This window comes from Phoenix dactylifera, chromosome 1 (assembly GCF_051530095.1).
Source record: "Phoenix dactylifera cultivar Ajwa chromosome 1, Ajwa_hap1_PhDact_Kaust_v1.1, whole genome shotgun sequence".
NCBI classification, from domain to species: domain Eukaryota; kingdom Viridiplantae; phylum Streptophyta; class Magnoliopsida; order Arecales; family Arecaceae; genus Phoenix; species Phoenix dactylifera.
This window is the reverse complement of record NC_143190.1, coordinates 13,978,041-14,050,129: the sequence shown is the minus strand read 5'-3', so window position 1 is coordinate 14,050,129 and position 72,089 is coordinate 13,978,041. Positions and strand designations below refer to the sequence as shown.

The 72,089-nt window shown below is 43.3% G+C and overlaps 2 protein-coding genes, 1 non-coding gene and 1 pseudogene across 4 annotated transcripts; 3 read left to right on the top strand and 1 right to left on the bottom strand.

The window, feature by feature from the left end:
* The first annotated feature begins 28,880 nt into the window (after positions 1–28,880).
* On the top strand, positions 28,881–31,274 carry LOC103698990 (putative UDP-rhamnose:rhamnosyltransferase 1 pseudogene; annotated as a pseudogene). The gene has a single exon (XR_016403959.1). The product of XR_016403959.1 is annotated as a putative UDP-rhamnose:rhamnosyltransferase 1 pseudogene (transcript).
* Positions 31,275–39,483: 8,209 nt separating this feature from the next.
* Positions 39,484–39,578, bottom strand: LOC149768502 (small nucleolar RNA snoR109). Its single transcript, XR_016398598.1, has one exon. It is a non-coding gene; the product is annotated as a small nucleolar RNA snoR109 (small nucleolar RNA).
* A 4,003-nt stretch (positions 39,579–43,581) lies between these two features.
* Positions 43,582–45,467, top strand: LOC120104680 (UDP-glycosyltransferase 91C1-like). The gene has a single exon (XM_089930443.1). The coding sequence runs from the start codon at positions 43,842–43,844 to the stop codon at positions 45,330–45,332; it is 1,491 nt and encodes a 496-aa protein (XP_089786569.1). The 5' UTR covers positions 43,582–43,841; the 3' UTR covers positions 45,333–45,467.
* A 19,232-nt stretch (positions 45,468–64,699) lies between these two features.
* Positions 64,700–66,686, top strand: LOC120104681 (putative UDP-rhamnose:rhamnosyltransferase 1). The gene has a single exon (XM_039116234.3). The coding sequence runs from the start codon at positions 64,850–64,852 to the stop codon at positions 66,338–66,340; it is 1,491 nt and encodes a 496-aa protein (XP_038972162.2). The 5' UTR covers positions 64,700–64,849; the 3' UTR covers positions 66,341–66,686.
* Positions 66,687–72,089: the final 5,403 nt, after the last annotated feature.

Below are 72,089 nucleotides of genomic sequence, written 5' to 3'. Positions count from 1 at the left end.
CATTCCTATCCAGCCAAATATGATAAGTCAAGTATGATATGAAGATTCCCCTCTCCGAGAATCTGTGACTCCGCATAGAAACTCTCAGCAAATGGATCAAGTCCCTGGCCGACTCCACCGAATGGGGCAAGGGTGCAGGTGATCTACTCCATATATCCCTCGCCCTAGGGCACTGCAAAAGAACATGATAAATGATCTCCTTAATCTCCGTACACACCTCACAGCACTGGGTAACCCGCACTTTTCGCCGAGCTAGCAAAGTTCTGGTCGGTAGGCACCGCTATACCACCTTCCAGATGAAAAGCACCACACGCGGATAAACTCACATCCTCCAAATCCATCCTCTCTCAATCTGTCAAGCTGACTTCCTACTAAATGTGTCCACTTAATCAATTGATTAATTTTCTAATCACATTAGGATTCTAATCTCATTAAGAGAATTAATTGATTTGGGAGCATGCATCCTACGACGCCATGTGGACTTTAAAGTCCGCATAGTGTAAACATGACTTAAGTCATATTCATCCTACGACGACATGTGGTCTTTAAAATCCGCACAAACCTTGGTTTAATCAAATTGACCCAATCATGAACCCAAATTAATTTGGGTCGAACCTAATTTGATTTTGCTCATTAAATCAGCCCAATTGCAATCCAATTGCAATTAATTCCACTTAATTCTTCATAATAATGACTCTTAATTGACTAGAGTCAATCCCAATCCAATTGAGTCAAGTCCGATCAATTAGGTTATGCCCAATCGGCTTGGGTCGAACCCGATCGAATTAAGTCAAACCCTAATTTAGCCCAAATTGAACCTAATTCAATTTGGCTTAATTAAAGTCCAATAATTCAATCAAATTGAATTTATTAGTAATCCAATTACTAATTAACCCTCCAATAATTCAATAATTATTTTAATGCAACTTTTGCGTAGGATAATTTTGTCAATCGAATTGACCAAATTACCCCTGAATGATTCTTAATTATTAATCAGCCATTTGATCAACCTAGAAACTTCTATGCGTGTGACCCCATAGGTTCGAACCTAAGCCGGTAGCACAAGAACAACTTTTTGTACTAATCGAAATGACCATCTAGCAATGGTACCCGACGTCCGGATAGGATGAATGATCGTAAAGCAACATTCAAGAACCCTTGGACTATGGTTACCGTATAATTTATCCCTATGACTCCTAAATGCCAGGATGACTTCAGAGTTCTGTCAACTCTGTAATAAGTGCATCCATGATGTGATTCAACTTTAGAAATCCTGTGACTTTTCACAAGGATTACCCTGGCCAAGGTTTTGCTAAATTGAATACAAGGCATTATCTCCTGTTTCCAGGAGGGGTCAATTCCATCTTGACTCACAACTGACTACACAAGTACTTGACTATACCCAGTGACCTTCCATCACTGAATTAGAAATTCAGGTAGTCCGGTATCAAAGTACAGTGAGTTGCTTTGCAATAAAAAAAAATCTTTTTATCCAGTTGTCTGCTTATCGTAGAATTTAGCAAGGAGTTAGGAGGGGATTTGGTGTTGCAAGCAGTAATTAGTGTGCGGTAAATGAGAGGAATTAGTGTTGAATTTCCAACCCAGCAGTTCTGTACCCAAATGAAGCCGTTAGTGCTACCGCAATGGGCACCTCAAGGTATTTTGTATAATAAAAAAAATATTCTTCTTTCAATTTTAATCTTTCCTTGACCATTTGTTTTATAAATTTTTCTATTACAAAAATGCCATAGATGTTAAAAGTTTCATCTGATTTATCTTTTCATAGTGTATTTTGCTTCTTTACATAATCGATTTTCTGACAAAACTAAACAAATTAAACATTACTTTTGTTTCACAATCAGAGTATTTTTATTTTGAGAGAGAAAGGAAGGATGGTCCTCCTGTTATAATCATTCATCTCCATGGGGGTGGACGATAAAAAATTCACACGGTTCTCGTGCCCTTTAGCCCAATAATACTGTCATTAGTCACTACCCCGAGTGAGACAACTATTTTTCAAGAAAAATACCATGCCTGCATGTGTAATAGAATGCCTCTGGGATTTCTGATAGCCACCGCGTTGCACTGGCGATCGCCCTCCTAGGAACTGCAACGACTACGAGTCCAATTGGCTCCAACTCCTTGGAGAGCTGTACTAAAAGTTCCATGAGACCACTACCCCATTATTTGTGTTATATATTGCTCTAGGGAGCGAAACTGTGCCAAGTATTGAGCAAGGGCATGAGCTAGCCTTCGGTCTTGAGCTATCCAAAGTGCCCTTGTCCTTTGGGCTTTTTAGGATGCCAGCTAGCACAGCCAATGAGGAGGGGATCTTGCGAGAGAGGTAAGGAAATTGCATGGAACTCTTGGTCCATACACTTTCATGAATCCTTAAATAATTAAATCAATATTTGTATTATATTTCAAGTAAAAATATTTTGAATATTTCATTAGTGCCAAGTCTAGCACCGCTGCGTAGATTAATTTTTGTCAGCGAGAACCAATTTCAGCCGGACTCAAATTCATGGGTTAATCTGGATAAGAAAAGTTCAGGTAGCTCTCTATCCAACTTCGGGCTTTAGAGCCTAACTTCAATAGAATATGGACTCTTCATCGATAGAAATGGAATCTTTAAGCATACTCTCTACTTTCCTTACTTTTCTAATCTCTTCCTGCAGTTCTCTAGAGCCATCAGAGTGCCCCGACCAAATCAGTTTTAGTTGTAGGGAAAGCTGACGTAGTTCAGATTTTCCTCTTCTCGGAGCACAGAACCGTTAATAGCCTTCTATTTGTCAGATCGGATTTTGGCAGCAACAGAACTAATAAGTAATTAAGTGCCCACCATATCTAATTATTTATAGATGGCATTTTGCAATTTTTAAAAAGTAGCAGAAATTCAATTCATTCATATTTTCAATATTTTAGCTAGATAGGTGAGTTGCAAATCAAAAAATCAACACAAAATTAATGATAATATGGAAAATTGAAACATATTGAAGAACGAATATTAAAAAATTCACAATGAATATTTCAATATTTACAAATAATTATATATACATATATAGACTTTGCAGATGAACACTTCGATAAATGGTATTATACTTTCAAATATATGCTTGAACAATAACTCGATAGGTTAATAAATTGGACAGGTAGAGTTTTAGGATGGATAATAGACTCAAATTTGAGCAAACCAAAAATTCACACAACCAATCTTATTAGAATTTTAGAAACACTGAGTGGCTCTTCGGCTTGATCCGACCAAGGGGCAAGAGTGCAACCCACTCACAATTGAGTCTGGTTCAAATTTGGTTTAACTTTTGTTAGATTCGCAAAATTCTAATCCCTTTCCTCTTACGTAAATTTAAGAGAAATTTTATATATACACACACGAGCGCGTTTTATCATGCACTCGCTGCAAGAGGCTGGTATGTATTCCTGTAAGACGCACTATGACAAGGGAAGAGAATTCACGAGAGCCAATGGCAGGAGAACCTCAACTCATCAAATAAACGACCTATATTTCTTTTTTTCACTCGTCTTTCTCTTCTCCTTCTCGGAGAAGTCGCCCTTTCACATAGCGATGGAATCAGGCCATGCCGACTTGGATTTCTATGTAGCTTGGGCCTGGGTCGAATAATCAATCACGTCGTGTCATGCACTTGCTGCAAGAGGTTAGCATGTATACCCATAGCTTGGACTACTAAGAACAAGAAAAAAAAAGTAAATCGGTGAGAGCCAGTGACCCGTGAGCCTCAACTTATCCAATAAAAAAAAAAGCTTTGTATTTTCCTTCGTCTCTCTCTCGAAGGACTCTTTCTTTCACCTTTGACAGATTAGACCGAGTCAAGTTTTTATGCAGCTTAGACCTGGCTTGAAATTTGAGCGTCAGGCCGGTTTAAGATCCAATTACTTTTTCAAAATTTCAGCCGAAACCCAATCCGAATTTAAGCTCGGATTGAAACCCGATTGTATCGTCATGAAAAAAAGAAGAGAGAGTAGAGAATGGAGAGGGAGACCGGATTTTGACCAAAAAAAAAAAAAGAAGAGAGAGACCGGATGGAAGAGAGGAGAGTGAGACAGATTGAGAGGGAGTGAGACAGATTGAGAGAGAGGAAAGAGGATAGAGATAACGTACGTAGAAGGGAAAGGGAATGAATTAGGCCCAATTTTGGGCTTCGATCAGACTGGTTGTTGGCTCGGGCTACAGGCCGAGCCCAAGCTGGTCTCAAACCAAGCCGAGCAACATTTACAGTCCGACCTGGTATTTTTTAAACCTTAGTTTTAGGCTCAAGCCATACCCAAACAATCTCGAGCTTGGCCTAAAATCTGGCTTAAAGCTGGCTTGGCCCGACAGGAGCCGGAATTGTTGAAATAATCAACTCAAAGAACTCAAATAATCCATAAATAATTTAATATCATTGAAACAACTGGTTCCGATGCGTACCTTTTTGATGTCGTTTTCTTTTGATCTAAAATAAAATAAATAATACATGTAGATCGGTCCAAGGTGTGCAGTCACTGTCTTTGAAAGAGATTCACCTCCTTATATACACCGGATTCCGGCGATCCTTTTCTAAGATACAACGGACCGTTGATTTTGTAGATACTATAAAATTTCTTGAACTCAACAAGATTTTTTTGTATGCTCGTACAAAATAGATTTAGGGCTAAAGAACGAAGAGAGATCGGCGAAGAGGAGACCAACAGCAAGATCTCTCCTCCTCTCTTTTCCCCTCACCGCTTGAAAGAAAGAAAATCGGAAATGAAAAAGAAAACCGCCAAAGGAAAAAGCTTCCTAATGGATATGAAGAGGAGGAATTAAATGGGAGTGAGAGGACTCTTCTCTCTCTCCCATCTGGAGTAAAGTTGGAGGCCACGTCTCTATTGCATTTAGAATGGTTTAAATAGAGAGTTCACAGCCGTTTCAAATTTCAAAGCCTCTTACAGAAATGCCCCCGGCTCATTTCCAGCTTTAATTGTGTCTGGATAAGTTTCTACTTCTCAAGATAAGTGCATGATATGATGCACTTGCATATCTTGTACTTAGTGCGAGTGCATAGAGAATTGTTTATATTGATATCTAGCTGAAATTTCAAATATGAAGCTGCAGCCTGCATGTGCTCGAGGGGGAAGGGGGAAGTTTTTCAAATTTTTCATCTGGCAAGTTCCATTAAAATATCTGTTGCTGAAAATTGGACCCGGGGGCCGCCGCGAAGCCAGAGGAGGAGGAGCTCCGCTGCCAGGAGGGCGGATGGTGGTCGGCGGTGCGCCGGCTGGTGGCGTCCTCCTGGGGGATGCGAGTCCGGAGAAGGAGAGTGCGTCCTGTCCTGCAAAAAAGCCGGTGGCCGGGCTCTCCGGCGCCGGCCCTCCGATGCTTAAGTCAGAGGGGGCTAGTATGTGGAGAGAGCAGAGGAGAGATATGTGGAGAAGATAAAGAGAATATTGTGCTCAATTGTGTCTGTGCTGTTTACTTCTGTCCCGGTCCGAGTCCGGGGTCCTCTCACTTCTTTCTCCCAGGTTCCCTTTTATAGAGGGATATTGTGTCACCTGGGAGGTGACAGGGGAATTTGTCCTCTTTTGTAATAATTGGGCACGATTTGGCCCATTAATGGCGTAGTGGAGAATAAGGCCGAATCAGATCGGAACCAGGGAGTTGTCACGGTCGATCGGACCTGTTGGAGTGGTTGAACCGCCGGCCGTGGTGGGCCTGGGGTCCGTGGATGGTAAGTGCATTTATTACTGAGTGAACCGGCGGTCAGGGAGAGCCATACGCTTTGATGGTTCAGTGATCCGGAGATCGCCTTGAGCCGTGTTCATTAAATGACTGGGTGCATCGGAGACTTGAGGGGGTCTCATGCATTAATGGCAGGTCGTGCCGAATACCTGCGGAGATCTTATGCCTTGATGGCCCAAAGATGGTGGCAGGCAGCAAGTTGTAGTGGAGTCGCGTATATAGCCGCCAGACCTTTCGAAAGGGTTAGGTGGGGATGAGTATTGGTCAAGGCATCGGCTCGGTAGGGGTGCCGAGCCGAGCTGGTCGCCCTGTGGCGGGGTCACTTCTAGTACTTCTGGTTGGTGCCCTTTGGTCGAGCGCCTCTTGGCGCTCTCTCTGGTCGGCGCTCTTTAGTCGGGCGCCTTCCTGGTCGGCGCTCTTTGGCCGAGCATCTTTCTGGTCGGCGCTCTTTGGCCGAGCGCCTTTCCGGTCGGCGCTCTTTGGCCGAGCGCCTCTATGGCGGCATGACTTGTGGTTTTTCCCCCAACACTACCCCCGACTTCCGAGTTCCAGTTGGCTACCAGCTGGAGCGCGGGAAGTAGCTTTAGTTGGGTTATTACGGATTCCGAAAATTTTAATTTATTGCGCATTTTGAATTATCGGACGCTTCGAGGTGCCTTCAGTAGGCGGCGTCTCTTCTTTCCCGAAAAATCTCATTATTGGGACACCTTTTGCGAAGCGTCCTCGTGTCGTGGGCTCATGATGGCGCCGCACGATCCGATGGGGCGCTTCGGCGTTCGAAGCGCTAGCCCTAATTAAACGCGTCGTTCTGTCTTTTGGACCGACACGTGTGGTCATCTCAACGGGATGCGGCTTTTCTTTTTACCGATCGGGGCCGTTGGGGAGGTTTATATAAACCCTCCCCTGGCCCTCTCCCCTTCTTATTGCCTTCTTCCTCCAGCTTTTCTTCTTCCAGTTTTTCACAGTCCGAAGTTCTTTTCTCCGGCGTCTTTCTCAGGTCCCCCTTTTTCTTTTTAATCTCTCTCTCGCAATGGGTTCTCTTTCCAGTGAAGTCGTGTCTACCATGAGCGTCCTGGAGGTCGAAATGACCGAAGAGTGGTTTTTCCCTCTTCACGGGTTCCGTTTGGAACCCGCCAGGCGTGGGGATCGGGTAACCGATCCTCCGGTAGGCCGGATTGGAGTGTACCTAGAGTCACTCTAGGCCGGTCTCCGATTTCCTCTTCACGACTTCGTGAATGAGTTGCTGATGGTATGCCGGCTGGTTCCGGCGCAACTCGCCCCGAATGCCTGGAGGACAGTGATCGGTTTCCTGTCACTGTGCTTACTGCACGGGATTCCGACTTCTGTCAACGTTTTCCGGCGACTTTTTATCTTTAAGTCGAACCCGGAAGACGGAGAGTGGCTCTATATCGCCCTTCGGGCGGGTCGGCCACTTTTTCATGGTGCCCCCTCGTCCATTCATGACTGGAAGAAGAAATTCTTCTTCCTCGGTTCTGAACGGTCCTGGGGGTTTGACCCCAGGTGGGGGCCGGCCCAGCTCAGGTCCATCAACAAACCCCCCCAGCTTTCTCCACGTGAGCAGGGGATCATCGACACCATCCGCGACCTCGGGGACGGCATTTTGCTGAATGGCCTCATATGTGAGGACGCTTTAGTGAACGTGGGCCTGAGCTCGGCACGTCCCCACGGTAAGGATAGTTTCAGTGTCTTTTTCGTTTTATTACTGTTCTAATGTTCTAATCCTGCTCGCCCTTGCAGATATCGCAAAGATGGTGACCAAGAGCGAGGTCCTCTACGCCCATTTCCAAAAGAGGGCGGCTGAGCTCTCGGGCGAGCCCACCGAGCCGAGAAAGAAGCAAAAAGTCTCGGCAACCCTAGCGACCCCGGCGACAGCAGTGGCTGAGGCGGGTCCTTCTCGCCCCGCGCACTCCGAGGCGGGCCCTTCTCGTCCCGCGCACTCCGGCGCGGATTCCAGGGGCACGGGGTCCCAGGGAGCTTCGGTAGTGCTCCCATGCCCGGTGCTCTTGGCACAAATCCCTGGTCGGCAGGATGCTTCAGTTGCCGACCAGGGGAGGAGTTCCGCGGGTCCCGTGCTTGCGCGCCCCGCCTCAGTCGTGCGGCAGTCAGATCGGCCGCTTGTCCGACCCCAGCCCCCTAGCTCCGAGCCGGGGAGCAGTTAGGGAGCCTCGGGGTCGGCTCCGCCTAGGCCAGCCGATGCTGGCCTTCCGGGCCCATCAGGCTCGGGGGAACGGGTGCCCCTTGCACCCGTCTGGTCGGTATACGAGGGCGATTCAGCCCTCGACAGTCCTCGAGTGGCGCGCGAAGTTTTTCGGGTCGCGCTGCTCCCGGCCGACTGGGCCAGGATACAGTCCATGAGCTATAATGCTTTCATGGACGCTACCCGCTGCAACGCCGTCCGGATAAGTAGAATTTTTTATCTGTGTAATTTGTGAAAAATTTTTACTCGCAGCGTCTTATGTTTTACTTTTCGTCTCTTTTACAGCATTTGCACGAGACAGAAATGCTGATGCACATAGTCCAAGACTACCGGGAGCGGGCCCAGAGGTGCCAGCGTGGTTATGAGGAGGCCCAGGCAAGGTACCTGGCTGCCGAGGCGAGGTACCAGGCCTCCGAGGCCGAACGTCAGGTGCTCCAAGAAAGAATTGGAGCATCCGAGGAAGGAATCCGAGCTCTGACCGCCGAGCTCGATGAAGAGAAGGGCGCGCACACACTAACAAGGTCCGAAGTGCGCGCCGCCGAGGCTCGTTTGGCCGAAGCCGAGCTGGCGTTGGCCTCCCGCGAGCAGGAGGTAGGGAGTGCCCGCCTCCGACACTTGGAGCTCGAGCGGGAAATAAGAACCCTCGAGCGGAAGGCCGCATACCACGAGGCTCGGGAGCTCGAGGCTCGGGAGCAAGCTCAAAGCGCGGTGGCGCTCTTTCGCGAATCGGAGGAGTTCCACGACCTCCTAGCAGAGGAGGGCGTGAATGAGCTGATCTAGGGCTTCCGGGATTTCCGCAACCAATTGCGGCGGCTCCTCCCGGATTTTGATGTGAACCTGCTCCAACCGGGAGCAGGGGTCGAGAGGCCGGAGGCGGAGGCAGAAACTCCGGGGCCGACCAGGGAGGTCTGGCCGAGGCGGCTGTAGCCGTCCCCGAAGTGACCGAGTTCGCCTCCGAGGCTGCTCCTGTTGCTGCCAAGGCCATTGAGGAGGTCCCGACTACTGAGCCAGCCGCTCCTGACACCGCCGGAGCCGAAGTAGTCGAGCTCGAGTCTTAGTGTAATTTTTTGTTGTTTTTTTGTTTGGTCGGGATGGTCCCCACATTTGTAAGGGCCAAGCCCGAATTTTTGTACTTAGCCTACGGGCTTCTTGAAATGAATATACTTTTTTGGAAACTCGTCTGTTGTAGACTAAAGTCTCTCTGCTCGGATCCATTTTAGGTTCCAAGGATTTGGGCTCCATGGCCTCAACTTCATCCGCCACAGGGTTTGGGTTTAGGTTCGGCTTGCCGAGCTCCATTGCTCGGTCTTTCGACCATCAGTACAGCGATTTTTATGCTTAGGGGATTTGGGCTCGGAGGGTCTTTCCGAGCCTAGACTAGAATTCAACCGAGCCCTAAGGCGGTCACTGGGACTTAAACTCTGGCGAAGTTAGTGAATTTCGGGTCCGAGCCTCGAGTTACCGGGGCGGGGCGGATTCTTTTTCAACGAATGGGTCGAATGCTCGTCAGCTCGTGACGAGGATTCAACAGACTTGGTTTATACCAGGTTTGTTGGTATCGTGAGCGTTTTCATGCCGAGGCGATTAAAGACGCTCCTCTGCTCGGGGTCCGTTCTTTGAGGACGTCGGCAGAGATCCAAGAATAGATAAGATAATGTAAAACACATTAAATAAATGGGTACCTTGTACCATGTGCGTCCTTGCGCCGAGGCGACTGAAGACGCTTCTCTGCTCGGGGTCCGTTCTTTGAGGACGTCGGCAGAGATCCAAGAATAGATAAGATAATGTAAACACATTAAATAAATGGGTACCTTGTACCATGTGCGTCCTTGCGCCGAGGCGACTGAAGACGCTCCTCTACTCGGGGTCCGTTCTTTGAGGACGTCGGCAGAGATCCAAGAATAGATAAGATAATGTAAAACACATTAAATAAATGGGTACCTTGTACCATGTGCGTCCTTGCGCCGAGGCGACTGAAGACGCTACTCTGCTCGGGGTCCGTTCTTTGAGGACGTCGGCAGAGATCCAAGAATAGATAAGATAATGTAAACACATTAAATAAATGGGTACCTTGTACCATGTGCGTCCTTGCGCCGAGGCGACTGAAGACGCTCCTCTGCTCGGGGTCCGTTCTTTGAGGACGTCGGCAGAGATCCAAGAATAGATAAGATAATGTAAACACATTAAATAAATGGGTACCTTGTACCATGTGCGTCCTTGCGCCGAGGCGACTGAAGACGCTCCTCTGCTCGGGGTCCGTTCTTGTACCATGTGCGTCCTTACGCCGAGGCGACTGAAGACGCTCCTCTTGTACCATGTGCGTCCTTGCGCCGAGGCGACTGAAGCCAAGCTCGTTGGTTGAAGCCGGTGGAGAACGAGCCGAGCTCGTCTTGGTCAGTGAAGACCGCACCCCAACGTATGGGGGCATCCCGAAGAATCGGGGCATCTCGACGTCTCGAGGCATCCCGGCCGAGGTCGGGGTAGGAGAACGAGCCGAGCTCGTTGGCCGATGGAGCACGAGCCGAGCTCGTCGGTGGAAGTCGATGGAGAACGAGCCGAGCTCGTCTGGTCAGTGAGGACCGCAACTCATATCCCGACGTCTTGGGGTATCCTGACCGTGGTCAGGGTAGGAGAACGAGCCGAGCTCGTTGGCCGATGGAGCACGAGCCGAGCTCGTCGGTGGAAGTCGATGGAGAACGAGCCGAGCTCGTCTGGTCAGTGAGGACCGCAACTCATATCCCGACGTCTCGAGCTTCCCTATAACCGGGGCATCCCGACGTCTCGGGGCATCCTGACCGTGGTCAGGATAGGAGAACGAGCCGAGCTCGTTGGCCGATGGAGCACGAGCCGAGCTCGTCGGTGGAAGTCGATGGAGAACGAGCCGAGCTCGTCTGGTCAGTGAGGACCGCAACTCATATCTCGACGTCTCGAGCTTCCCTATAACCGGGGCATCCCGACGTCTCAGGGCATCCTGACCGTGGTCAGGGTAGGAGAACGAGCCGAGCTCGTTGGCCGATGGAGCACGAGCCGAGCTCGTCGGTGGAAGTCGATGGAGAACGAGCCGAGCTCGTCTGGTCACTTAAGACCGCATCTCGACGTCTCGAGCCATCCCGACGGATCGGGGCATCCCGTTGTGACAGGGCATCCTGACCGTGGTCAGGGTAGGAGAACGAGTCGAGCTCGTTGGCCGATGGGGAGCGCATCACGAACTCACGAACCGTCCTCAGGGAGTCCACGTAGATATTCTATCATCCCGAGATATCGGGGCATCCCAACCGTGGTCAGGGGAGGAGAAATAAACCTGGGACCATGAGATAACCAGGAGAATCGGTGAGCTTGAAATGAGCATGCAGACCATAAGTTTATTATGAAATGAAATTCATAGGATGAAATTCAATAATTGAATAATGAGGGACCCATTGAGGTTCTACTGGTGGTACGCGCGGAGATTTTCAGAGCTCCAGCTCCGCGGAATGGGAGTCCCATCTAGAGACTCCAATTTATAAGCTCCGGGTCGGCGGACGCACGTGACTCGGTATGGTCCTTCCCAATTCGGGGCCAGCTTCCCTTGCTCAGTTGGTCGGGAGGCTTCAGCTCTTCTGAGGACGAGGTCCCCTGGTCTGAAAGATCTGACTTTGACCCTGGCGTTGTAGTACTGAGCTGTCTTTTGCTGGTACCTCGCCATACGAACTCGGGCGGCCTCCCTTGTTTCCTCGACTAGGTCAAGGTTGCTTCTGAGCTGCAAAGAGTTGGAGCTGGCGTCGTGATGCTCGACTCTTGGAGAAGGAAGCCCAATCTCCAGTGGAATGACAGCCTCCGTCCCATATGTCAGGTTGAAGGGAGTCTCGCCGGTGGGGACGCGGAACGTCGTCCGGTAAGCCCACAGGACATTGTATAGGTCTTCGACCCACTGTCCTTTGGATTTGTCGAGCCTGGCTTTGAGATCCTGCAAAATAGTACGGTTTGTTACCTCGGTTTCTCCGTTTGTCTGTGGGTGCGCGACCGAGGTGAAGCGGTGGTCGATGCCAAGCTCGGAGCAGAATTCTCTGAAGTGAATGTTGTCAAACTGGCGACCGTTGTCAGAGATAAGGATGCGGGGAAGTCCGAATCTGCAGATTATGGACTTCCAGACGAAATCCCGCATCTTCTGCTCGGTGATCCGGGCAAGGGGCTCGGCTTCCACCCACTTTGTGAAATAGTCGATGGAGATGACCAGGAACTTCCTTTGCCCGGTGGCCAGTGGAAATGGCCCTAGGATGTCAATTACCCACTGGGCAAAAGGCCAAGGGGAGCTGATTGAAGTCAAGGGAGCCGAAGGTCGGCGTTGAACATTGGCGTTCCTCTGGCACCGGTCACTTCTTTGGACGAAGTCCATAGCGTCCTTCTGGAGCGTCGGCCAATAATATCCTTGGCGTAAAATTTTGTGGGCCAATGCTCGCCCTCCCAGATGATTTCCACAAATTCCTTCATGGACTTCGCGCATGGCGTAATCAGCCTCCGTTGGGCGGAGGCATCTGAGGAGGGGAGATGTGAAAGATCTCCGATAGAGCCTTCCCTCATACAATATTGAGGATGATAGTGTTATTTTGATGATTAACAAGCAATTATCTAGAGTATGTTATTAGTTAAATTGATACTTCATTTATAAGACTATTACTCTCAGGATATTTGTATAAATTGATATAGATACATTTCATTGTTTATTTGAATGAATCTAACCTTGAGATGCAGCAAAGTGTGGATTGAGTCGACCCAAAGGATGATTGGGTCGACCCCGGCACATCAAGAAATCATTTGGCACACTTCTGCAAAAATGGCACAGATGAACAGTGAGTTGGGTCGACCCAAGGAAAGCATGAGTCGACCCAAACATCAAGATCCTCAAAACAAGACAGAACAATGGTTCTCTGGATTCACTGAGAGGGTCGACCCAAGAAGTAGTTGAGTCGACCCAAGCTTGAGTCGACCCAAACCCTGAGAGGATCGACCCAAAGGCAAGACAGAAAAGAAGACAGAAAATGGTTCTCTGGAATTACTGAGAGGGTCGACCAAGAAGAAGTTGAGTCGACCCAAGTGAACTTTGAGTCGACCCAAAGAATGGTTGGGTCGACCCAAGGGAAGGAAGGCTGAATTTCAAGTTTCTGTGTTTTCTGAGAGAGTCGACCCAAGGAATGTTTTAGTCGACCCAAGTGAAAGTTGGGTCGACCCAAGGACAGGTTGAGCCGACCCAAACACGGGCTGAAGCATAACGGCTAGTTCTGCAGATGTACTTTTTGTCCTTCCCAAAGTCAGTAACGGCTAGTTTTTGAATTCTAACCATTGGGGCTTGTTCAATGGATGTAGGAGACTATTTAAAGTGGCACTATTCATCAGATAGAACACCTTTTGAAAGCAATATCAAAGAGTACACAAGAAAACAAAAGTGCCCTAATCTTCTTCATCCAAGTGCTTCATTCAAGAATCAAAGAAAGGGGTTGAGCAGATTCAAAGAGTCATCAAGAGCTCCATCCTCTCTTGTAGAGTGAAGCATCCTTGACAAAGAAGAGAGAAGCCACTTCAAAGCGATAAATATTTTCTATACTCTTCTTTGTAGTTTATATTGTTTCATTTGCTCATTTAGGAGTTTAAATCTTCTTTCTTTATTTGTTAAACAACTTGTAAAGGTTGGTTGGTAAGCCCGGAAAACCAATGGAGTAGGTTGATTGGTGAACCCGGAAAACCAATTGTAAAGGTTCGTTGGTGAGCCCGTAAAACCAACAAAGGTTTTTGGTGAACCCGGAAAACCAAAGTGTAAGGGTTCGTTGGTGAGCCCGTAAAACCAACAAAGGTTTTTGGATTGTGAGCCCGGAAAACAATCCAACTGTAATCCGCGAGATTATAGTGAATTCCCAAGGGGTCGCTTGGGGAGTGGACGTAGGTGCTAAGGAGAGCACCGAACCACTATACTTTGTGTTGTTTGTGTTGTGATTTGCTTTAGCTTACTAACCATCCATTTGACTTGAGTAAGATAGTTTAAATTTAAAAGAAACCAATTCACCCCCCCTCCCCCTCTTGGCTTGTCACCTTGGGCAACAAGTGGTATCAGAGCGAGGTGCTCTAATAGTACTCATTGATCTCACAATCAAGAGTTAAAGATCATGACAACCCAAGTGGGATGTTCTATGAGTGAGGGGCAATCCACAAATAGACCACCTCTATTTAATGGCACAAACTACACATATTGGAAAGCTAGAATGAGGATATTCATTCAAGCTTCAGACTATGAACTATGGCAAATCATCACTAGAGGACCTCACACACCCACACTTAACATAGAGGGCACTATCATACCCAAACCAGAAATGGATTGGAATGAAAATGATAGAAGATTAGCACAGTTAAATGCAAAAGCCATAAATATACTTTACTGCTCATTAGATGTAAATGAATTTAATAGAATATCTACTTGCACTACTGCCAAAGAAATTTGGGACAGACTTGAGGTCACACATGAAGGGACCAATCAAGTTAAGGAGTCAAAGATAAACATATTAGTACACAAGTATGAATTGTTTAAAATAGAATCTACTGAGTCCATAACTGATATGTTTACTCGTTTTACTGATATTATAAATGGGCTTAAGAATTTAGGAAAGTCTTACTCTAACTCTGATTTGGTGCGAAAAATTCTCAGGTCTCTACCAAGGAATTGGGAGGCCAAGGTAACCGCTATTCAAGAAGCAAAGGACCTCAACACACTGCAGTTAGAGGAGCTTCTAGGATCACTCATGACCCATGAGTTGACAATGAGGCAAAATTCAGAAGATGAGGTCAAGAGAAGAAAGCCTATTGCCCTAAAGACTACCACCCCTAAACAACTAACTGAATCAGAAGATTCAGATGATGATGAAGAAATCGATGAAGAAGGGATGGCTGTGCTTGGGAGAAAATTCAGAAAATTTATGAGAGGTAAGAATAGGTTCTATAAAAAGAAACCCTTCCTTAAAGGTAACTCAAGCAAAGAAAAGGGTAAGGACAAAGAAAAGGAAAAAGAAACTCCCATTTGCTATGAGTGTAACAAACCCGGGCATTATAAGATAGATTGCCCAGATTTGAAGTGGATGGCAAGAAAGTTGAAAAAGAAGAATTTCATGGCTGAATGGAGTGAAAGTGAGGAATCAAGTTCGGAGGAGGAAGATCATCAAGAGACGGCCCAAATGTGTCATATGGCCAATGACGATGAGGTAGATTCTGAACTTGACTGTGATTTTACTGTTGATGAATTACATGATGCATTCTTAGAACTCATGGAAGAACATAAGAAACTAATTAATAGAAATAAAGTTCTAAAAGAAGAAAATCAATCTCTTATTAAGGACAAGTTAAAACTGTCTCATACCTGTGAAACTTTGAGTAGGAAACTTACAAATGAAACCAAGGATCTAATTGCTGAAAATATCAAGCTAAAAGAAGATGATGAAAAACATAAATCCTTGGTAGATAAATTTACACTTAGTTCTACCAAATTAAATATGATTCTTGATAGCCAAAAAGCTGTATATGATAAGGCTGGTTTAGGATATAGAACAAATAGGAAACAAAAATTCTTAAAGAACATTTTTGTAAAAGCTAAAAGTGAAAATATTACTTGCTGCAATAAGTTAGGACATAGAGCATATGAATGTAACTTTAGAAAGTTCAGTCAAAACAAATCAAGTTATAATCAAAAGATTAACTTCAAGAAAGTTTGGGTTCCAAAAGGAACATGGAGTACTAACCCTAAAGGACCCAACTTAGTTTGGGTACCTAAAGTTTCTTCTTGATCTTGATTGCAGGTGTGTCTTACAGCTGATAAAGTGGAAAAACGATGGTATCTAGATAGCGGCTGTTCAAGACACATGACCGGTGACGTAGATCAATTTGTCACCTTGGAATCAAAGAAAGGTGGAGTAGTAACCTATGGAGACAATGGTAAAGGGGATATCATTGGAAAGGGTAAAATTTTCATTGCTCCGTCTATTTTTATAGAAAATGTCTTATTAGTTAAGGGTTTGAAACATAACCTTCTTAGTATAAGTCAATTTTGTGATAAAGGGTTTAAAGTTACATTTGAAGCATCTGTATGCATAATCACTAATCCTAAAGATAATAGCATTGTACTTGTAGAACAAAGGCAAAAAAATATTTACTTAGTAGATCTTCATGAGTTAGGCAGAAAAAATGGTTTATGCTTAATTACTAATGAAGAAAAGAAAAATGAAACTAGTTGGCTTTGGCATCGAAGATTAGGACATGCTAGTATGGAATTAATATCAAAACTAGTTAAGAAGGAATTAATAAAAGATGTGCCAAAATTGATCTTTGAAAAGGACAAAATATGTGGACCATGTTCATTGGGAAAACAAACTAAATCATCTTTCAAATCGAAGAATGTAGTATCAACAACTAGACCATTTGAACTCATACACATGGATTTATTTGGACCTACTAGAACTGCAAGTCTAGGAGGGAAGAAATATGAACTAGTTATTGTTGATGATTTTTCAAGGTATACATGGGTTTCATTTTTGGCACATAAGAATGAAGCATTTTCAGAATTTTTGAAATTATATAATAATATCATAAATGAAAAGAAACTCACCTTAGTAGCAATTCGAAGTGATCATGGTACGGAATTTGAAAATCAACACTTTGAAGAATTTTGCACTAAAAATGGAATATCACATCAATTTTCAGCACCTAGAACGCCTCAACAAAATGGGGTTGTTGAAAGAAAAAATAGGACATTGGCAGAAACGGCACGCACAATGTTGTGTGAGTCAAATCTTCCAAAGTACTTTTGGGCTGAAGCTATAAACACTGCTTGCCATATTCTAAATCGAGTTTTAATACGACCTATAACCAAGAAAACTCCTTATGAACTCTGGAAGAATAAGAAACCAACTGCTAAATATCTTAAAGTTTTTGGATGTAGATGTTTCATCTTAAACAATGGCAAGGAGGATCTAAGTAAATTTGATGCCAAGTCAGATGAAGGTATCTTCTTAGGATACTCCACATCTAGTAGGGCATACAGAGTATTCAATAAAAGAACCTTACTAGTGGAAGAGTCAGTCAATATTATATTTGATGAGTCTGATAGTGAGTCTGCTAGGAAAGAAAATATTGTTGATGATGATACAGAAATTATCGACTTTGAAAAGTTGAATATTGATGACATGCCAAATCAAGATAAGGGAGATGATAGCGTACCACCACAATCCCAAAACTTGCCAAAGGAATGGAGGTATGCATATGGACATCCTAAAGACTTAATCATTGGTGATCCATCTCAAGGGGTAAGAACTCGATCATCTCTTAGGAATTTAAATGATTATCTTGCTTTCGTTTCACAATTAGAACCTAAGAGTTATGAAGAAGCTGAAAAAGATACTAACTGGATAAATGCCATGCAAGAAGAATTAAATCAATTCAAAAGAAGTATGTATGAACATTAACTGAAAGACTAAAGCATAATTCAGTAATTGGAACAAAATGGATATTTAGAAATAAATTAGATGAAAATGGATTAGTTATAAGAAATAAGGCTAGACTTGTAGCTAAGGGATACAATCAAGAAGAAGGAATAGATTTTGATGAGACATTTGCTCCTGTAGCTAGATTAGAGGCTATTAGATTACTTCTAGCATTTGCATGTTTCATGGATTTCAAATTATATCAAATGGATGTGAAGAGTGCATTCTTAAATGGTTTTATTGAGGAGGAGGTATATGTAGAACAACCTCCAGGTTTTGAGAATCATGAATTGCCAAATCATGTCTTTAAACCACATAAGGCATTATATGGATTAAAGCAAGCACCTAGGACTTGGTATGATCGACTAAGCAAATTTCTGCTTAATAATGACTTTAGTAGAGGAAATGTAGATAAAACTCTATTTCTCAAAAAAAAGGACAAAAATCTATTAGTGGTACAAATATATGTAGATGACATAATCTTTGGTGCCACAAATGATACTCTTTGCAAAGAATTTGCTGATTTAATGCATGAAGAATTTGAAATGAGTTTGATGGGAGAACTAAGCTTCTTTCTAGGATTACAAATCAAACAAACTAAAGAAGGCATTTTCATTCATCAAACTAAGTATACAAAGGAAATACTAAAGAAGTTTGGGAATGAAAATCATAAGGGAGTAGGCACTCCAATGAATCCCACTAGCAAGCTAGACAAGGATGAAAAAGGGAAGAGTATTGATATCAAGCTCTATAGAGGACTAATTGGATCCTTGCTCTATCTTACTGCTAGTAGACCCGACATCGTATTTAGTGTAGGAATATGTGCTAGATACCAATCGGATCCTAAGGAGTCACATTTAAGTGCTGTTAAGAGAATCCTTAGATATTTAAGAGGAACTACCAATATAGGGCTATGGTACTCAAGGGACTCCTGTCTAAATTTGCTTGCGTATTCAGATGCTGATTTTGCCGGATGCAAATTAGATAGGAAGAGCACAAGTGGCACATGTCAATTCTTGGGAAATAACTTAGTATCATGGTTTAGCAAAAAGCAGAATTCAGTGGCACTGTCCACAGCTGAAGCTGAATATATAGCTGCTGGTAGTTGTTGTGCTCAAGTATTATGGCTTAAGCAACAACTAGAGGACTATGGAGTTAAACTAGATAATATTCCTCTTAAGTGTGATAATACTAGTGCCATCAATCTTACTAAAAATCCAGTTCAGCACTCTAAAGCCAAACACATAGAAATAAGGTACCATTTTATTAGGGATCATGTGCAAAATGGAAATATATGTATTGAGCATATATGCACTGAAAAACAATTAGCCGACATATTTACGAAACCATTGAGTGAAGATAGATTCTGCATGCTAAGGAGGGAATTAGGCATATGTGATCCTTTTTATTGAAGAAATATAAAAAGGGAGCTAGTAGTCTCATGATACATTCTTCTAATTTCTAAAATCCCATGAAACATGAGTCAAATTTGTTATCTAGAGATTCCTTACTCATGTATCATTATCCCATACAGAGTTTATAAGGATTGGAAGCAAGGAAAATTCTTAGAAGCAAAAAGAAAGAGAAAAGAAAAAATTCTGCACTTGGGTCGACCCAACCCTGAATAGGGTCGACCCAACGTTGAGTCGACTCAAGAAAAATCTTGAGTCGACCCAACGTCGGGACCCCACTGTTAAAAGGGGACCCGAGAGCATTGTTAGGGCACTGTTTGCCCTTGTCCTCTTCTGAATACTCTAATCCCCACTCTCCAAACTCCTCCAAACTCCTCCAAACAGTAGATTACCTTGAGATCTTAGAGAAATGGGACCCAAAAGAGCCGTAGCCAAGAGATCCGGAAGAGTCACACGGATCCAACGGGAGGAAAGGCAACCTACGGAGCCATCTACCGTGTCTCCACGACGTGAGGCACGTGCGGAGGCCCCTCCTCCTCCTTCCCCCTCAGTGATACTTGCAAGATTTGCGGGGAGACCGGTTACAACGGGAAGAAGGATCCATTCCGAGTTCTTTGATAAAGAAGGGTTTCGGTTGAGGGAATGGATCCAAAGGCAAGGTTGGGAGTATCTTTGCTCCCTAGACGTGATGATCTACCCCGGATTGGTTCAGGAGTTCTATGCCTTCCTCAAAACTGGTATGGGAGGGCTTGTTTCGGAAGTTCGAGGGGTTCGAGTTCGAGTTTCCGAGGAGAGCTTGAGTGAGCTACTTCATCTACCCTGCGTAGGAGCCACTCCGGAAAAGCCTGAAAACAAAATGAGAGCTCTACAGTTGATCATGGAAAATGAGAACTTCGACTTTTCCACAAAGGTAATAGCTAGTTCTCTTACTGCTGAAATGAGATTACTGCTCAGTATAATAAATAGAATCTTATTTCCAAAGACCGGGAGATTCGATCTCATCATAGAGCGAGATCTAGCAGTGATGGAGTGTATGATTCAGGGGATTCCCCTAAATCTTCCGGCCATGATACTGAGACAGATGAGGAAGGTGATGTGCAACTCCAGGGTATCACTACCTTATGGTATGATACTCACCTTGATTTTTCGACAGCATGGTTTAGCTCTCGAGGAGGAGGCATCCAAGAGTCTGCATCATACTGACACATACACTGCACGGACACTTATACGCATGGGATATGAGAAAGTGAACGGGCAGTGGATTCACACTGGAGCAGGCATTCAGGGTGAGGCACCAGAGGGAGATGCACCAGAGGATGAGGATGAGGAGCATATGGATCATCCTACTGCACCTTCAGAGGCTCGACCATCATCATCCGTTCCTCCGAGAGATACGGATGAGTTCTGGAGCAGGATGACTGAGCTCATGTCAGCTCAGGCGAGGACTATCACTGACGGGCTGACGAGCCGATTGGACGTCCGATTGGACGTCATGTCTGCTGAGATCAGTGATCTGAGGCAGCAGATAGGAGCACTCCGAAGAGAGAGAGAGACCCATGGACCATCTGTGCCACAGGCTGCTGAGTCAGAGATTTCGGTACAGAGTCATCCAGCTCGTCGTGCTCCACGCCAGACACAGTCTCACCAGGCTCGACCTCCCCTCGCCACGTACACTAGGAGGATGAGGACTAGATCCCAGCCGTTAGAGTCTCCCTAGGCTGATCTTAGCATCTATGTTTAGAGCCTAGGCTAGATATCTAGTTCTCATATGTATTTTGCTTTTATCATGTATCTTTAAACTTTGATTCAGGAACATTGTATCTGTTTTTGTTTTTGGCATGAATGTATGAAAATGTTCCCATTTTGATCAATGAAATTTAAAGTTTGGTATTTATTGCATCTTTTCCATGTATCTTTTTGATGATAACAAAAAGGGGGAGAAGTAAAGAAAGAGTATTTATTTTAGAAGAAGTAGAGATCTTAGGGGAGAAGTAAAGATATTGTTTAGAGTAAATAAAGTAACAAAAAGGGGAGAGCTAAAGATATCTTTAGAGTAAGTAAAGAAAGATTAATAAGAGCAAAAGTAAAGAAAGTTAAAGAAAGGAGAAGTAAAGAAAAAGAAATAAGAAGTTATGTAAAGAAAGAGAAATAAGAACTTATGCAAGAAAAGAGAAATAATTGGGCAAACAAATTGAAAATCATATAAGAAAGCTTATACATCCAAGGGGGAGCAATTTGTAACAATGAAAATCATCAAATCAAAAATTTCTATCAAATTTCAGAATTTGGCACATATAATTTCAGAATTTGGCACGCACCTCTCGCACCCCGATACATAACCTGAAACTCATATTTTATCTCTAATTTTTGAAGTTTCATCGTTAATAAATTATAAATGAAAGGGGGAGCAATTCAAAAAGTCAAATTGGCAACATTTAAATGAAATAGGGGAAGATTTCACTCTTATATATGAAAAGCTGAAATTCAGCAAGTTAAGCCCTTTTAAAAACTGATCTTAAAGACAAGTATCAATAGGCTCATACTCTTTATTTTGTAATCATCAAAAAGGGGGAGATTGAGGATGATAGTGTTATTTTGATGATTAACAAGCAATTATCTAGAGTATGTTATAAGTTAAATTGATACTTCATTTATAAGACTATTACTCTCAGGATATTTGTATAAATTGATATAGATATATTTCATTGTTTATTTGAATGAATCTAACCTTGAGATGCAGCAAAGTGTGGATTGAGTCGACCCAAAGGATGATTGGGTCGACCCCGGCACATCAAGAAATCATTTGGCACACTTCTGCAAAAATGGCACAGATGAACAGTGAGTTGGGTCGACCCAAGGAAAGCATGAGTCGACCCAAACATCAAGATCCTCAAAACAAGACAGAACAATGGTTCTCTGGATTCACTGAGAGGGTCGACCCAAGAAGTAGTTGAGTCGACCCAAGCTTGAGTCGACCCAAACCCTGAGAGGGTCGACCCAAAGGCAAGACAGAAAAGAAGACAGAAAATGGTTCTCTGGAATTACTGAGAGGGTCGACCCAAGAAGAAGTTGAGTCGACCCAAGTGAACTTTGAGTCGACCCAAAGAATGGTTGGGTCGACCCAAGGGAAGGAAGGCTGAATTTCAAGTTTCTGTGTTTTCTGAGAGAGTCGACCCAAGGAATGTTTGAGTCGACCCAAGTGAAAGTTGGGTCGACCCAAAGACAGGTTGAGCCGACCCAAATACGGGCTGAAGCATAACGGCTAGTTCTGCAGATGTACTTTTTATCCTTCCCAAAGTCAGTAACGGCTAGTTTTTGAATTCTAACCATTGGGGCTTGTTCAATGAATGTAGGAGACTATTTAAAGTGGCACTATTCATCAGATAGAACACCTTTTGAAAGCAATATCAAAGAGTACACAAGAAAACAAAAGTACCCTAATCTTCTTCATCCAAGTGCTTCATTCAAGAATCAAAGAAAGGGGTTGAGCAGATTCAAAGAGTCATCAAGAGCTCCATCCTCCCTTGTAGAGTGAAGCATCCTTGACAAAGAAGAGAGAAGCCACTTCAAAGCGATAAATATTTTCTATACTCTTCTTTGTAGTTTATATTGTTTCATTTGCTCATTTAGGAGTTTAAATCTTCTTTCTTTATTTGTTAAACAACTTGTAAAGGTTGGTTGGTGAGCCCGGAAAACCAACGGAGTAGGTTGATTGGTGAACCCGGAAAACCAATTGTAAAGGTTCGTTGGTGAGCCCGTAAAACCAACAAAAGTTTTTGGATTGTGAGCCCGGAAAACAATCCAACTGTAATCCGCGAGATTATAGTGAATTCCCAAGGGGTCGCTTGGGGAGTGGACGTAGGTGCTAAGGAGAGCACCGAACCACTATACTTTGTGTTGTTTGTGTTGTGATTTGCTTTAGCTTACTAACCATCCATTTGACTTGAGTAAGATAGTTTAAATTTAAAAGAAACCAATTCACCCACCCCCCCTCTTGGCTTGTCACCTTGGGCAACAAATATGTACCGGGTGGCGGAGCGCTTGATTCGGCGAGCCTCTCGTTCATCAGTGGGGAGGACTTCATCTTGCAGATAGCTGATGAGCTCGTCCATCCAGCTCGGCTCGGACTCAGTGCAGAGGGTCTGCTCGGGCTCGTCTGTACTGGGCTTTTGGAGATACTCCAGTACTGCCTCCTTGGGGAGCTCGCTCATGCGAGAGGACGCTAGCTTTGACAGCTGGTCGGCCCTGAGATTCTCCGACCTGGCAATATGTTGAATGTGAAAAGAGTCCAGGGTCGAGATCCCGTACCTTCTGAAGATACTTTTGCATGGTCGGGTCTCTGGCTTCGAAGTCGCCCACGATTTGGTTGACGACGAGCTGAGAGTCACTGAAGGCCTTCAAGTCCTTCACTCCTAGCTCTTTGGCTAGCTTGAGCCCGGCGACGAGCGCTTCGTACTCCGCCATGTTATTGGAAGCAGGAAACTCGAGGCGCAAGGCTTGCTCGGCGACCACCCCCTCCGGGCTGGTGAGGATGAGCCCTGCTCCGCTACCCCCCGAGTTTGAAGAGCCATCGACATGCAGAGTCCATGTCAAACTTGGGGTCTGCTCCGTGGGTGGCTCAGGTTCGGGCTCGACCTCATCCGGTATGGTGCACTCGACTATAAAGTCTGCGAGCGCTTGTGCTTTAATCGCCGTCCTGGGTCGGTACTCGAGGTCGAACTCTCCGAGCTCGATGGCCCATTTGATGATCCGACCCGCACGGTCTGATCTCTGCAGGATCTGCTTGACTGGCTGGTCGGTCAGTACGGCCATCGTGTGGGCTTGGAAGTAGGGTCGGAGCCTCCGAGCTGAGATGACCAGAGCATAGACAGTCTTCTCCAGCTTGGAGTATCGGGTCTCGGCGTCTCTCAAGATCCGGCTGGTGTAATATACTGGCTTTTGGAGCTTACCCTCCTCTCGGACCAGGACCGAGCTTACTGCTACAAGGGAGACAGCTAGATACAGGTAGAGGAGTTCACCCTGTTGAGGCTTTGTGAGCAGGGGAGGGGAAGCCAGGAGATGCTTGAGCTCTTCGAAGGATTGCTGGCACTCGTCCGACCACAAAAAGTTCTTTGGCTTCTTGAGGGCTGCAAAAAATGGAAGGCAGCGCTCGGCCGAGCGGGAGATGAATCTCCCAAGAGCTGCAACTCGGCCTGTGAGCCGTTGTACCTCCTTGACCGTCCTGGGAGGCATCATTTCTTGAAGGGCTCGGATCTTTTCAGGATTGGCCTCGATTCCCCGTTGCGTAATGATGAAGCCGAGGAATTTGCCGGAGGTGACTCCGAATGCACATTTGGCTGGATTGAGCTTCATCTGGTACCTTCGGAGTGTGGAGAATGCTTCATTGAGGTCGGCTATATGGTCTCGCGCCATCTTGCTTTTCACCAGTATGTCATCTACATAAACCTCCATGTTTCGGCCTATTTGGTCTTTGAAGATCCGGCTGACCAGCCTTTGATAAGTCGCCCCGGCATTTTTTAAGCCGAATGGCATCACTCTGTAGCAGTAGGTTCCCCCGTCGGTGATGAAGGCTATTTTTTCCTCATCTTCCGGCGCCATGCGGATCTGGTTGTATCCGGAAAAGGCGTCCATGAATGCCAGCAGCTCATGACCCGAGGTGGAGTCCACGAGCTGGTCGATGCTGGGGAGTGGGAAGCTGTCCTTTGGGCAGGCTTTATTCAGGTCGGTGTAGTCCACGCACATACGCCACTTTCCGCTGGCTTTCTTGACGAGGACCACGTTGGCGAGCCACTCCGGGTAGGATATCTCCCGGATGAAGCCAGCTTCAAGGAGATTGCTGACCTCCTCGGCTGCTGCTCGCTGTCGTTCAGGGGCGGCGCCTCGCTTCTTTTGTCGCACGGGCTTGCTGGTTGGCTTCACTTGGAGCCGGTGGACCATGACCTCCGGATCTATCCCTGGCATGTCCGCAGGCGACCATGCGAAGACGTCCATGTTGTCTCGTAGAAAATTAATGAGGCGACCCCTCTCATGCTCGTTGAGGCAAGAGCCGACCTGCACGGTTAGCCCGGGAGAGTTCTCTCGTAAAGGAACTTGAATTAATAACTCACCAGGCTCTACCCGCTCTTTCTGAGGGTTGTCCCGTGCCTCCAGAGTCTTAGTCGAGGGCTGGTCAGTTGCTGGGGCAGGCACCTCGGCTGGTCGTTTTGCCTTGTGGGTCGCTAGGTAGCATCGCCTTGCCACCATTTGGTCTCCTCGAACCTCGCCGACTCCCTGGCCGGTGGGGAACCGCATGAGCAAGTGGTGAGTTGAGACCACTGCTCGGAGGGCGTTGAGGCCTGGCCTTCCGAGGATGGCATTGTAGACTGAGGAAAGGCGGATTACGAGGAAGCTCATCCCCACGGTACTTTCACGGGAGGCGAGCCCGGCTGTGACCAGGAGGTCGATTTCGCCTTCTACTGGGACTGAATCCCCAGTAAATCCAACTAACGGGGCATTCATCCTCCGTAGCTGCTCTTTTGTCATCTCCATTTTACAATATGCACCAAAATACAGAACATTCGCCGAGCTTCCATTATCGACCAAGATGCGTTTTACATCAAATTTATTTATGATCATGGAGATGACCACGGCATCGTCATGGGGAGTTTCGACTCCCTCTAGATCATCATCTGAAAAGGAGATGGCTTCAGAGGCGCGCAGGCGCTTCGAGGAGGTTTCTTCCCCTGAAGCTTCTCCAGCCGAGGCCCCGCCTCGGATGGTGTTGATGACGCCGGCGATGGGCCTGTTGGCGTTTGAACCTTCAGGCTGTGCGGCTCCTTCGGCTAGCTTCTTCTCTTCACGCCGGCCTTGCACAAATCGATCAAGCACCCCTCGGCGGATGAGTGCTTCGATCTCGTTTCGGAGCTGATAACAATCCTCAGTATCATGGCCGTGATCCCGGTGGAAACGGCAATACTTCCGGGAATCACGCCGGATTCTGGTATCTTGTTTCGGAGGTGGGAGCCGGATGCGATCCCGACCCTCGATCTCCATGAGGATTTCAGCCCGAGGAGCATTGAGGGGAGTGTATTTTTCATACCTCTCCTCGGGTGCATGGGCCCGCAGTGTGAACCTCGGGCGGAGTGGTGACCTCTGCTGTGGCGGTCCCCTCAACCGGGGTGGACTCTTCGGGCGGGGCGGATTCTTAGCTCGTCACGGAGACGGGCTTCTGGGCTGGCCGCGCTCCTCGCGGCGTCTCTTCTTGGGGTTCTGCTCGGTCCTGCCCCGCCTAACTGCCACGGCCTCTTCCGCCTTGGCGTACTTCCGCGCCCGAACGAACATTTCGGTGAGGTCCGTGGGGAAACTCTTCTCGATTGAGAAGAGGAACCTGTAAGACCGGGCTCCAGTCTTTAGTGCTGACATGGCAATTGACTGGTCAAGCTCCCGGACCTCCCATGTTGCGGCGGTAAACCGGTCCAAATACTCCTTGAAGGACTCTCCCTCCTTTTGCTTGATGTCTAGGAGGGAGTCGGACGTCCGTCGCTAGGGCTGGCTGGCGGCAAAGTTGCCGGCAAATTGTCTGCCGAGCTGCTCAAAGGAGGAGACAGTACTCGGCTTCAGTCCGGTAAACCACAGCCGGGCTGGTCCTCGGAGTGTCGCCGGGAAAGCTTTGCACATCATGGCCTCCGAGGCTCCTTGTAGGGCCATCAAGACCCGGTAGCTTTCCAGGTGGTCAAGGGGATCAGCCTTGCCGTTGTAAGGCTCCATCTGGGGCATCTTGAACCGTAGTGGGACTGGTTCATCTTCAATCTCCGGGGAGAAGGGTGACTTCGTAGTGAACTCGAAGTCGCCATCACGTCCTGGTTTTCTTCCGTGGAGTGCCTGGATTTGGCGCTCCAGCTTCTCGACCTTCTTGTCGAGTTCGTCATTCTGGAGGATCGCTGCAGCGGTTCGTTCGGGCGCAGGTTGCCCTGGAACCGACTCAGCTTCTGAAGGCTGTGGCCAGCCTCCGTGGCCCCTGGCTGGGTGCTCTCTCCAGAGGGAGGCCTGGACTTGAGAGTCCTGACCTCGAAGGGGAAGTCCGCTTGTAGGAGGCTCCGGTTGAACTGGGGCCGGAGGAGGCGGTACCATTGGGATGCCCCTGGGTTGCAGGCTTTGGACGGCGGTGGCCAGGGCCTGCACCTGTTGCACCAGGGCATCAAACTGCTTCGGCCGAACTTGAGGTGCTGACTCGGCCGGAGGTGGTGAGTTTCGGACAGAATGTTCTGGACTGAGTGGAGGACGTCGAGAGGCGTTGGAAGCCCCTTTGCTTCTTAGCTTCATGGCAGCGACTCGTGCCCTTCCTCTAGCGCCAACTGTTGTTGGAAATTGGACCCGGGGGCCGCCGCGAAGCCAGGGGAGGAGGAGCTCCGCTGCCGGGAGGGCGGATGGTGGTCGGCGGTGCGCCGGCTGGTGGCGTCCTCCTGGAGGATGCGAGTCCGGAGAAGGAGAGTGCGTCCTGTCCTGCAAAAAAACCGGTGGCCGGGCTCTCCGGCGCCGGCCCTCCGATGCTTAAGTCAGAGGGGGCTAGTATGTGGAGAGAGCAGAGGAGAGATATGTGGAGAAGATAAAGAGAATATTGTGCTCAATTGTGTCTGTGCTGTTTACTTCTGTCCCGGTCCGAGTCCGGGGTCCTCTCACTTTTTTCCCCCAGGTTCCCTTTTATAGAGGGATACTATGTTACCTGGGAGGTGACAGGGGAATTTGTCCTCTTTTGTAATAATTGGGCACGATTTGGCCCATTAATGGCGTAGTGGAGAATAAGGCCGAATCAGACCGGAACCAGGGAGTTGTCACGGTCGATCGGACCTGTTGGAGTGGTTGAACCGCCGGCCGTGGTGGGCCTGGGGTCCGTGGATGGTAAGTGCATTTATTACTGAGTGAACCGGCGGTCAGGGAGAGCCATACGCTTTGATGGTTCAGCGATCCGGAGATCGCCTTGAGCCGTATTCATTAAATGACTGGGTGCATCGGAGACTTGAGGGGGTCTCATGCATTAATGGCAGGTCGTGCCGAATACCTGCGGAGATCTTATGCCTTGATGGCCCAAAGATGGTGGCAGGCGGCAAGTTGTAGTGGAGTCGCGTATATAGCCGCCAGACCTTTCGAAAGGGTTAGGTGGGGATGAGTATTGGTCAAGGCATCGGCTCGGCAGGGGTGCCGAGCCGAGCTGGTCGCCCAGAGGGGCGTCCTGTGGCGGGGTCACTTCTAGTACTTCTGGTTGGTGCCCTTTGGTCGAGCGCCTCTTGGCGCTCTCTCTGGTCGGCGCTCTTTAGTCGGGCGCCTTCCTGGTCGGCGCTCTTTGGCCGAGCATCTTTCTGGTCGGTGCTCTTTGGCCGAGCGCCTTTCCGGTCGGCGCTCTTTGGCCGAGCGCCTCCGTGGCGGCATGACTTGTGGTTTTTCCCCCAACAATATCGTTCATACCAGATAATGGATTCACCTTGTGGATATTGCAGACATGCACATAAATTAATATACAACTCTTGTTATTTTACCTGACGTCTTTTTCTTTTCACCGGTTTCAGCCCTTCGCTAGCCTTGCAAGTTTAAAGTTTTTAGTCACCTGCAGTCGTCCACAAACTTTTACTTTAATTTTTCAAACATTTTTTCTAGGTTCGAACACCGAATGTCCTCAAAGCGGAGCAGAGGCCGAACAGTGGTTGAAAAGCTGATTGGTATTTATTTACTTATTTATATTTCTTTTTATAGCAAGATGCTTCCCTATCTATTTCAAAATAAGTAAAAAAACAATCTATAGAATCAATTTGAAGATTACTTATCAAATATAGTTGAAACAATTCTTAGTGATGAAATAATTGCTATTCACTACATGCTGCATGCTCTTGAACAAATCATATATTATAGTCCGCAGGTGAAAAAGTTCGATGATTGAAGAAATATTTTAAGAATAAGGATATAATTTTGTTTTATATATTTAAAATATAAAATAATGCCGTATCTGTTTCACTTGGAAATGAGATCGGACCTATCCTAATCTACTTGACTAAAAATGAAACTTATTCCATTCTCATTCCTAATTAATCTCTCCTTTATTTGTCGACCACTCATTTTGTCTCCATCCCACCGTTCCCACTTCGCACGCCTCCTTCGCCAGCTCTATGAATTGACACCTCCATAGTTTTACCATCAGATCCTGTTAAACCATTCAGCCTTCTCATCATGGACAACAATGGTGCTCTCCATATCGCCGTGTTCCCCTGGCTAGCCTTTGGCCACATGCTCCCCTTCCTCCAGCTCTCCAAATCGCTAGCCATGAGAGGCCACCGCATCTCCTTCCTCGCCACCCCAAGGAACATCCAAAGGCTCCCAAAGATCCCTCCCCACCTAGCTCCACTCATCGACTTCGTTTCCATGCCGCTGCCAAAGGTTGAAGGCTTGCCGGAAAACGCCGAGGCCACCCCGGACCTACCAAAAGACCAGGTCCAGTACCTCAAGGTGGCCTTCGACCGCCTCGGAGGTGCCCTCGAGAGCTTCCTCGACGAGGCTTCTCCGAAACCCGATTGGATAATTCTCGACTTCGCTTGCCATTGGGTGCCAAAACTTGCCTCCATGTTCGGAGTCCCCTGTGCCTTCTTCAGCGTGTTTGCAGCTCCATTTCTTGCTTTCTGGCGACCGTCGGAATCCATTAGCCGCGGCGGTGACAACGTGCTCGAAGAATTAACGGCGCCGCCCAAGGGGATCTCCTTCGAGACCTCCGTAGCTTTTCGCCTCCACGAGGCCCGCCGAGTGATCCGTGGCTACGTAAACAATGCTTCAGGGGTGTGCGACGCCGACCGGCTTCTGTTGACCGTCGAAGGTTGCAAGGTCGTCGCTCCCCGGAGTTGCTGGGAATTGCATTCTGATTGGCTGTGCTACCTTCAGGAGCTTTACGGGAAGCCGGTCATTCCGGTAGGCCTGCTTCCACCGGCAACCGACGACGGCGGTGCCGGAGTCGATGCTACTAGCAGAGAAAGCAACAATGCACTCCGATGGCTCGACAAACAAGCTCCAGGATCGGTAGTATATGCGGCATTTGGAAGTGAGACTGTGCTGAGTACTGAGATGCTGCACGAGCTTGCTTTTGGTCTCGAGTTATCTCAGGTGCCCTTTCTCTGGGTGATAAGGAAGCCGGTCGACATAGCCGACGAAGGCAGGGAGATTTTGCCGGAAGGGTTCGAGGACCGAACCAGGGATCGTGGAGTCATCGCCATGGGTTGGATCGATCAGCTCGAGGTTTTAGCCCATGCGTCGGTGGGCGGCTGTTTGACGCACAGTGGCTGGAGTTCAGTCATCGAGAGCCTTCAACTTGGGCATCTTCTCATCATGCTGCCTTTTATCGTAGACCAGGGGATCATAGCTCGAGTGATGGAGGAGAGAAGGATTGGAATCGAGGTGCCGAGGAACGAGGAGGATGGATCCTTCAACAGAGAAGAACTGGCCAAGGCTATTGTTGCTGGAAATTGGACCCGGGGGCGGTCGTCAGTCGAGGAGGGGGAGCAACAGTCTCTTTTTAGTTTTTTTCTCCTCCCCCCCTTTAAGAAGCAAGGGTTCCCTTTTATAGGGGGGTCGGTTTACCTGTGATGTGATGGGGCGAGACCGTCGTACGGCTCGGCATGTTGCTTGGACTGGTGCAGAATCGGGTGAATCATTGCGTTGATGTCGGAGGTAAGGCCGAGATCAGAGACTTATCACTGTTGACTGGACTTCGCTGAGTTGGTTTGCCGTGGAGAGCCGTAGGTCCGTAGATAACAGGAGCCATGCGCATTAATTGTTGAGTAAGCCGGAGATTTGCATTAATTGTTGAGTAAGCCGGAGATTCGTATTAATTGTTGAGTGAACCAGGGGTTTGCAGAGGTCACGCGTAATAAATGCTGGGGCAGTGGCAGGATATGGCCCTCGGCCGGACCTCGGAGGGGTACGGCCGCAGTAGGTGGTCGACAAGGACAGGTCTCTAGGGTCGGGAATTCTCCGGGTCGGAGGTCTCGAGGTCGGTCGTTCCGAGGTCGGACGCCGACCTTAGTCGTCCAAGGTCGGCGGCTACGCGGCCTTTTGGAGGCGGGGTTACTATATTGCTGGGGGGAAAGCCGTATTCCCCCAACAGCTATTAGATTGGTTATGGTGGAAGAAGAGGGGAATCAATTCAAAAGCAAAGCGAGAGATCTAAAAGAGATCTTCGCCGACAAAGACTACCATGAAAGGTATGTGGACGAATTCATTCTGTGTTTGAGGAATCAGAAAGAAGATTAAATGATAGCACACTAATAAACTGTTTATATTCAGCTCGGTTGTGGAGTTATTGCAATCAACTATCCGAAGAGGGTTTAATAAAATGTTTCCATTATGGTTATCTACATTCTGTGGTTCCCACATTATGAGAACGTCGTCCTGCAATGATAGATTTATTTTTGTCCACCATAGCTTTATCTGCAACATGTTCTGAAAGCTGTTGCAAAAGATAATAGACGGAAAGAAGGAAAAACTTATTAGTTGAGTCGTGATTTCACTGTCCTTAAGATTAGATCGCGCTCCTTGAAGAATGAATCTCGGTGTAGCAGGTAATGACGGCCTATCCTCTAGGATACAACAATTGGATCACTCCAAGCGTACACTCGCAGATGCAGTGATTCTATCGAACAGCCCAGAACCGCTCAGGAAGACAGAACAGAGAAGAGAGTATCCTCTCGGGAACACAGAAAACAGAGATAGACTCTCGGGAACACAGAAAACAGAGGGAGAGGAAGATAAGATTTCTCTTGTCTTAATCCTCGGATCTGATAGGGTTTTAAAAAAGGAAGGAAGAGGCGTTTTACTAAGCGACAAAACAAGCCCAACTTCCCGCATCCGATTAAACATGCACACATGGGCTACTTAAACCGCTTACAGAGAAGAGAGTATCCTCTCTCGGATCTGATAGGGTTTAAAAAAAAGGAAGGAAGAGGCGTTTTACTAAGAGACAAAACAAGCCCAACTTCCCGCATCCGATTAAACATGGACACATGGGCTACTTACTTGTTTTGCTTTACCAAGTTAAAAGGTTGAATACTACATAAAGATTTTTTGAATTTTATCTCTTTCCAATGTGGGACTAAAGAAAGTACACTAGACAAAAGATAAAGAAGGGCAGTTTTGAAATTTTGAAAACAATTATCATCGACTTTTTTTATATTTGCGATGACGAGTTAGACGGAAGAATAATGTAATTTATTACGGCAGTTTGTCACGGGCTGCCTTAAAAAGACGCGGAACAAAAAACTCGGGCGATCTCGAGATAACAAGGGACAACTGCTGTGGTTTCTTATTTGAAGGGACTGGCACACAATTCGGGAGGTTCCTTTAGAGGTCCGGGCATTCCGTTCAAACCGAATAGTCAACTTAGTAGTGGTAGACTTCGTAGCGTAATATCATGAATATTATGAAGATAAAAACGTGGTGATTAGAACCAAACGAGAGCGAGCTTGCTGTTGCAACAGTTTGAATTCCAAAAATTAAGAGGTTCTTTGAATGGCATGAAGATCATTTGCCTTAATTTATTAATGATAAAGGGTTGGAGAGGAAGCGTAACAGACAAAGACAATTACTAAAGCTTTGGATACTTTCATGGAAAGTGATTTATATTGTTTTAAATTCTAAAGATTTTGAAGAATAATAATTTTGATCACGTGATGCTAGCTACGCGGACTTATTTTCTATCATATCTGGCAAGATTGGAAAAAAAAAAAAAAAAGGAGCCAGAAGCCTGAGTCAATGGTTTAGTGCTCTAGGCAACTCCCCCTTCCAGCCCCGTCAACGCTTCCTTCCCCTTTAGTCAATGGTTTAGTTAAGCTTATCCCAAGATAACCTATACTTCCATCCAAACATTATGTTTATGAGGCATCAAGCCCTCCTAGGTGTAGGACAGCATGCGAAGCGAAGTGACTCGATAACTTGGATTAGTAGTAATCTGTAGAGGAGGACAATTCCAAGGATTTGGGATGCTTGCCTCAGCTCGGACAATCCAAGAGCCTACAAGTGTTTTTCCTGCTTTTTGGTTAGAGGCAAGGGCAGAAGTATTCCAAACAAACATTTTACAGTAATCTTCGATCATTAGCAACTAATCATGGCACATTCTGCGCTAAACATTGATGGATGGATTGCGTGAGGGAAATAGATCACACTTAACAACTTTACTGCAGTATTAAATGCCTAGCGGTGGCAAAGTTTCCAGATACATGGCCATGAACATTAAACTCTCTTAATTCATGGAATGGTACAAAATGCAAGAAAATAAGATGTCTGCAACCTCAAATTTTGCGATTACTAATCATAAGTGACAACAAAAACAACATGCCTCAAATATTATATTGAAATAACTTATAAGCAAAATATGCTTTCTACGTATATGTCATATCAAGTTGCCACTATGTAGCCAATTCAAGCCACCCATCCTGAACGTAGCACGTCCATTGTAAAATGCATTCCATGACTGGCTGAATTCAGCACATTAAACTAAAAACTATGTTTTAGGTAAATCTAAATGTTGAGCATTCACATTGCATAACCAAAGGGAGGTTACTTGAAGGGTGTAGGTGGTGAAAGAGCCATCAAACAATGGACTTTTGCATGAAGTGGCTTGTCTTCTTTTTTTTTTCTTTTTCTTTTTTTTTTTTTTTTTTTTTTGTACAATGGTAGCTCACATCAGTCTAGCATGAGCATTACCAGCAAGTCAAGAAAAATAAGATGACATAGGGGTGAAGGGACAAGGTCGGACCTTATCCATAAGACCTCTCCCGAATGATGAAGGAGGCTTGTTCAAAGATGTTTGTCACGGACTCAGCCTAAAAGTTTAAGCCATTGAGTGGAGGGCCTGCCGTGCTTATAAATCCATATGATACTCTTTATCAGCATATGTATTCGTGGCCCACTGATAAGGCTTTGGACTGGGCTGTGATACCGCCTGTCATAGACTAATTGGCCCCCAAAGCTTGAACTATTGGGTGGAGGACCTGCGGATGCTCACAAACCCCACTTGGCACTCCTTTATCAGCCAATGTGGGACAATGACATTGTGCTATATATTGCTGAAGTAATATAGCAAATGCGAAAAACAGGCTTTGGAAGGAAAAAGGAAGAAGTAGTAGCAACATGCTAGGCATAAGAGTGAGAGAGATGTGGACTCCAAAGAGAATTTAAGGGATGGAGAGAGCGAGGGAAGGCTCGATGGGATTAAAACGGGAGTAAAGGAAGGGCAGGCTATTGGTGGAGGAAAGATCATGGGAGCGATGGAATGGGAAGAGAGTGTGAGGGAGGAAGGCAGAGCAAAGATTGAGGGAGAGAATGTGGGAAGAGATTGCGGGAGAGGGGGTGTGGTACCAGAAAGCTAGAACAAAAAAGAATAGGAGAGAAGGGAGTGAATGTGACCAAACTGGGAATATGGAAGGTTACTTCATCGTAAGTATTGGAGTTTTGGGTGTTGTAAGAACAAGGTCTTTCTGTCAAAAGTTTTCATCATTTGGTAATCTAACAACAGATATTTCCACGTCTCTTTAGTGAAGAGATAATTGTGGATGTCATCTTATGTTTTCAAAATAATTATCCAAAAAGAACATGGATAGTGTCATACATAGACCGCCCACAAATCAAACTTCCTGGCAAACTCTAAGTGGAGTCAATACAAGGACCTATTCATTCTTAAACATCAGAGATCAAGAATATGAAAAATCATTATCTTGCATGGTGATTAGAAGAACTGTGCGAAAAATTGTAAGCATCTGGATATAGAAAAGGGTAAGAGAAGGCTTTTAGGTAGGTGAGTTAAGGGAAAAAACAATCAAGCTAAGAACCTTCTATAATAGATAAAAGCAATGGTTCTAAGCAACGTCTTCTGTGCTGGTATCGGGCTCCATACTGGTTGCCCAACAGTACGGGTCGGTACGGCCCCACACCGTGCTATACCGGCTCTGTACTGACACAGTAGAGACGGAAGAGAGGAAAAATGGGAGAGAATAGAAGAGAGAGAGTAGAGGAGGGTGGAAGAGGGAGCGGAAGGATGAGAGAGGCCGACCAGGGCCGACCGGGGCCGGCCGAGGCCGGCCGGCGGAGGCGGAGCTCCATCTTTGGTCCTCTATTTCATTCGAAACAGGGGCTGGAAGGGGCTCCTTTTATTTTTGAAAATTTTAAGTGAAAGTCGGTAAATCCATTATCGACTTCACTTATTTTTTTAAAAATAAAAAACTAACTTTTACTCTGATCGTCACAAATAACTTGGATGGTTTTCTATTATATATTTATTGCATATCCGACATCAACCGCCTACAAGTACAGTAAAAGAAGTTAGTTTTATTAAAAAGGCAGATAAATATAAAAATAGTCAAATAGGCTATTTCATACTATTTTATATAGAAATGATAAATTATTTTTATTATTTTTTGTTTTTAATTAAGAAAAATTTTAATCCCTCGTACGGTAGTTTACTTAGGCATAGGCAAAATTCCATCTATATCATTGCGTATGACAATCCAGCGAGTTTACTAACCAGACTAGGTAGTGCCCACTCATGAGTTATTTTATCATATGTATTGCGCATGCAAGATATAAAATATAAATACAAACAACAGCCCGCTATAAAAAAAATTTTTGGGCTTCTATAAATAGCCCTTTCCTCCCTCATTCTCACCACACCAAACCAACTATTCTCTCCTTCTCTACTACTATTATTTCTCTCTTCTAAAGTGCTCTTCTAGTAATTTAATTTTTAGTTTGCATTTAGCAAGTGTTCAAGTGCTACACAAGAGGAGGTTCCTATTGAGAAGAGAAGGTCACTCCTGTTGAGAGCACAAGAGGAAGCTCAGAATCTCGGCTCTGCCTCTGCCCTCCGACCCTCTACTCAATTCCTCCTTGTGGTTAGTTTTTATTTTTTGAATTCATCAATTTAGATATGTCATCTTTTGAGGAAAGTCAGTTTGGCATTCCTCCTGTTTCTGAGGGAGAAGAAACTAATCCCCAACCCCATGTTCCTAGTTCCTCTAGAACTCGTGAACCGAGTGAAGATCAAACCTCTTCTCGTAAGAGGACTAGTGCTGTATGGAATGAATTTGATAGAGTTATGGTTGATGGAGTCTGGAAAGCTAAATGTAAAAAATGTGCCAAACTTTATAGTTGTAGTAGTAGTGGGGGAACAGGGCATTTAAAAAGACATCAAGAGAGTCATAGGATGTATGATTCTCATGTTCAAACTCAAAGTACCCTTAATATACAAGGGGGATTACTTGTAGGTAATTTTGCATATGATCATGAAAATCAAAGAAAAGCACTTGTAAAATGGATAGTTAAGGATGAATTACCTTTTAGTTTATGTGAATCTTTTAATTTTGAAGAATATGTTCAATTAAACCTACAACCTGCTTACAAAAGAACTAGTAGGCGTACATTTAGAAGAGTAGCTATGACTAACTTTTTGGCAATGAAACAAAGTTTAATTGAAACACTTTCTACTTTAAATGTAAAAATTTCATTAACTTCTGATATTTGGTCAGTATATGTAGGTAGTAATTGTTTTATTGCCATTACTGCTCATTAATAATGATTGGCAATTAAATAAACGTATTCTTGCTTTTCGTGCTTTTGATTTTCCACATTCTGGGCAACAAATTTCAAATGTCATTTATCAAACTGCATGTTCATATAATATTAATGATAAAATTATGTCTATTACTTTTGATAATGCATCTAATAATAATTCTACTGTTGCATTATTAAAAGACTCATTGCATCCCATGTTAGATGGAAATTTATTGCATATTAGATGTGAATGTCATATCTTAAATCTTTCTGTTCAAGCTGGCATGGGCATGATTCAAGATGTGATTTCAAAAATTAAAAATGCAGTTTCTTTTATTCATGCTTCAAGATCAAGACTTCAAGAATTGAAGGAACTATGTATAAATCATGGTAAACGTTTTAAAAAATTTAAACTTGATGTAATTACTCGTTGGAACTCAACATATAGCATGATACATGATGCATATCCATATAAAAACTTATTAAGTGCATATATTAATGATCGTGGATTAGGCTTTACATTGACTGAAACTGATTGGAATAAAGAAAAAATTTTGGAAGATTTTTTGCTTAGTTTTTATAATGCTACCAATGTTCTTTCTGGTATTTATTATCCAACTTCATGTTCATTTTTACAACAAGCATATATAATTAGTCAAAAATTTGCAGAACATAGATATGATGATGTTTTAATGCCTATTATTGACCTAATGGAATCTAAATGGAATGAGTATTGGGACAAGATATGTCCTACTACCAGAAAACACGCGTATAGTGACGGAGATTCCCGTCACTATACCGTGTTTCCGGTTACTAATACGGAATTTGTGACCGGAGCTCCCGTCACGAAATTAGTTACAAAAACACGCGTCACTAAATTCTCAATGACGGCGGTGATTCCCGTCACTAAACTCCGTGACAGAACCGCCATCACTAAGCCGTTACAAATCCAAAAATTAAATATTTAAGAAATTACGTATTTCTCGTCACTAACCAGTCATTGAGTTAGTGACGAAGATAACTTGGTCACTGATTTTGTCACAGATTTCGGTCACAAATTTGGTCACTGATTTGTCACAACCTTCAGTGATAGATTTAGTCGTCACAGACATGGTCACAAATTTTGTCACTAAATTTATCACTAATTCCGTTACTGACTTACTGAGCAAAATTAATTTTTAGAAACCAAAATCCTGTCACTAAGTTTATATTAGCTCGTCACAATACTTGGTAAACAATTCAGTAACCAAATTTGGTCACTGGTCACATTCCAATAATCTGGTACATTTGGTACATTGATTGGCTCATAATAAAAGAAAAATACAAGCTAGAGCCTCATCCAGTCATATGCATAAACAAAACAATGGAAGTGTTCTGCTGAAAGCTTTTCATTCAGCATCTCTCTTTCCAGAATACAAGAGACATATATATATGTCGTCGGTATATGATTCCAATGGACTGACATAAATGACTTCAACTCTGTCAACCGGGAAGGAGTCGGAATAAGAACTTGTACTCGTTCAGATAGAAAGCCAGCAGTATGCTTTGACCCTTTGCTTTTGCATTGCCCCTTGTTGTTTCCTTTAACCTGTTTCATTCCATTCATCAGAGGGGCAAAAAAAAAAACAGAGAGAGAGAGAGAGAGCATTGCCCCTTTTTGTTTCCCTTAACTTGTTTCCTTTAGCAAAATATATTCCATCTGAAGTTAAAAAGAAAGCATTACAATTCAGTTCATAGTTACTTACAGAAATATAAAAACATGAGCAAAAGTTAAGAGTGACATTAGATGAGGGCATACCTGAGAAGCTGAAATTATTAACCGAAATTACAATAACCAATGACAACATCCATAGTCAAAGCAAAACTAAAAAAAGTCCCAAACTATAACAACATCCATATTTAAACCACAACCAAAAGGGAGTATCCCATGATCATGATTCATCTCACTATGAATTGGATTCAACATTGGCCGAGCATTGAGTTTCATTGTAGAAACTTGAGTTTATGACATCTTCTACAATCTCATCTAACTCGGTCTTGTGGTCCTTTTGCAGGTTGCAGAGAGAGCGTTATTTTTATGGAACAATGATCATATTGAAAACTTAATCAAACAAAACTGTAAGGCGATTTTACCAATTATCTTCCCTGCTTTGGAGAGAAATACAAAGTCTCACTGGAACCAAGCTGTTCAGAGCCTCACGCTAAATATTCGTAAGATATTTTCTGATCATGATCCTGGGCTATTCATGGAGTGCTTGAAGAAGTTTGAAGAAGATGAATCTAAAGAAAAGGAGATTAAGTCAAAACGTGAAGTTGTATGGAAGCGCCTAGAAGAAATTGCCGCTTCGAACGCTGCAAGTAATGAGGCTGTTCAATCCAAAATACAAGAATTTGCTACAGTACAAGACTTTGTGTCGTTTCGATCCTGAGATTGAAAGCCCAATCCAAAATACCAGGACCATATGTTTTCAATCTTTATGATGATCAGCAACAGGGTAAAGACATATCTATCACCTACTTAAAATATTTATAAAGCTCTTTCTACAGTAATTAAGCTCTGCAACCTCATTCTAATTTGATGGTAAAATTGAATATGTTAAGTTACTATTGATTTTCTGGAGACATAAATTAACAGTTGAAAAATATCCATTATTGTTTGGGTGGCATATCAGCCATAATCCCAGATCAAACTGGTTGCACTTAGGTGTGAAGTCCAAAACATAGGAGGGCCAAAAAGTTTCATAGCAATACACAACCAAAAAAGTAATTAGAGAGATTTTAGAGAACAGCATGGAACAATAGAGCGAGAGATTAAAAGAAAATAAGACTCAGATGTAGGCATTGATGACACAATCTGCAGCAATTAAAAAGCAGCTTGCCTGGATAATGGCCGAGATATCATCACTTTGAAAAATTAATAAAAACATTAAAAAATCAAAGAAAATAGATAGCTCCTGATGTGTGAGAAGGTCCTCTAAAAATGGCTAACACATGCACCATCTCCTTCTTCTGCCCTTCTCACAAAAAATAAAAAAGAATAAAATAGGAAGCTACATTTTAAGAACAAATTAATGTGGGAAGCTTGGTAAGCGGGTTGCCAACAATAAGGAGAGCAAGCCGACCAGTTTTCTTCCCTCTTCTCTTTATTCATATAGCTACAGCCAGATCCGGCAACTTCAAGACCAGGGCAACCCAAAACCCTAACCTCGGTACATGTAGCGCAAATCCTAACCACCATTATAAAATCTACCACATAATATCAGGAGAAAACGAAGAAAACCCCAAAAATCAAGAGGGAAAAGAAGGGATAAGCTCTATACTGAAAGAGAGAGAGAGAGAGAGAGACCTTGAGGACAAAATTCAACATCATAGAGAACGCGACCAACAGGGGAAGGAAGAATGCCAATCGGGACTGGACTACCCGCAGCAGAGAGGGGAGGAATGACCCTCTCTGCCTTGCCTACCTGCAGCAGGGGAAGGAAAAGAACCCGGATAGGAGGGAAAGAAGAACCCTAGCGCGGCCGTCGACAACTGCGGCCACGGCGGCGATCAAGCGCGGCGCCGGATCCACAGGCGGAGACCCTCGGTAAGTTCCTTCCCCCTTCCTCTTCCTCTTCTTCGTTTCTTTTATTTTGTTATCATGGGGTAAAAAGAAACGGGGTTAGGGTTTACCTCGCTCGGGGAAGAACCAGTTGTGGGTTCTGAAAACCCTAGCCGACGAGCAAGAAGGAGGGGGGCGTCGACGAGGTGATGTAGCCGTGATGATCTCGTCCCGGGTGAGAGTTGGATCGGCCGATCGGGGGGCGTGATGTAGCCGTGGTCACCGTCGACGGGGAGGCACAAATGGTCGGCAAGGGGGAGCCGGAGAGGAGAGGGCGGAGGTGGAGGAGAGGAGAGGGGAGACAAGAAAGGGGAAGCGGCGATGCCAGAAGCCCTAACCCTCCAATCGGGACGAAGCCAATGTTTTAAGTTCGACCGGGCTGATGGGGAAGTGATGAGGTAAGTCGGTCTGCAAGCCAAATTTCATATCAAACTATTTTTTATCTATAAGGCTGATTGGACCGAACTTGATGTCTCCCAGCTCCCCACTCACGAGGACAAAAAAAATAATCCCAGACCTTCTTCCAAAATCCAATCCCATTGCAGGAAAGCAGCAGTAGGAATGCAAATGGATCATAATCACCAGAAGATTTAAAAATAAAAAGAAAAAATTTGAGTTTTCTGGAGAACGATTGAAATTTGGGTTATCGAAGGAATTTGGGCGGGACGGCGGACACACTTAGTTTCATTTTGGATTTTCCTCCTTTTATCTTTTTTTAATTTAGAATTACTCAAAAATAATATTTTTAATATTTTTGGAATTAAAATTTAAATTTGGTGGCGGAAATTTTTGTCAATAATCTGTCACGGCCAAAAATAATCTTTTAAAAATTTATAAACACTTAGGTTACGATATTTGTAACGGCTGAATTTGTCACTGTCTGTTTGCAATTTCGGTTATCATTTTGTTGACAGATATCCCGTCACTACGATGGTCACTAAGTTTTGGCGCCCATCCTACCCGCGCATTCTGTGACCGGCCTGTCACTAATCTGTCACTAAGTTTACACCACGATGACCAAATTTCTGTCGGTCACTAATCCGTCACAAATAGTGACTGATAACGGTCCGTCACTAATTTTCCGTCACTATACGCGTGTTTTCTGGTAGTGTCCTATGCATAACTTAGCTGCTGTATTTGATCCTAGAGTTAAATTAAATGGCGTGCTAATTTTACTTGATGCATACTGTGAAAATATGAATCAAGATCCTGAACCTGCTAAAAATGAGGTAAAACAACTTCTTTATGATATTTATGCTATATATGATGAAAAAATTCGTGGATCTAGATTTTCCGTACAAACCTCTATTTCTTCTTCTAGTAGTTCTCGTTCATCATCTATTTTTTCATTCATTGCACAGAGAAAACACACACATGCTTCAAGTTTATCTTCATCTTCTTCATCTTTAAGTAGTGAACTAGAATTTTATTTACGAAATGATCTTCAGTCTGCATATGATGAAAATCAAATAGAGAATCTAGATGTATTATCTTGGTGGAAGAGTGTTAGAAATCAATATCCTGTTATGTCTGCAATTGCACGCGATATTTTAGCTGTGCCGATGTCCACGGTAGCATCGGAATCCGCTTTTAGTGCAGGTTGGCGTGTTCTTGACGAAAAGAGAAGTAGGATGACGGGCGAAACGGTGGAGATGCTTCTCTGCTTCAAAGATTGGTTGGATGCTGAGGCAAGACTTCAAGATAAAGGTGGACATAATACAACATCCTCTGATGATGATGATACAAACACTACTGAAGAGTGAATACTGATTCACTGAATCACTGATGATTAGTAAGATTTCTTAATTTTTTATAATTGTACATTTTTATTGTATTCTGGAGGTCAGACCAAGGTCCAAACCTCGGCCCTTTCTTATTGTATTCTAGAGGTCAGACCAAGGTCCAAACCTCCCTTCATGTACCATTGTGATTTAAATTAATAAACTGGTAGGGGTCTATGCCAAACCCCCCACCATTAAGGTGGCTTTATATTAATAAATCCTTAGTTTTCAATATGTATTAATTTATTAAAAAAATTTATGAAGCATTAATTTTTATGGAGACGGGCCGTGCCTGGCCCGGCCCAGGCCCGGACCGGGCCAGGCCCGCGGGCCAGCCCGGCCCAGGCCCTTATGGCCCGTGCCGGGCTGGCCCGCGGGCCGTGCCGTGCTTGGCCCGCGGGCCAAGAGCGGGCCGTGCCGGCCCAAGCCCGAAGCGGGCTGTGCTGGGCTCGGCCCGCGGGCCAGAAACCCATGACCCAGCACGGCCCCCTTAGAAAACGGTCCGTTTCGTGCTGGGCCGTGCACGGCCCCCTTAGAAAACGGTCCGTTTCGTGCCGGGCCGCCCACGGCCCGGCCCAGTGCCCAACTCTAACTCCCAGTTGATGAACCACTGCCTTAAAACCAAACGTGATAACGAAGGTCATGCAATGCTGTGCACGAGGAATAATTATATAATAGAATTAATGCAAGGTTTCAATAATACTGCCATCCCGTTACAAGGGTCCCAGGGGTTCGTTCATCATTATTGGCAATTATAGTGCAGGTATCATTGCAATTTGCCCAGTTCAACAATTATTTCACAATATATAGCAAATAATCAAAGCATAAACTGACAAATCACTGCTCACAAATTATATGATTTCTATGAATTGACCCTCTACATACCTATTTTATAAGTATTACTGTAGAAACAATAATAAGGCGAGGACCTCCCAAGCTGACGCAACGGCTACTCATAAATTCAAATCAGGGATGAACGAGATATAGAACTCAAGGTGTAAGCGGAGAAGTATGAATTGTATGGCACGGACCGCAACTACTCCAAATAGCGTATTAAACCTCTCTTTTCTATCATTAGAACACGTAACAAAACAGCCAACGGATACGGTTCGGTGGACAAGTCCCACCTCCCACCTCCCTCCACGGACGTAATTGGAATCCTGTGCTTCCACCCACTACCATCTTTTCTTTTCCTGAAATAAATTTAAGGTGGGGCCCTTCATATTCATAGAAAAAACGGTGCCTGACGAAATTGTCGCATGACTAGACAGTGAGAAGACGTGCAGTAATTGAGGATAGGTGTGGATAGTTTTCTAATAAAAAAAATATCGATAGATAAAATTAAATATACAAATAAAGTTATTTAAAAAATTTCAACAAATCATAATATTTTATATCCCATACACGAAAATATAATATATATTAATATATAAATATATAATATAGTATACATAATTTTTTATACTATAGTATAATAATATAACATAGATATAATATAATATAATATTATATTTATAATATAATATAATAATAAAGATATAAAATATTATAATTATTAAAATAAATTAATTTTCTATTTTTTAAGTAAATATGGTATAACAAAAAAAATTTATTGGCTTGAACTATCATTTTCGGTCCAAAAATTTTACTAATCGTAATTTGCGGTCCTTAATAGTAATTTTTATTTTTTAAAATTTTGAAGATGCCCATGATCCCACCAAAATGGTGCTGGAGGGTTAAACTTCTTACAAAAGACAAGATGCCGAAGATGAGGAGGATGAAAATAATGATGGCAGTCAACATGCCCAAGGACGGGATGGATTTAATTTTTTTATCAAATATTTTAATTTTATTTAAAAATATTTTTGGACGCTTCAAAAATTCTGCCAAATGGCCTAAGCAGATTACAAGTTTGGTCCGAGCTTGAAAAAGGGCTAATTCATAGTCTCGCCCTTGTAGGAGGCTTCGCTTTCACTTAATTCTTTTTTATTTGAGTAGAACGGATGAATTAATCATCTTTTTAAAATGATTCATATAGAGAACCAATGCCTCGGGAATTAGCGTCTCTGAAGCTTAAGACCATCACCATTCGGCGTCTCCTTCCCTCCTCCACCATGGATGATGGTCCTCTTCATGTTGTTGTATTCCCCTGGCTAGCCTTTGGCCACATGCTCCCTTTCCTCGAGCTCTCCAAGTCCTTAGCCAAGAGAGGCCACCGAATCTCCTTCCTTTCCACCCCAAGAAACATCCAAAGGCTCCCAAAGATCCCTTCCCAAATAGCTTCCCTTGTAGATTTTGTTTCTCTGCCCCTTCCGAAGGTTGACGGCTTGCCGGAGGATGCCGAGGCCACCACAGACCTCCCACCACCGAAGGTCCAGTATCTCAAGAAGGCATTTGATGGCCTCGACGAGCCCTTCACAAGATTCCTCCAAGAGGCTTCTCCAAAACCAGACTGGATAATCCATGACTTCTGCCATCATTGGATACCACCGATCGCCTCCATATTCGAGGTACCATGTGCATTCTTAAGCATATTTCCTTCGTCCTTTCTTGTTTTCATTGGGCCTCCCTCGGAGATGAAACTCGAAGGCCTGCGAAGGACACCCGAGCAGTTCACCAAGCCACCAGAGTGGATCTCCTTCCCTTCCTCCGCAGCTTTTCGCCTCCACGAGGCCCAAGCGTTCACGGAGCACTACCAGGACAACGCCTCGGGGTTTTCTGACATCCGGCGTCTCGAGCTGGTCATCCAAAGGTGCAAGCTTGTGGCTGTTCGCAGCTGCAAGGAATTCGAATCCGACTGGCTCGCCCTCCTGGAGGAGCTCTACGAGAAGAAACCCGTCGTTCCAGTTGGCCTGCTACCACCACACGTGCAAGAAAGGATCGAAGATGTTCATACAAACACAACCGGCATGGCAGAAGTTTTCGGGTGGCTCGACGGACAAACTCCAGGATCCGTGGTATATGTTGCTCTGGGGAGTGAAGCCTCGCTGAGCGTCGATCTAGTGCATGAACTAGCTTTGGGGCTCGAGCTGTCGAAGGTCCCCTTCGTTTGGGCTCTTAGAAAGCCGGCCGGCATGGCCAGCGACGTGGAGATCTTGCCAAAGGGGTTCGAGGTCCGGACCAGGGGCCTCGGAGTCGTCGCAATGGGTTGGATTCCTCAGCTCAGAGTCCTGGCCCACCCATCGGTGGGAGGATTCTTCACCCACTGTGGTTGGAGTTCCATCATTGAAGGGCTTCAATTCGGACATGCTCTAATTTTGCTGCCCATATTTGGGGACCAAGGCCTGATTGCCAGAACTATGGAGGATAAAAAGATTGGACTAGAGGTGCCGAGGAACGAGGATGGATCTTTTGGCAGAGAAGGGGTAGCCGAGGCCATTAGGTTGATCATGGTGGAAGAAGGAGGGGAACCATTCAGATGCAAAGCCGGAAAGCTGAAAGAGGTTTTCTCTGACAAGGAATCTCAGGAGCGCTATGTGGACAATTTCGTTCGATGCTTGCAAAGTCACAGGGCAAAACAAGGCGCTGACCGGTGAATCGTTATCTTTTTTTCTTTTCTTTTATTGGCATGTATATGTTTTCGAGTATCTTTCACGCATTTGTCTCTAATCTCCAATAATGGCCGGTGGTCCCATTTGCCTCCTTTGCTATTAAAAAAAAATATTTTATCCTGTTGTCTTCTTATCAAAGAATTGAGCGAATTCGGTTTGGTGTTGCAAGCAGTAATTAGTGTACCATAAATGAGAGGTATTTGTGTTGAATTCCCAACCCCACAGTTCTGTACCTAAATGAAACTCACACGGGTTTTAATCATTTATCTCTATGGGGGTGGACGATCAAAAACTCACACGGGTTCTTGTGCCCTTTAACCCAATAATACTGCACAATGACGTTGCTAGGACATGATTCGGTAGCTTCCGACAGCAAATCTTCAAACCTCCCCAAACAGCGCGCGCGCACACACAGAATGCCTCTGAAATTTCTTGTAGCCGCCACGTCGCCTCGGGACTGCAGCGATTACAAGTCCAATTGGCTCCAACTCCTTGCATTGGAGAGCTTTACGAGAAGCCCGGTGATTCCAATTGGCCGACCCAGAGACCACCAACCCAGGATCTGCGTTATATATTGCGCTAGGGAGTGAAACCGTACCGTGCCAAGTATCGAGCAAGTGCATGAGCTAGCCTTCGGTCTTGAGCTATCCAAAGTTCCCTTCCTTCGGGCCTTTTAGGATGCCAACTAGCATAGCCAATGAGGAGGGGATCTCGCCAGATGGGTAAGGAAAGTGTTCGTAAATCTTTAAATAATTGATGGGAATATTGGATCCCTTTGCACACGGAAGTCGCCGAACCGGGTAGATCACAGAAGAAGAAAAGAAGAAGATAAACTCAAAAGAAATAAAGCAACAGGACAAAAACACACAATGTACGTGGTTCACCCAATCGGGCTACGTCCACGAAAGAACAAGCGAGGAAAAAGTTTCCATTAAGCAAAGATGAAGATACAAGTATTTTTAGGCAAACCAAAGAACCTCTCTTTCTCAAGAAAGGAAAACCCTAATTCTTCTTCTGGTTTTTCACACCCTTTAGGTCTCCTAAAAGAGGCCTATTTATAGGTTCTTTTCCCTCGATAAAAAAAAAAACCCTTCCACGAAACTTACCCCAAAATCAAGTTTCAGTCAAAAACCCGCCATCTAGAGTCGACTCGCACAGTCCTCGAGTCGACTCGCGCAATTCCTCGAGTTGACTCGAGCTGGCATTGAAAACAGCATGCTTCTGTCTTCCCTGAGAGAGTCGGCTTTCTCAGTCTGGAGTCGACTCGTATCTTCCATGAGTCGACTCCCAGATCTTAGGGTCGACTCTTCCATCTGGAACTATGTTTCTCACTGAAACATGAGCCAAACTCAACCAAATCAGAGCCAAGAGTTTCTCAGAAGTTTGTTATCACCTCCATACACAACAATCTCCACCTTAATGACAAACTCACATCCATCGCCGTTCTCCAGATCAAATCATCACCTCGTCATGTCGCCTAGAGAAGCTAGAAACCATTCCAACTTCTCTACTTGCATAGGCTTTGTCAATATGTCTGCGAGATTGTCCTTGGTTCCAATTTTTATCACTCTTACCTTGTCATCCTCGATGACTTCACGTACATAGTGATATTGGACCCCAATGTGTTTGGTCCTCTTGTGATACACAGGATTCTTCGCCAAACAAATAACACTCATGCTATCACAAAACAACTCCATGGGCTGAGACTTCAGTCCAATCTCACTCATCAATCCCTGCAACCATACTGCTTCTTTACAAGCCTCCGTCAACGCCATATACTCCGCCTCAGTCGTAGATAAAGCAACTGTCGACTGTAGCTTCGACATCCAACTCACTGGGCCACCAGCATAACAAAATAGATATCCTGTCGTCGATCTCCTCTTATCAAGATCACCCGCAAAATTTGCATCAACATACCCATTCATCACTCTCGGTCCTCGGCCAAAAGTAATAGAGTAATCCGTAATATTTCTCAGATAACGAAGCACCCACTTTGCCGCTTCCCAGTGTGTCTTTCCAGGATTTGCCATGTACCGACTGAGCACACCAACCGCATAGGCAATGTCCGGCCTAGTGCATATAATGGCAAACATTAGGCTTCCAACCAGACTGGCATAAGGAAACCGCTCCATTTGCTTCCGCTCTTCCTCTGATGTTGGACACTCTTCAGAAGACAACCTGAACTGTACCGCCAATGGAGACTTCACCGGCTTCGATTTGTCCATGCCAAATCTACAGAGCACTTTCTCCACAAAACCCTTCTGTGTGAGTGACAAAGTACCTTTTTTTCGGTCACGCCGAATTTCTATCCCAAGTATCTGACGTGTTGCCCCGAGATTTTTCATTTCGAAAGCCATGCTCAAGTGCCCTTTGAGCTCATCAATCTTTGCCTTGTCTTTTCCGACTACAAGCATGTCATCAACATACAATTCTAAGATTAGATACGACCCATCACCGAAAAACTTCAAATACACACAGTGATCATACTTGCTTCGGTGATACTCCAAATTCAACATGAAAGTGTCAAATTTCCTATACCACTGTCTCGACGCCTGCTTTAAACCATACAACGACTTCTTTAGCTTGCATACAAGGTCCTCTTTTCCTTTCTTCATAAAACCAGGAGGTTGCTGCATGTATACCTCCTCTCCAAGGTCCCCATGTAAAAATGCAGTTTTTACATCTAACTGCTCAAGCTCTAAATCATGTGTAGCTACAAGACTAAGAATAAAACGAATGGAGACCAACTTGACAACTGGTGCAAAAATTTCAAAGAAATCTGTACCTTCCTTCTGTGAGAAGCCTTTTGCAACTAATCTTGCACGATACCTCTCCACTTTACCATCGGTACTCTTCTTTATGTTGTACACCCACTTGCAGCCCACCGCTTTTCGGCCTTGAGGTAATGCTACCAAGTCTCATGTTTGATTCTTCCGAAGAGCATCCATCTCCTCTTGCATTGCCTTCCTCCAGTGTGAAGCATCCTCACACTCCACAGCCTCACGGTACAAACTTGGTTCTCCATCCTCTGATAATAGTGCCTGCATCGTTGTTGGATCAATATAATCTTTTAAATGGACTGGCAGTACCTTCTCCCGTCTCGGTCGACCCATAGCTTGTGGTGTCCATCGTGACGCCCCTTGTACATGCTCTTGGCTGCCACTGACATCAGCGTCATCATGATCGTGGTGATCCTCCTCACTATCTCCTTCAGTGATTTGATCCACTGGGACATCCACTGGCATATCCAATTCCAGTTCTCTACCAGGAAGCTCTACCTGCTCGAGGACTTTCTCCTGCTCACTACCATTATGACCTTCTCTGACAAGCATTCTTGACTCATCAAAATGCACATCCCTGCTGATGACAATTCTCTTGGCAACCGGGTCCCAGAGCCGATACCCCTTTACACCTTCACTGTATCCCACAAAGATGCATCTTCTGGATTTTGGTTCTAATTTGTTCCTCTGACAACTTGGGATTAGCGCATACGCATCACATCCAAAAATTTAGAGATCTGAATAGTTACAAGAAGAACCAGACCATACCTCCTCTGGAGTTTACCACTCAGTGTAACTGAAGGAGAACGGTTGACAAGGTAACAAGCCATGGCCACTGACTCGGCCCACAGCTCATCTTCCAACCCTGCATTGCTCCTCATACATCGAGCTCGCTCCACTAATGTACGGTTCATCCGCTCAGCCACACCATTCTGCTCCGGTGTGTAGACATTAGTGAAATGTCTCTTGATTCCTTTCTCCTTGCAAAAATACTCAAACTCATTTGAATTGTATTCAGTCCCATTGTCGAATCTCAGATACTTGATGCGCCTTCCAGTGAGATTCTCCACTTCTGCCCTGAAATACTTGAATGCCACAAACACATCCCCTTTTGTCTTTAGAAACTTCACCCAAACTTTTCTAGAGAAATCGTCGATGAAGGTCACAAAGTACCTCGCTTTGCCATAAGATGCGACGGGTGAACATCACACATCTGAATGAATGTAGTCAAGCACTCCTTTGGTAGTATGAGTTCCAGCTTTGAAGCTTCTCTTTGCATGTTTTCCATAAACACAGTGCTTACAGAACTCCCTCTCGCTGAAATCTAACTTGGGAATTAATCCCTTTTTTACCAGAATTTCCATGCCTTTCATGCTCATGTGTCCCAGTCGACGATGCCACAGTCTCAATGGAAAATCATCTCCATTCTCCACCACTATGTCTACATCATCAACGATAGTGTTGTCGAGTAACTTGTATAAGTTCCCGACCCGAACACCTTTCATCACCACCAAAGCTCCCTTTGCAATCCGGATGACTCCACCTTGACCGGTCCATTTATATCCTTCCTCATCCAAAGCAGACAAGGACAATAGACTCTTTTTCAATTCCGGTACATGACGTACTTCATGGAGTTCTCTAACCTCTCCATCAAACATTCTTACCCTGATAGAACCAACTCCAACCAACTTGCAGGTTGAGTTGTTCCCCATCAAAACAGAACCCCCATCTAATAGCTTGTATGCAGTAAACCATGATCGATGAGGACACATATGATGGGTGGCTCCACTATCCATGATCCAATTCTGATAGAAATTCTGGTTAGAGCGTGCCACATACGCTTCGTCCTCAATAAAACCTGAGGTGGATTCCTCAGCCTGATTTGCTTCCTTGGCTTCAACATGATTCCTGTCTCTGTTGCCTCCACCTGAACTTGATCCTCTATCATAACTAGAGCTTGCTAATCGGGGACATGATTTCTTCAGATGGCCCTTCTCACCGCACTCCCAGCAATTGCCCCTATATCGGCCCTTTGACTTGGAACGCTCTTTGCTCTTGCCTCTGAAAGATCCCTTAGATCCATCGTGTTGCCCAAGGTGACAATCCAAGAGGGGGGGTGAATTGGATTCTTTTAAACTTTTGGTGCTTTTAAAAACTTTCTTAGTTAAGTGCGGTGGATGCTTTCTTAGGCTATTTGAGTGAGTTAAGCTAATGCAATAATAGAAGGTAAAGCAAGAGAAAATAGAGGCACAAGCACAATGCAAACACCACAATATATAGTGGTTCGGTGCTCTCCTTAGCACCTACGTCCACTCCCCAAGCGTACCCTTGGGATTTCACTATAATCACGCGGATTACAGTTGGATTGTTTTCCGGGCTCACAATCCAAAAACCTAGTTGGTTTTACGGGCTCACCAACGAACCTATACACTTGGTTTAGCGGGCTCACCAAGAACCTTGTTGGTTTTGCGGGCTCACCAACGAACCTATACAACTTTAGTTTTACGGGTTCACCAAAAACCTTTGTTGGTTTTGCGGGCTTACCAACGAACCTTTACAAAGTGTTTAAGCAAATGAAAATAAAAGATTTAACTCCTAAATGAGCATATAAGACAATATGAACAACAAAGAAGAGTTTAGAAGGAAATTATCGCTTTGAAGTTGCTTTGCTCTTCTTTGTCAAGGAAGCTTCACTCTTCAATGGGGGAAGGAGCTCTTGATGCCTCTTTGAATGTGCTCAATCCCTTCCTTTGATTCTTGGATGAAGCTCTTGATGAAGGAGATTAGGGCTTTCTTTGTTTTCTTGTATATGCTTTGATATCCCACTCAAAAGTTGTTTATTCTGATGAATAGTGCCCCTTTAAATAGTTTTCAACCTTCCTTGGACAAGCCCCATTCGTCAGATTTGAAAAACTAGCCGTTACATGCCTTGGGAAGGACAAAAAGTACATCTGCAGAACTAGCCGTTACTGTTCAGCCCGTGTTTGGGTCGGCTCAACCTGTCCTTGGGTCGACCCAACTTGGCCTTGGGTCGACTCAAACATTCCTTGGGTCGACCCTCTCAGAGAACACAGAAACATGAATTTCAAACTTCCTTCACTTGGGTCGACCCAACCATTCTTTGGGTCGACTCAAAGTTCACTTGGGTCGACTCAACTTCTTCTTGGGTCGACCCTCTCAGTAATTCCAGAGAGCCATTTTCTGTCTGTCTTTCTGTCTTCCATTTGGGTCGACCCTCTCAGGATTTGGGTCGACTCAAAGTTCACTTGGGTCGACTCAACTTCTTCTTGGGTCGACCCTCTCAGTAATTTCAGAGAACCATTTTCTGTCTGTCTTTCTGTCTTGTCTTTGGGTCGACCTTCTCAGGGTTTGGGTCGACTCAAGCGTGGGTCGACTCAACCACTGTGTGGGTCGACCCTCTCAGTAAATCCAGAGAGCATTTTTCCTTTGCATTTTGAGGTTCTTTGGAGGTTGGGTCGACTCATGCCTACCTTGGGTCGACCCAACTCACTGTTCATTTGTGCTGTTTTTGCAGGAGTGTGCCAGATGATTCCTTTAAGTCCCGGGGTCGACCCAATCAACCTATGGGTCGACTCAATTCACACTTTGCTGCATTCTCAAGATTAGATCCATCCAAATGAACAAGACCATATATATATTTTCAATTAAACAAATATACTGAGAGCAATGAACTTATAAATGAAGTATCAATTTTAACTTATAGCATACTCTAGAGAATTGCTTGTTAATCATTAAAATAACACTATCATCCTCACATCGCGATCTGTAGATCTGCCACGAGCCATGAGAGCTTCACTCCTAGACCCTCCCAAAACTCCAAGAGACGCCTTTCTCCTGATCTCGTCGGCAGGCAAGGCACTGGTGACCGTATCCATGGTTAGAGTATCGCTGGTACAACTCAAAGTCGTAACCAGATTGTCATATGACTCCGGCAATGTGCAAAGCAGTGTGACTGCAGAGTCCTCATCATCCATCTTCACCCCTATGCTCTTCAGTTGACAGACAATATCATTAAAAGTATTTAGATGCTCAGAGATATTAGTACCTTCCTTCATCTTCAATGAATATAGCCTCCTCTTCAAAAAAATCCGATTTGTGATGGATTTGGTCTGATAAAGTGTCTCAAGCTTCATCCATAACCCGAAGCCGTCTTCTCGCCAATGATGTTAAACAACACCTCATCCGCCAAGCACATGCGGATCATTGCCAACGCTTTCGCATCCATCTTCTCCCAATCAGACTTCGTCATCGCCGCAGGCTTATTCTCCTCACCCAACAGTGCATCCTCGTATCCCTGTTGAACCAAAAGATCACGGATCTTGACCTTCCATAACTCAAAGTTCTTCTTCCCATTGAACTTCTCCCCCTTAAATTGTGTCGTCGACATTAGAGGCACATATCTACTCCAACCTAATTGGCTCTGATACCACTTGATGGGAATATTGGATCCTTTTGCACATGGAAGTCGCCGAACCGGGTAGATCACAGAAGAAGAAAAGAAGAAGATAAACTCAAAAGAAATAAAGCAACAGGACAAAAACACACAATGTACGTGGTTCACCCAATCGGGCTACATCCACGAAAGAACAGCGAGGAAAAAGTTTCCATTAAGCAAAGATGAAGATACAAGTATTTTTAGGCAAACCAAAGAACCTCTCTTTCTTAAGAAAGGAAAACCCTAATTCTTCTTCTGGTTTTCTGCACCCCTTAGGTCTCCTAAAAGAGGCCTATTTATAGGTTCTTTTCCCTTGATTAAAAAAAACCCTTCCACGAAACTTACCCCAAAATCAAGTTTCAGTCAAAAACCCGCCATCTAGAGTCGACTCGCACAGTCCTCGAGTCGACTCGCGCAATTCCTCGAGTCGACTCGAGCTGGCATTGAAAACAGTATGCTTCTGTCTTCACTGAGAGAGTCGGCTCTCTCATTCTGGAGTCGACTCGTATCTTCTATGAGTCGACTCCCAAATCTTAGGGGTCGACTCTTCCATCTGGAACTAAGTTTCTCACTGAAACATGAGCCAAACTCAACCAAATCAGAGCCAAGAGTTTCTCAGAAGTTTGTTATCACCTCCATACACAACAATAATTAAATCAATAACTTTTTTTTTATATTTCAAGTAAAAATATTTTGAATTTTTTATTAGTCTCAAGTTTAGCACCGCTGCCTAAACTAACTTTTGCCAGCGAGAACCAATTTCAGCCGGACTCGAATTCATGGGTTAATCTGGGTAAGAAATGCTCAGATAGCTCTCCATCCAACTTTGAACTCTAAAACATAACTCCGACAGACTATGGGCTCTTCATCTATAAAAGCAGACCCAATGTACCATATATGCATTAAAAAAAAAAAGGCATACTCTCTACTTTTTTTTACTTTTTTAATCTCTTTCTGCAATTCTTCGGAACTCTATAACAATCCAGGACCTCACCCAAGATGGCTAGCCGGAAGGTATTGTTTAGGTTTCTTGATCCTGTATAAGTATTCAAGATCTATCCAGCGATTAACCGATGTGGGACTAAACATACGTCCGTACGGATCTTCGCATACTCCCTCCATTCAAGCTATGACGTCCTCGTCCGGCTAAGGATTCAAATCCATTCAAATCTGATCACAAACACCATGATCGGTCCGTAGTCAATCCCAATGGATCCGTGCTGCAGTATCCCCTAGTCCACATAAGTTATGGGCCGGATCCGCTCTGATACCATTTGTAACAACCTAAGATCTCACCCAAAATGGCTAGCTGGAAGGTATTGTTTGGATTCCTTGATCCTATATAAGTATCCAAGATCTACCTAGCGAATAACTGATGTAGAACTAAACACACGCCCGCACGGATCCTCACAAACTCTTTGACCAGATCAGTTTTAGCTGCAGGCTAGCGCAAAACTATTAATGGCCTTCTGTTTGCTAGATCGGATTTTGGCAGCAATAGAACTAATAAGTAATTAAGATGGCATTTTGCAATTTTTAAAAACTCTCGGAAATTCAATATATTCAGATTTTCAATATTTTACGTAGATAGGTGAGTTACAAATCAAAAAATCAACACAATATTAATGATAATATGGAAAATTGAAATATATTGAAGAACAAACATTAAAAAATATACAATGAATATTTCAATATTTACAAATAATTATATATACATACATAGATTTTGTAGATAAACACTTTGATAAATGGTATTATACTTCCAAATATATGCTTGAACAATAACTCAACATGTTAATAAATTGGATAGCTAGAGTTTTAGGATGGATAATAGGCTCATATTTGAGCTAACCAAAAATCGGCACGGCTAATCTTATTAAAATTTTAGAATGGCTGAGTCGCCCTTCAGCTTGATCTTACTATAGGGCAAGAGTGCAACCCACTCACCATTGAGTCTGGTTCAAATTTGGTTTAACTTTTGTCAGATTGGCAAAATTCTAATTGAGACTTTTCCCTTTTCCTCTTACGTAAATTTAAGAGAAATTTTATATATACACACACGAGCGTGTTTTATCATGCACTCGCCGCAAGAGGCTGGCATGTATTCCTGTAACACGCACTATGAACAAGGGAACAGAATTCACGAGAGAGCCAATGGCAGGCGAACCTCAACTCATCAAATAAAAAACCTATATTTCTTATTTGCGCTCCTCTCTCTTTCCTTCTCGGAGAAGTCGCCCATTCACAGAGCGATAGAATTAGGCCACGTCGAGTTGGATTTCTACGTAGCTCGGGCCTGGGTCGAATAATTAATCACGTCGTGTCATGCACTCGCCGCAAGGGGTTAACATGTATACCCATTACTTGGACTCAGAACAAGAAAAATAAAGTAAGTCGGTGAGAACCGGTGACCCGTGAGCCTCAACTCATCTAATAAAAAAAAAGCAATATATTTTGTCATGTCCTGAGTTCGGTGTGCACGATGGACTATATAGACATGCAAGGCTGCAGATCATATCAAAATAATGATAAATTTCTAAAATTTATTCAAAGCAGATTTCCAAAGCTTCAAAATAACATATAACAACATAAATCAAATGTTCTAGCTAGTCTAACTAAAATTTCAATAATTGAACAAAAATCTTCCAAATCTAGCACACTCTCCAACTCCGTGCGATCAAGCTTCTGGATCCAAAAAATAGACAAAATATAATAATGAGCTACATTAGCCCAATAAACAACATAATACCCCAGAATGGGGTCAAAACATGCTAGATATTTAATCAAAATACCAAATAACGACTGAAAAATAAATCACATATAACATATTTTTGTTTTAAAATTTATTAAGTATTTTCATAAAAACTCTGATACCAGAATTCCAACATCAATAGGCTACGGCCACGTAACTCAGTGGCATGGATTGCACAAAATTCCAGAAACTACTATTGTTAACCATCGGTGACAACGGTATCGAGAAACTACTATTCTAATCACCGGTGGTGCGATGTCGAAATCGGTTCTTCCCAGATTACAAGTCAACAGGTTCAACGAATAATCTCCATTGGCGGGGCCAGAACAGATCATAGCCATGCTGACAATACATACATATAAAATCAGATTTTATAAGTTGCCCAGTTATATTTTACAGATTTCAGAGCATATAACAAAATTTAAAATAATTATTAACATGCCTGACCCGTTTAACTAAATACAAAATATATAACATAATTTGATCAACTAATAAATTATTTTGCCAAATGATTTAGAAAACACACTTTGAAGTATTAACTTACTTACCTCTTTTTGCTTAAATCCCACTTAAAACAAACAGATCAAGTGCAACTGTTTAAATATTATTATATATTATTATTTTTTTATTAATTTCAGAGCTAAGCAAAACCAAACATACTATTGAACGCAACCTAATAGGGCCTAGAGTCAGCCCATAATGAGCACGGCTCGATAGGGCCCAAATGACTGAAGTGGGCCAAGATGGGCCGACAACAGGTATGACCCCAATAGGGCCCAACACGGTTAAATTGAGCCCAAGTTGGGCTCACAATGGATACGACCCAAATAGGGCTCAATAAGACTGGAGTGGGCCCACAAAGGGTACGACCCAAATAGGACCCAACAAGGCTGAACTGGGCCCAAGTTGAGGCCACAAAAGGTACGACCCATGTGGGCCCAACATGACGATCTAGGCCCAAGTTGGGCCCACAGTGAGCTGGGCCCAAGCTTAGCCCAGTTCGGCCCACGATGGGCCTTCTTCTTCCCCAAACTCCAATGGACAGGGGAAGAAAGGAACAAAGAAATGGGAAGAGAGCCAGTGGGGTGGCCGGCTTGGGTGGCTAGAGGCCACCCCCCCGTCGGCGGTCGTTACAGTGGCCGGCGTCGAGAAACAACTGAGAATGGTCTCGGTTTGGGGCCCAAACAAAGGGAGGAATATAGCATGATTAAGCTTGAAATCGAAGAGCAGAGGGAGCTTACCGGTGGTGGGAGAGGCGGCGGGAGGGAGATCTCGGCCATGGTTACTCGATCCGGCGGTCAAGCAGCGGCGGCGGCGGTGCTTTCCGAAGGGGAAGTAGATCTCAAAACAGGAGAAGGCTCGGGTGGTGATGGTGGTTGGCCGAGGCGGCACGCCGGCCACTTGGAAAGCAAGGGCAGAGGGGGGAGAGGGAGAGAGGGCTCGGAGGTGATCTCAGGAGGAGGAGGAATGGGAGTTTTACAATCCAATTTCAACAGCAGACCGCCGTGATTCCCTGGCGGGAGTGATCAGCGGCCGCAGAGCGGTCGTGAAATGGCCGCGGGCCTGCCGTGGATTGTCCACGGGCCTGCTACGGATTGTCCGTGGCGCCTCCACTCCCATTGCGCCCGGAGAAGCCGGAGAGGACCGCAATCGCGATCCTTTGCTCCGACTCCTTCCAAAAGGGGCATTAGGCTAAAGTCAGCTGGGGCTGCTGGCTTCAGCCCAGTATCTCACATTCTCTCCCCTTTAAGAAAATTTTGTCCTCGAAATTTGAGAGATCGAGGCCTTTCAAATTTGAAGATGCTTAACCCATTGAGTAATGTAATTCCAAGATCTCATTCTCCTTGATCAAAATCAGTGTGATAGATAACTTTGGATCAATTATCAAAAATTTCATATAAACTTACAAAATTAGCACTAGATAAGTGACTAACTAAAATCTCATATTGAAATTATTATCTTGATGCATGTTCACTCGAGATCGGATCAAGCTCAATTCACAACAAAATCGATAAGATTAATTGTATTTGGGGTAGAACTTGAAATGAAATATATCTCATATACTTATCATGGTAGTGTGCTGATCCCTCAAAGGATAATGACCAACCTTAGAGTCAAATCATTATATGGCTAGGATTGTATCGCACAAAATGAACATGTAATGATGGTCATTAGTTCGTAGCGGTCTATCTCAAAATGATTGGCATCAAATCACAAGAGCAAGTTTGAGAGAGCTGAATATTGATTTCATGATTCGATATGTCACAAGGCTTTAAATTTAGCATAAACTTATAAATCATAAAGAAGGAACAATTATAAATGACTTATTTGGATAGTTTAAAATTTAGATCACGATTAACTCACCCTAGTCATGAATTCTCAAAATTTTCTTTAGCATACCAACAATAGAAGAATATGTTAAAGAGATAACAAAGTCTTATCATGATTAATCTAACCTTTTCTTATTAACAAACACCTTCTTTAATGAACAATCTAATCTTTCATCACGACATGTTACCAAAACACAGTCAATATTTTTGACCGGTTTTAAATAACTTAGTCTATCATGACTTAGTCAATATTCTCCATTTTTTTTTAATCCAAATCATCAACATTTTTTTTATAATATCGAAGCAAAATTTTTATTCTTACTTTCCCAGCACACTAGAACATGATTAACCCTCGAGATAATTGCCATATTTGCACCATGTATGGTCAAGTAATCATATTCTAGATCCAATTTGAACTAAGCCAACTCTAGATTTCCTTGACAATTCTATTCTACAATTTGATATTGATCTCTTTTTTAAGAATATTAATTCGATGCTCCAATAATTGATTTACTTACTCATGAGCACATTCAACCTTTTCGAGTCTTATTTTGTAGATTAAACTCATTGAGGCCTTTCTTGAAATTCTACTAGCATTTCTCCTATGGTGATACAAAATCCATGATCAATTCATGGCCTTGATTTATAAAAAAATAAATTTCATAAAAATCTAATAATCTAGTTCAAGGATTTTCTAAAAATTCCATCAAAATATAAGCTCTATAATTTTACATTGAGATCAATTTCTCAAATAAGTAAAATATTTTTATTTGCAATACTGCAAGCATTTCAGGATATTCTAAATCTACTAGACTTAGAGAATTTTACTCAAAACACCATAAACTCCGTAACTATTTTATCCTTTTAGTAATAGTCCCTCTTTTTTTTTTTACCTCAAGCACATCCATCTAGAATTATCCTTGAGTCAATGGATACATTCAAAACCCTCATATAGAATAATTACTATAATTCAAAATAAATTAAATCTTAATTCTTTTATCAATTCAGGTAGACAAATCCAAGTCAACTCCTATAAGTAAAAACATCTAAATAAATTTTCTCAATGCTCCATCAAGTTAAAAGACCTTAAATCAACACAATTGAATAAAACCAACTCGATCATTTCTCCCAGAATTTCCTTCAATGATATCTTTTGCATTCACTTCTCTGTAGATGTGTGTGGCTTGGTGGGTGACACACTTCAAATTTTTTTCCAAATTCTAGCTGAAACCAAACAAAGTCCGAATTTAAGCTCGGATTGAAACCGGATTGTCTCGTCATAGAAAAGGAAGAGTAGAGAAGGGAGAGAGAGACCGGATGGGAGAGAGAAGAGTGAGAGAGATTGTGAAGGGGCAAGGAGAGCTGGGAGAGATCAAGAGGGAGAGAGAGAGGAAAGAGGATAGAGATAACGTAGAAGGGAAAGAGAATGAATTAGGCCCAATTTTGGGCTCCGATCAGACTGGTTGTTGGCTCGGCCTGCAGCCCGAGCCCAAGCTACCGAGTAACATTTACAGTCCGACCTAGTATTTTTTTAAACCTTATTTTTAGGCTCGAGCCATACCCAAAAAATCTTGAGCTTTGGCCTAATATCCGGCTTAAAGCTGGCTTGGCCCGAATCCCGATAGGAGCTGGAATGCCCCTGGCTCATTTCCAGCTTTAACTGTCTCCAGATAAGTTTCTACATCTCAAGGTAAGTGCATGATATGATGCACTTGCATAACTTGTACTTAGTGCGAGTGCATAGAGAATTATTTATATTGATATCCAGCTGAAATTTCGACATATGAAGCTGCATGCATGCGCTCGAGGGAGAAGGAGGAAGTTTTTCAAATTTTTCTCCGGCAAGTTCCATTAAAATATCGTTCATACCGGATAATGGATTCAACTTTTGGATATTGCAGACATACAAATAAATTAATGTACAACTCTTGTTATTTTACCTGACAACTATTGGTTCTTGATATCAGCTCTTTTTCTTTTCACGGGTTTCAGTCCTTCGCTAGCCTTGCAAAGTTTGAAGATTTTTAGCCACCTGCAGCCGTCCACAAACATTTACTTTAATTTTTCAAACATTTTTTCTAGGGTCGAACACCGAATGTCCTCAAAACGGAGCAGAGGCCGAACACTGGTTGAAAAGCTGGTTGGTATGAGGGTTCATCTGCGAGTGGCACTCTTCATCTGGAAGGTGGCTTGGGGTTGCCTTCCGACCAGGAGTTTGTTAGCTCGGCGTGGTATGAGGATCTCTCAGTGTTGTGAGGAGTGTGCAAATATCGAGAAGACTATGGAGCATGTTCTTTTGCAGTGCCCTAGGGCCCGAGAGATATGGAGGAGGTCACCGATTCCGTTACCGGCCTCGGTGACTTCGACGCAGGACCTGATCCATCTGTTGAGAGATTCCATGCGGCGCCCTAGATCTGTTGAGGCAGGGATTTTTGTGGCGTACCTGTCCTACCATATATGGTTGGACAGGAATACCGATATATTTGAGGGGAGGAGGTCGCCTTCGAGGATGGTGGTAGACCGGGTGATGCTGCTTGCGAGGGAGGTTATTGGGGCGGCTGCGGTAGTCACTTCTGGGCTGGTTAGGGACATCTGGGGTGCTCATCACGCTGTTTCAGCGCCACGATTTGCCCTTGTTTCTTGGGCACCCCCACCCCTTGGCTATTTCAAAGTGAACTTTGACGGCAGCAGGTCGGTAGATGGTATGTGTAGGGAGGGGTCGGATTTGTGATCAGGGACCATCTCGGTAGAATGATAGCAGCAGGAGGGCGGCGCACGCCAGGATTTACAGTGGTTGGAGCAGAGTTACAGGTAGCCTGGGAGGGTATATCCTATGCGAGGCAGATATTCGGGGCTGAGCGGGTGTACCTCGAGGGTGATTCATCGGTGGTGATTGATTGGATTCGGGGAGTAGATCGGTTTGGGGATGGCCATCCCCTCATCCGAGAGTCCTGTAGGATGACTCAGATGATGGTTGACTTTCAGGCGGTACATGTGTTTAGGGAGGCGAACCAGGCAGCAGACTGGGTCGCCTCCTTTGTCGCCCGGCACGCCGGTGGTTTTCTGTGGACGTCTGATGCAGACGTCTCTCCACAGTTGTACTTTTTACTTTCCTGTGATTTGGAGGGCTGTACTCACATTCGAGCTATATGAGATGAGTAGCTGTTTTTTACCAAAAAAAAAAAAAGCCGGTTGGTATTTATTTACTTATTTATATTTCTTTTTATAGCAAGATGCTTCCCTATTTATTTCAAAATAAGTAAAAAACAATATATAAAATCAATTTGAAGATTACTTATCAAATATAGTTGAAACAATTCGTAGTGATGAAATAATTGCGATTCACTACATGCTGCATACTCTTGAACAAATCATATATTACAAGAGAGGATGAAGGTTTCTATCCACGGGTAAAGTTTGACGATTGAAGATATATTTTACGAATAAGGATATTTAGGTATCTGTAATCACTTATTCACCTCTTATAATTTTATTTTATCTATTTACAATATAAAAAATTGCCGTATCTATTTCACTTGGAACTGAGATTTGACCTATCCTAATCTACTTGACTAAAAATTAAATTTATTCCATTCTCATTCTTAATTAATCTCTCCTTTATTTTATTTTACTTTTTTTTTTTGTTTTTGGTGGGGGGTACATCTCCATGATTGTTTATGGGAGATGGAGAAAGCAACCGCCGACCACTCATTTTGCCTCCATCCCATCATTTCTACTCGCACGCCACCTTCGCTAGCTCTATGAACTAACACCACCTCCATGTTGATTAATGGATGGTTATAGTAATTGGATCTTAAAAAAGTTGCAACTTTCTTTTCTTTGATGGAAAGATAAACACAAGGGTCTCTTCCTGCCTAATTAAAAAATACAAAAAATCAGTCTCCATCACAGGTGTTAAACAAGGTCAAGAGGGAGAAAAAAATTTCGCTATTCAAATTATTCTAATAAATTTAGGTACGCAATTACTTATGGCAATAAAATAAATTCAAATATTTATAATTATTAATCCTGCGGATCATGTTTACACTCGAGGCTTTGCTTAGTTTTACCATCAGATCCTGTTAAATCTTTTTTTTTTTTTTTTGTGAATTGGCTGCTCATACTATTCTAACATGAGCACAGCCACTATTAAACCATTCAGCCTTCTCATCATGGACAACAATGGTGGCCTCCGCACCGCGGTGTTCCCCTGGCTAGCCTTTAGCCACATGCTCCCCTTCCTCTAGCTCTCCAAAACGCTAGCCAAGAAAGGCCACCGCATCTTCTTCCTCGCCACCCCAAGGAACATCGATATGGTAGTTTACTTAGGCATAGGCAAGATTCCAACTTTATCATTGCGTACGACAATCCAGCGAATTTACTAACCAGACTAGGCAGTACCCACTCATTAGTTATTTTATCATACGTATTCCACATGCAAGATATAAAATATAAATACAAACAACAGCCCGCCATATGATATGTCTGATCGCAAACAACAGCCCGCTATATATATATGTAATATGTCAGATTGGTCCACCCCCAGTTGATGAACCACTGCCTTAAAACCAAACGTGATAACGACGGTCATGCAATGCTGTGCACGAGGAATAATTATATAATAGAATGAATGCAAGGTTTCAATAATGCTGCCATCCCATTACAAGGGTCCCAGGGGTTCGTTCATCATTATTGGCAATTATAGTGCATATATCATTGCAATTTGCCCAGTTCAACAATTATTTCACAATATATAGCAAATAATCAAAGCATAAACTGACAAATCACTGCTCATGATTTCGGTGAATTGAACCTCTACATACCTATTTTATAAGTATTACTGTAGAAACAATAATAAGGCGAGGGACCTCCCAAGCTGATGCAACCGCTACTCAAATTCAAATCAGGGATGAACCCGAGATATAGAACTCAACTCAGGGCGTAAGCGGAGAAGTGTGAATTGTATGGCACGGACCGCAACTACTCCCAATATGGCACGGACAGCCAACTGACACGGTTTTTTTTTTTCTTTTTGCTGGACAAAACGGAAAGAAAAGAAAGGGATAAGCTTAACTCCACTTAGCAGCCTCTACTGAACCTTTGTCCTATTAGTAGAATGTTCGATATGGATAGAATTGACCGTATGTTTGGCACGCCGGCTATTTTCATTTATATTTTTTTCATTCGTAGTCCAGCTTGATTATTTTTTTATCTTAATTTGAATTTTTATGTGAGTATATTACATTCGGCATCATCATGATTATCAGTGGATCAGTAAATTCTCCGCGTCCGTATGCTTCGAATCTGAACGGCGTGGATAGTGACAGCCATCAAAGCAAGAAGTATAGGCTTGCAGGATGAAGTGGGAAGAGCGGAACTTGATAGGTGGTATTGGGGCCAAGATTTTTTGGTATGAAAAGAAAAAAACGCCCTTTTCCGGCGGGAGGAAGATCGAAAAACATGGATGAATGTAAAGGCTCAGTTTCACGGGCCAACGGACACGGTTCGGTGGACAAGACCCGCCACCCTCCACGGACACGGACAGCCAACGGACACGGTTCGGTGGACAAGACCACCCTCCACGGACGTATTTGGATTCCTGGGCTTCCACCCACAACGGACACGGTTCGGTGGGCCCCTTCATATTCATAAAAAAAAGGTGCCAGACGAAATTGTCGCATGACTAGACAGTGAGAAGACGTGCAGTAATTGAGGATAGGTGAGGATAGTTTTCTAATAAAAAAAAACGATAGTAAAATTTATATATATATATATATAAAGTTATTTAAAAAAATTTCAATAAATTATAATATTTTATATCCAAAATACGAATATATAATATATATTAATATATAAATATATAATATAGTATATATAATATTATATACTATAGTATAATATAATATAATATAATATTATGTTATATTTATAGTATAATACAGTAATAAAAATATAAAATATTATAATTATTAGAATAAATCAATTTTTCATCTTTCTAATGAATGTGGTATAACAAAAAGTCCTTTTTTGTCATAACTATCATTTTCGGTTCAAAAATTCTGCTAATCGTAATTTGCGATCTCTAATAGCAATTTTTATTTTTTAACATTTCGAAGATGCCCCACGATCTCACCAAAATGATGGTGGAGGGTTAAACTCCTTAGGCAAGAGAAGATGCCGAAGATGAAGAGGGCGAAAATAATGATGGCAGCCAACAAGCCCAATGATTTGATGAATTGCAGCGGCTCCACCTTGTTGAGGGAGTTATAGAGGGTGATGGAAGGCTAATTTACTTTTTCGGAGGGTTTGTTATCAAGAATATCGAAACACGTTGTTAAGAAACGCTTGCCCAAGTTGACAATCATTTCAAAGTTCGCACAACTATTTTTTGAAATACATCTACAGTGTTATGTACAAAATTTGTCACACCTTGCATGATCTGAAGCAACATTTTATGCTTGATATAGAAAATTCAGCACATTTACGGTTCATGCTTCTTTGTTCACTTTTCTACCACGGAATCTGTTTTCCTATGGTCAAATGACTTCCAGTATTCAATAGGCATGTGGTGTTAACCTTGCAGGAAGAGAACCCAAATAAATTGAAGTATAGAACGTTATTTCTTGACAACAGACAAGAAAGAAAGAGATTAGGGGAGCTTAGTGCTGTGCAACTGAAGCTCCAATAAGTTCCTTAACTTGATGACATGAATTTGACACATCAAAACCAATAGTCTGCGATAACTAGTTAATACTAATCCTATGACTTGCGGAACACTGATATGGTAGTGAGGCTAATCTTAATATTTTTTGATAATATTAATATTTTCTTCACGTAGCAACCTTTTTTTAAAAAATCTCTTTATCTCTTCAATTTTTTTAAAAAAATTTAAAAGAATTTTCAAAAAAACTGTTTTAACATTTTAACAAAACTAAAATAATTTTTTAATTTTTTTATCAAATATTTTTATTTTATTTAAAAGTATTTGTGAACGATCAAAAAGTACTGGCCTTCAAATATCCTGCCTAATGGACCTAAGCAGATTACAAGTTTGGTCCGAGCTTGAAAAAGGACTAATTCGTATTCTCGCCCTTGTAAATGGCTTCGCTTTCACTTAATTCTTTTTTATTTGAGTAGAACGGATGGATTAATCATCTTTTTAAAATGATTTATATAGCGAACCAATGCCTTGGGAGTTAGCGTCTCTCAACCTCGGCACGATCACCATTCGGCATCTCCTTCCCTCCTCCACCATGGATGATGGCCCTCTTCATGTTGTTGTATTCCCCTGGCTAGCCTTTGGCCACATGCTCCCTTTCCTCGAGCTCTCCAAGTCCTTAGCCAAGAGAGGCCACCGAATCTCCTTCCTTTCCACCCCAAGAAACATCCAAAGGCTCCCGAAGATCCCTTCCCAAATAGCTTCCCGTGTAAACTTGGTTTCTCTGCCCCTTCCGAAGGTTGACGGCTTGCCGGAGGATGCCGAGGCCACCACAGACCTCCCACCACCGAAGGTCCAGTATCTCAAGAAGGCAAATGATGGCCTCGACGAGCCCTTCACAAGATTCCTCCAAGAGGCTTCTCCAAAACCAGACTGGATAATCCATGACTTCAGCCATCATTGGATTCCACCGATCGCCTCCATGTTCGAGGTACCATGTGCATTCTTTAGCATATTTCCTTCTTCCACTCTTGTTTTCATTGGGCCGCCCTCGGAGATGAAACTCGGAGGCCAGCGAAGGACACCCGAGCAGTTCACGAAGCCACCAGAGTGGATCTCCTTCCCTTCCTCCGCAGCTTTTCGCCTCCACGAGGCCCAAGTGTTCACGGAGCACTACCAGAACAACGCCTCGGGGTTCTCTGACTTCAGGCGCCTCGAGCTGATCATCCAAGGGTGCAAGCTTGTGGCTGTTCGCAGCTGCAAGGAATTCGAATCCGATTGGCTCGCCCTCCTGGAGGAGCTCTACAAGAACAAACCCGTCGTCGTTCCAGTTGGCCTGCTACCACCACACGTGCAAGAAAGCATCGAAGATGTTCATACGGACACAACCGGCGCCGTGGCACAGGTTTTCGGGTGGCTCAACGGACAAACTCCAGGATCCGTGGTATATGTTGCTTTGGGGAGTGAAGCCACGCTGAGCGTCGAGCTAGTGCATGAACTAGCTTTGGGGCTCGAGCTGTCTAAGGTCCCCTTCGTTTGGGCTCTTAGAAAGCCGGCCGGCATGGCCAGCGACGTGGAGATCTTGCCGAAGGGGTTCGAGGTTCGGACCAGGGGCCTTGGAGTCGTCGCAATGGGTTGGATTCCTCAGCTCAGAGTCCTGGCCCACCCATCGGTGGGAGGATTCTTCACGCACTGTGGTTGGAGTTCCACCATCGAAGGGCTTCAATTCGGACATCCTCTAATTTTGCTGCCCATATTTACGGACCAAGGCCTGATTGCTAGAATTATGGAGGATAAAAAGATTGGACTAGAGGTGCCGAGGAACGAGGAGGATGGATCTTTTGGTAGAGAAGGGGTAGCCAAGGCCATTAGGTTGATCATGGTGGAAGAAGGAGGGGAACCATTCAGATGCAAAGCCGGAAAGCTGAAGGAGGTTTTCTCTGACAAGGAATCCCAGGAATGCTATGTGGACAATTTCGTTCGATGCTTGCAAAATCACAGGGCAAAACAAGGCTGACCGGTGAATCCTTATCTTTTTCTCTTTTCTTTTGTTGGCACGTATATGTTGTGGAGTAATCTTTCATGCAGTTTGTCTCTAATCTCCAATAATGGCCGGGTGGTCCCGTTTGCGTCCTTTGCAATCAAAAAAAATAATCTTTTATCCAGTTGTCTTCTTATCGAAGAATTTAGCAAGGAGTTAGGAGGGGATTTGGTGTTGCAAGCAGTAATTAGTGTGCGATAAATGAGTAAGTATTAGTGTTGAATTTCCAACCCAGCAGTTCTGTACCCAAATAAACCGTTAGTGCCCCCGCAATGGGCACCTCAAGGTATTTTGTATAATAAAAAAAATATTCTTCTTTCAATTTTAATCTTCCCTTGAGCATTTGTTTTATAAATTTTTCTATTACAAAAATGCCATAGATGTTAACAGTTTCATCTGATTTATCTTTTCATAGTGTATTTTGCTTCTTTAAATAAACAATTTTCTGATAAAACTAAACAAATTAAACATTAGTTTTGTTTCACAATCAGAGTATTTTTATTTTGAGAGAGAAAAAGGAGGGATGGTCCTCCTGTTATAATCATTCATCTCTATGGGGGTGGACGATAAAAAATTCACACGGATTCTTGTGCCCTTTAGCCCAATAATACGGTCATTAGCTTCAGTGACACAACTATTTTTTATTAAAATATTTACAAAAAAATAACAAAAAATATTTTTCTGTTCCATTATAATCGGTATATCTAAAAAATTATATATACTTGTGTACATACTTAATATAAAAAAATAATATAGGCTGATATAGAATCACACTAATAATGAAAAATATTGTTGATTGATATCAGTTGTAATGTGATTTCTAAAATCATTCAGAACAACATCATGCTAACAAAAGAAAGTAATATATGTTGATATAAAATTATGTTAATAAAAAAATATTATAAGTGATATAGATTATTACGTGATTTAATATTTTTCAAGAAAAATACTATGCCTGCATATGTGTAATGCTACACATAACAGTGCTTGGGCATGATTTGGTAGCTTCCGATAGCAAATCTTGAAACCTCTCCAAACAACACACACACAATGCCTCTAGGATTTCTGATAGCCACAATGTCATGCTGGTGATCGCCCTTCTCGGAACTGCAACGGCTACGGGTCCAATTGGCTCCAACTCCTTGGAGAGCTTTACGAGAAGCCGGTGGTTCCAATTGGCCGACCAGAAATTCCATGAGACCACCACCTCAGGATCTGTGTTATATATTGCTCTAGGGAGCGAAACCGTACGTGCCAAGTATTGAGCAAGTGCATGAGCTAGGCTTTGGTCCCGTGCCATCCAAAAAGCCCTTCCTTTGGGCTCTTTAGGATGCCAGCTAGCATAGCCAATGAGGAGGGGATCTTGCCAGATGGGTAAGGAAAGTGCATGAAATTCTTGGTCCATACACTTTCGTGAATCCTTAAATAATTAAATCAGTATTATTATTATATTTCAAATAAAAATATGTTGAATATTTCATTAGTGCCAAGTCTAGCACTGCTGCCTAGATTAACTTTTGTCGGCGAGAACCAATTTCAGCCGGACTCGAATGCATGAGTAAATCTAGATAAGAAAAGATCACGGAGCTCTCCATCCAACTTCAGACTCTAGAGACTAACTCTGATAGAATATGGACTCTTTATCTATAAAAGGAGACCAAATGTACCATATATGCATTAAAAAAATATGCATACTCTCCACTTTCTCTCTCTATTTTTTTAATCTCCTCCTACAGTTCTCCAGAGCTTTGCCTCGATCGTATCAGTTTTGGCCGCAGGATAGTAGACATATGTAGTTCAGATTTTCCTCTTCCCGGAGCATAGAATCGTTAATGGCTTTCTATTTGCCATATCGGATTTTCGCAGCACTAGAACTAAAAAGTAATTAAGTACTCACCATATCTAATTATTTAAAGAGGCCATTTTGCAATTTTTAAAAAGTCTCAAAAATTCAATTCACCAAGATTTTCAATATTGTAGGTAGATAGGTGAGTTACAAATCAAAAAATCAACACAAAATTAATGGTAATATGGAAACTTGCAACATAATGAAGAACAAATATTAAAAAAATTCACAATGAATATTTCAATATTTACAAATAATTACATATGCATCCATAGATTTTGTAGATAAACACTTCGATAAATGGGATTATACTTCCAAATATATGCTTGAACAATAACTCGGCAGGTTAATAAATTGGATACCTAGAGTTTTCGGATGTATAATAGACTCAGATTTGAGCAAACCAAAATCTGACACAACCAATCTTATTAAAATTTTTAGAATCATTGAGTGGTCCTTCAGCTTGATCTGACTATGGGGCAAGAGTGCAATGTTAGAAGTATGCCCTAGAAGTCAATGTGGCTAACGCATATATAAGATAAACACATTAACATAAAATAAGGATTTTGGATCACTTACAGATTTTCTCTTTGATTCGATTCACTGATCAAGGAGTGGATTTTACCAATGAAAATCTACTATTTTCCACAACCTAAATGCCCAAGTCACTTACAGAGAATCTCATAACCACCCCCTTTTTAAATGAAGCCTTATGCATAACTGTCAATAGACAGTTTCAGGGTTGGAAAGATGTCTATGGAAAGACATCTCTTTTGGACATGAGATCATGTCTTTTGGTTACCGGTTTGGTTGAACCATCATGGGTGGACCAAACCCGTTTTTCCAACATCTCCCACTCACACATGATGGGTTCAACAGTGTGAGTTTTAACCATTACGAACAAGTCTTTTCTCTGCGATTTTCATACAGGCAAATAGATCGTGCGACCAGCATACCAATAAAAAAAATGATAATGAGCTCACACTACCATACATCTGTTAGGAATATATAGTAGTTCAGTAGAGTAAGTATGCAGTACCCCAGAACATTTAAGTCACATTTCAAGTACCTCATGATCTCACTTTAACTTATCACATTATTTGTTTTCTGTTTTGTATTCACAATCATGCTTTAACACGTAGTCAAGATGATTGGTCGACCAGTGAATACAACAAAAAATGAGACACAAAATGATCTTCCTTTTTATCTCGAATCTCTTAATTGTAGTTTAGTTGCTTTTCCAGATATGTCCCAATAAATCGAATCAAGCATGATTGCAGGTAACATTCCAAGATAGCATACACTGAACTAAATCTCAAGAAACAGTAAAAGTAATAAGGGTACTAACAGAGGTAATTATAGCCTCAGGGCTCATACAACGAGAGAGAAGAGATCAATTCTCTCGTTACCCTTATTGGTCGAATTATGCACATGTGGTATGAAGCGCATGTTATGGTATTTTTCTCCTTTTCCATGGAGCGTATGTTGATTCTCATTATATGAAATACCATACAAATGATAGTTCAGAAACACTTAGTGTCCAACTTGAGTTCACCACTCTACTTTCTTTCTCATTATTACTACAAAACTCACATTTGGCATTTAAAACAGACAAGGTGATTTGTGGGTTTACTCACCTTCGATCACAAAATATTACATAGTGACCTCATCTTGATTTACTATCAAGGCGATACTAATTTTAAGTTTGAGCTCATAAATACGTTATGCTTAAAATTGTCTCTGTTGACCCCCTAATGGATTTTGATGAATACAAAACACTAGAGTATAATTCCATTTATCTTAACAATTTAATTGAGGAATTCATGTGTCTTATTAAGAATATTGTTAAGAAATGTCTAGGCAAGTTCCCATAATTTTTATGAATTTATTGAAGAATATTTTGAGTTAAAGAAAACAGATCAGGGACAGCCGAGACGTCTCCGGATAGTTTCAGAGACGTCTCTGGCACAAACAGGAAGAACCGGCACACTTGGAGACGTCCCCGACACCTGCCGAGTCGTCCCCGCGTTAGCGGAGTCGACTCTCTCAGTAGCGGAGTCGACTCTCTCAGTGGCGGCAGAAAGGCAGTTTTCAAGAGATATGCGCGAGACGTCCCCACAGTAAGCCGAGTCGTCCTCACAAGTAAAAAGGAGACTTCCCGAGTCGTCCCCAAGATAGCGGAGACGGCTCTCTCAGGGTTTTCCAGAGAATGGTTTTTTCAGAGATAAAGAAGCGGAGTCGTCCCCAAAGCAGCGGAGTCGTCCCTATTCAAAAAGTACAAACAAGCCGAGACGTCCCCTTAAAGTGCCGAGTCGACCCCAGACAACGTAAAAAGTGAAATCTTGTAGCCGAGACGTCTCTCGTTGAAGCGGAGACGTCCCCGGAGCGCCTGGGACGCGACTGACAGCTTTTCAGGTTTGGTTTGAATTTCAAATCCTTTTTACTTTGTCTCTAACGGCTATATTTGCTTTTTGGGCTATAAAAGGGACCTCTTAAGTGCTTCTAAACAACTCTTCACCAACCCAAAAGCTAGATCATTCAAGAGAGAAGTAAGAAAGAAAAGTTCAAGGGAGTGAGTGCATTTCAAGTGAAGAAATCAATTGTTTTCAAGCTTCCCAAGTGATTTCAAGCTCAATCACTCTCGTGCGCTTGGGATTCAAAGCTCACACTCAATCCTACGCGCTCCACATCGGAAGAATCAATATCTCCCACGCTTCCAACGGCAAAAGGATTCTTCCGGGTTCTATTGTTCATAATTGCAATATTTGCTTTTTAGAGCTTTTCCTTTCTTTTGTAAACTCTTTCGTTGTGGTGCTTGTTCCAGTCAAGAGACTTGGAACAAGGGAAAGGCGTCCCAAGCCTAAGTGAAATTGGGGGTTTTAGGGTTTGTTGTGAGCCCGGTGTAAAACAACGAGTTGGGTAGTGAACTCGCAAAACTACCGTACTGTAATCGTGGATTATAGTGGAAATTCCTAAAGGTGATTTGGGGAGTGGATGTAGGAGCAGTGGAAGCTCCGAACCACTATAAAACCTTGTGTTTGTGATTGACCTTTCTCATTCCTCCTTCTTTACTTTAGTGCATATATTCGTGTGTTTTATTTTTAATTAGTCAAAAGTTTTTAAAACACCCAATTCACCCCCCTCTTGGGTGACCATCTCTGGGCAACAGTCTCATCTCTATCAACCACAAGTTATAGAGGCGATTGCCCGTGTGAGAAGGCCAATCTAATTTCTGTCCAACATACATTTCTTTAAATGAACTAATCATATGCACTAAGCATTAACGCATATATATATATATATATATATATATATATATATTTATATATATATGCATATGTGTGTGCTTAAAAAAAAATAAGAACTTAGCATTAATATAAATACATACATGTGAATCCCAAATGAGAAATTAAAATATCTCATTATTCAAACCATTAAGTACATCAAAGTCTACGAAGACCTAAAGATTTCACATGTCTCATAAATACATCTCTAGGAATAGATTTAGTAAACGGATCTGCAATCATTTGATTCGTAGATATGTACTGTATGTTCACTTTCTTTTGTGCAACCATGTCTCTCACAAAGTTATACTTTGTATCAATATGCTTAGTCTTTGAGTAATATTTGGGATCTTTTGTCTAAGCTATCGATGCTTGGCTATCACAATGTACTAGTACTGGATATGCAGCATTTTTCATAACCCCCAAATGATTAAGAAATCTCTTTAACCAAACTGCTTCTTGTATCGCCGCTGAAGAAGCTACAAATTCAGCTTCCATCATGGACAAAGCTATACAAGTTTGTTTCTTACTACTCCATGAAATTGCCCCATTACTTAGTAAGAAAACATAACCAGAGGTTGATTTTCTTTCATCC

Excerpts from the sequence above, each read along its gene's own strand:
- LOC120104681 (XM_039116234.3), top strand. The coding sequence starts at position 64,850 with ATGCCTTGGGAGTTAGCGTCTCTCAACCTCGGCACGATCACCATTCGG.
- LOC120104680 (XM_089930443.1), top strand. The coding sequence starts at position 43,842 with ATGCCTCGGGAATTAGCGTCTCTGAAGCTTAAGACCATCACCATTCGG.